Source organism: Bufo gargarizans, chromosome 6 (genome assembly GCF_014858855.1).
Source record: "Bufo gargarizans isolate SCDJY-AF-19 chromosome 6, ASM1485885v1, whole genome shotgun sequence".
NCBI classification, from domain to species: Eukaryota; Metazoa; Chordata; class Amphibia; order Anura; family Bufonidae; genus Bufo; species Bufo gargarizans.
The window spans coordinates 88363530-88435618 of record NC_058085.1 but is presented as its reverse complement, the minus strand read 5'-3'; the positions used below and the strand labels follow the sequence as shown (position 1 = coordinate 88435618).

At 44.2% G+C, this 72089-nt stretch overlaps 1 protein-coding gene across 1 annotated transcript; it reads right to left on the bottom strand.

Moving 5' to 3' along the window:
* Positions 1–20829: 20829 nt before the first annotated feature.
* Positions 20830–51813, bottom strand: TOP1 (DNA topoisomerase I). The gene is made up of 21 exons (XM_044296493.1): positions 51584–51813; positions 51201–51225; positions 40213–40300; positions 36542–36938; positions 36391–36443; positions 35809–35904; positions 35656–35728; positions 35480–35577; positions 35262–35377; positions 33412–33533; positions 33193–33315; positions 32688–32875; positions 30230–30374; positions 27546–27689; positions 27191–27376; positions 27010–27078; positions 26763–26877; positions 23748–23875; positions 23566–23660; positions 22853–23002; positions 20830–22291 (listed from the first exon to the last, which is right to left on the bottom strand). Exons 1-21 carry the CDS (start codon positions 51614–51616, stop codon positions 22189–22191), a joined length of 2547 nt encoding a protein of 848 aa, XP_044152428.1. The 5' UTR covers positions 51617–51813; the 3' UTR covers positions 20830–22188.
* Positions 51814–72089: the final 20276 nt, after the last annotated feature.

Sequence of the window (72089 nt, the reverse complement as noted above, 5' to 3'; positions counted from 1 at the left end):
AAATCAACTTCTGTCAGCTGCAGGGGTGGGAGGGAAGGTAACTTTCTCCCTGCAAGCTCACGTTCAGTGAGTGAGATTTTCAAAAGAACATCCCTGTGTCCATCCAGGCCCTGCACCGGACGGAGGACAGGGAATCTGAAAGCCGGACTGTCCAGCCTAAAACCGGACCTCTGGCCACCCTAGGGGCAGGCTTCTGTGAAGGTCACAGTTAAGGGGACAGTCCACTATGGAGGTCAGTGTTAAGGGTGTGGGCTGGGAGCTGTGGAGGTCTTTGTTAAGGGGACAGGGAACTGTGGAAGGGGACAGGGAACTGTGGAGGTCACAGTTAAGGGGGCTATGGAGGTCAGTGTTAAGGGGTGGGGTGCTGTAGAGGTCACTGTTAAGGGGGCGGAGTGTTATGGAGGTCACAGTTAAGGGGGCTATGGAGGTCAGTGTTAAAGGGCGGAGTGCTGTCGAGGTTACTGTTAAGGGGGCGGAGTGTTATGGAGGTCACATTTTAAGGGAACAGAGCTCTTAAGAGATCACTGTTCAGGGGGCAGGTTATTGTGGAAATCACTGTTAACGAGACAGGGTACTGTGGAGGTCACTAATAAAGGGGTGGCCACTGTGGAGGTCACTAATAAAGGGGTGGCCACTGTGGAGGTCACTGTTAAAGGGGAGGGCACTGTGGATGTCACTGTTAAGGAGGCGGGCCGCTGTGGAGGTCACTGTTAAAGGGGCGGGGTTCTGTAGATGTCACTGTTATAGTGGATACTGTCTATCTTTTAACGACACACACAAACATTAAATGAAACAGATGAAATATACCCGAGCGAAGCCGGGTCCTTCTGCTAGTAAATATATATATATATATAGATAGCAAAAAAATGAGGCAGCACTCCAACGTCAGGTGAAAACCGTGGATCCTTTATTCCCCTCTGCAACGTTTCAACCGCTCATTGCGGTCTTTATCAATGCTTGATAAAGACCGCAATGAGCGGTTGAAACGTTGCAGAGGGGAATAAAGGATCCACGGTTTTCACCTGACGTTGGAGGGCTGCCTCATTTTTTTGCTATCTATATCTACCTATCGCCGTCTGAGCCTGCGGCTTTGAGGATATTTTTGCACCCATTCTACTTTTTGTCTTGTGCTGCTGGTTTTCTCTTTTTTGTTATTTATATATATATATATATATATATATATATATATATATATTTATATATGTGTGAATGGGTTGTGTGCACATGTCCACCAAGATGTAACATGACATCTACAGTATATGCTAATATTGATGGGATAATGCATCAGAGGCAGATGGTATTCGATCCACCAAGATGTAGCAATGATAGGAACCTCAGTTTCCCATGAAAGTAGAGTGAGGGAAAACCTAATGACATAAGTGCCATTATCTAGGCATCACTCACTAGGGAGTAGGCATTAGCAACACGTACATGAAAATCTGTATAAAAAGGCACACCATACAACATTGAACGGAGCCTCTCCTAACTCTGGGTGCATAGGATATGTCCTTTCACAATCGTTTGAATCAGGAATAGCCATTGCTTTTCCTGGAAAAGCAAACTGAAGGATATGTGGACTGTAAGATCGCCTAAGCAACACATTATTGCTATTATTACCTAAGCTTTATTTAGCTAAATAACATCAGTCTGTTATTATTAGTAACTAATGTTTCACAGCCCTTATGGTACGTCATCTGTTACTGTATAGTTTGATGTGCATTAGTATGGTTATACTACATGATTGTTGTTTGGTGCTTCTTCGTTTCATTTTGTTATCATTTACTTGCCTATTTTATGTCAATTATTAAAGCGGTTATTGTTATTTCAAATGATCTGTTTGTGATTACTGAATTACACATCCAGAGGTATCCTGAGAGAACCGTCAGGGGGTAAAGCTTGAAAGGTTGCACTTCTTGATACAACAATTAATCTCCAAAACTTGGCAGTAAGAAATGGTGACCCCTCGACGTCTCCACATTGTCCTCAGAAATGAGGTGTTTGGCTGGTATGGGTGAAGATGCAGATAGATGATACAAAGTGCAGGAAGTTTCTTGCAGCTGTGACTTCCTCCGATGCCGGAGAACCTTTCAAGGTATTGGTTTGGTTTTCTTATGCTGTGGTTTTGACGACTGAGGAAAGCAGAGACTGGAAGTAGATGCTGTTTCATGTTACTGTACTGCGCCCTTGTCAGTTTTCAATGGAAAGGTCTGAAGTGAGAACTTAAAGAAAGACAGAGAATTTCTCACTGCGTTACACGGGAAGCCTCGGAGAAATAATATACGGTATATACAGCATGTCCTGTACATATAGATCAACAATGTATACCGCACTTCAAGTATAATATTCTCACTATACCATTTGTATGATTAAGGTCATGAATCACCCTTTGTGGTGACTCATATCTGCTGCCTTGTGACAGCTAAGGACAAATGAATTATATTATTCAAGACATTTTACAGTAAACAGCTTGAGTAAGCAGACAGATTTCCAAGTGCGTTCATGTCCAGAATGGGCCACCTTATAAAGATTGCCTACATGGGTGATTGGTATCCCAGGTTAACATCTGATATTATTGGGGATGGTGCAGGAGTTAATGGTTTAGGGTACAAAGATTCAAAATTATTTATAGGGGGTCGAGCTACCTTTTGACCTTGAGCCCGTTTCTCTTCCCACAGCCATAGTTACATGATGTCATTCCTTTTGCTTGATTGTAACGACGTTGGTTGTTCACAGGTATGTACTTCACCCATAGCAGTCGCCTATCCCAGGGACTAGCAGTGTCTCCTGGTACTGAGACAACAACAGGACTTACAGAAGGGTCAAACTGTATAACATCCAGATGGATGCAAGAATAATATCATGAAGCAAGCATTGACCTAGGCAAATCACAAATATACAGGCATAGAAAAACGGACCAACAGAAGCCAGGAACCGAATGAAGATGGTAAGTTACTGCAGTTAGACCTAGAGGCTCCGCTTTCTCTGCAACTGCCGCTCCCTTTGCACTTTGATTGACGGGGCAAGGCAGTGTAAATGTGATCACGTCTGCCTGGCCCTGTCAAGCAAAGGGCAAAGCCCCTAGGTGTAACAGCAACTCTCTCATTGCACCTAGAGGCTCATTTGCATATACTAAAACTTTATTTTTCTCTGCAATGCGGGCATGTATGAACATGGGACCAACACAGGTGCCTTCAGCGGCCAAGCGCACATGCAACAGGTCAGTCAGTTTCATAGGTAAAAATCTGATGACAGATGCCCTTCAAGGTCAAGGAAGACTACAAGAACCAAGCTGCACTAAGAAGACAATCTAGGCTAGGAAAAAGATACAAGGAATGGCTAGGATTCTGGATACCAATGTACAGCGTTCACGCTATACCCTGCACCTTCAATGCAGAATGCAGGAATATTTAAAGGAAGGCTAAGCAATCAGGGACTCCTTTCTATACTAACCAAGCTCAGAAAAGTGTTCAGTTAACCCACAGTAAGGAAGTAAGGAAATTGCATAGCAACCGCCCTAAACAATACTAGTAAGACAGGAGAAGATGAGACAACAGGAAAAGCCCTGCAGCTCGTAACACTGCTGCCATAAGAATGGGGGTTCACGTATATAGCTCCTATTGACTTTAATGGTAAATCAGTATGCAGTGAACTTTCTTTAGTGGCTGTAGAAATAATTTGAGAATTTAGCCTTCTCAAGAACCCCCTAGGTAACTTCACTTGAAAGAATAGACGTAAAGATGGGCATACATTGTGGTCGATCAGTTATCCGTGGGATCGTTTGCATGAATGATCCTACCAGCAGCATGCCAGACTGAATAAAAAATAAATAAATCCCTGGTATTTGAGCAAAATGACAAATACTTGTCTAATTCGGCTGAACATGCCCTAATATTCCTAATGTGGCAATTATGAATGGTCATTCACACTCATATTTGAAACAGTAGTCGTGGGAAAATCATCATTGATAGTTGAGCCGGTGCTGGGTAACAATCTGTGTGCTTATCAACATCAGTAGGGGTATCTGAAGTACCCCCAAATTTGAAAAAGTTTCTTTAAAGTACCCATGCACATTAGAAAATGGAAAATGGGAAAGCGCCCAACGCGTATCGCCGGAGCTTTCTCATTTTCCAGGTCCACTGCACCAGCTGCTCATGTAGGTTTGGCCCTTCTATTTTGACCCCATTTTGGTCTGTTTGTATTGCTAGTGGTCTTACCTTATGTAACATTTGCTGTATTCTCTATATCGGACATTTATACGCTGGTTTATAATTTATATGTCTATGGTTGGGCAATTCAGTGGACCTGTATGTGCTGGTTATATATTATTGCATACCGCACCTTGTTCTAATTGTATACAATTTTTTAATGTGTCTGTTGGTGTATCTAATAAACTTTATATATTTTTGATACTTATTGATTGTCGGATGTGCATTTATGGGGTGGTTCTGGTGACCCTCTCTTGGGTCAGGTGATTTTGTTATATGCTCTTTTCACCGCCCCTTGCACTCCGTTCATTATTTGGTGTGCCCCCTGACTCTGTTATCTCATGACACTTAGGTAGATGGCGTGCAGGGTAAACACTGAAGAGGACGCAGTGCACAGGTGCCATGGCCCCTTTAAACACCTGATTGATGGGGGTGCCAGGAGTTGGAACTCTCCCAATCTGATATTGATTGATGACTTAAACTGAGGATAGGTCATCTATATATCAGTAGCCTGGACAACCCTTTTAGGCTCCTCTGGGTAGCTGCTACTGAGCCTCCTTAAAAGAGTTGTCTCATCTGAGACATTGGTGGCATATTGCTGGGATATGCCACCAATGTCAGATAGGTGCAGGTCCCAGAGGTGGGGCTCTAAAAGAGAAGGAGAATGCAGTGCGCGGCGTACTGTCCATTAATTTGTTTTTGGGAGTTCGAAAAAAGTGAGCGCACTCAGCTATTTTCGGAAGTCCTATAAAAATGAATGGAGAGCGCAGCCACTGCTCCATTCTTTGGGACTACTGGAAATAGCCAAGACAGTGTAGTCCAATATAAATGAATGAAGGGTAGCGATACATGTGCAGCTGCTCTCCGCTCACTTCGGGGGTCCTATTCTGGAGATAGGTGTGGGACCCACACCTACCTGACTGGTGACATATCCTAGCGATATGCCACTAATGTGTCAGATGGATTGAGAGGTCGGAGTTGAGAGTCTGTCCCCCAACTCTGTTAAACAAGGCCCTTTTCCAGACTTTGTAATGAACCTTTACATAGCTTTGTTGCACTGCTCACCCTCTGGTTGCCTATACTCCACCTTGGTGGTCTAAATATGCCAGCCCAGCAGCTCTGCTGCCACCTGTCTTTCACTCTGGCAGCAAATTATAAATATATATATACATTTCCATATTACTCAGGATAAGTGCAAGATAAGCAATGCACAAGTAGCAATTTTTGATGTAGATCAATGCTTTGTATAAACTGTAAAATGGTGAATATTCACTAATGCTCACGGGAAATGCTGTCAGCTCTATATAGATAAAATTGACCCATCAGTAAATCACAGAAAGAAAAGCAGCATCCACAAGTCTGTGTCCTCAGGCTGAGCTCTACCTCATAAAACATGTCTTTCAGGCACTAGCATTGTACCGGATGTGCGCCAGAACTGTCAATTAATTGCTGAGCTATTACCACCCTCTAGTGGTTGTGTCTGCTTTTACTGCGCTCAGACATTTAATTACATAAAGTGCTGAAGAAATTATTAAAGCCTTGTCTGGTATTCATAGCCTCCTCCACCTTATAATATTAATGTGATGGACTAAATCGTCACTGGGGCTGCTGGAAAAGCCTGAGGGCCAGGCTTCTTCCTACGGACTATGGACCCAGAACTATGGAGACACCCTCAGACCTTTTGGGGTTACAAGGAACTATGAACCCTGATTTATGTGTGGAATTTATATGCCACATATTTCCTATTGCCCATTAAAGGTGCAGGGTGTGAATTCAGCAACACAAAAAGGGTTAACTCTGCACGGAGACCCCACGGATTGTGTTAGTGATGGGATTAAGATAGCTGATTCTAGGAGTAGCCGACTCCAGTGTAGACAAGTAAATCACCCTATGATACACTCAGGAGATAATCCTATTACATGTGTCTCCTCTCTCCCTATTAATTTATTATGGGGGGGGGGGGGGGGAGAGGTCTGTTTGTATGTTGTTCATGGTTGATTAATTTATGTTGTTAGACTTCTTGAACCGTATATATACTGAGTTGGTCTTCAATAAAGGGAGTTCCTGTTTTACCTTCAACATAGAGCCTCGTCTCATGTGTGGGGGGAACAGCTATATTTACTCTGGGGATTGCTATCGGTATTATACTCCCTTGGGATTACAACACGGTTCTACCCACTGGAAGCTGGATCCTGGTCTTGGGCCCAGGGTGAGTGGAAGACTGCGAGATCCCCCCAAGCTGTGTCAAGTGGAGTGCCTGGAGTCCTCGGGAAGCACTAGGAGCATCCATCAACGAAGGTACCCAGTCGGGGTGCCAGGAGATCCGTTACAATTAAAAATCATTATATAAATCTTCTTATCCTTATCGTCCTCGGCAGCACCCAGGGCTGATTTATTCTACCTCTCCATAAGGACAGAACATACACAAGCAGCATAGAAATAGTTAACAACAACAATTAACCACAGTATAAGACCCAGCCTCCGGAACTAAGCTCCAGCGAAAATGTATTCTGTCAAAGAAGTGACCCAGTTGGACAAGTGGGTTCTCCTGCCCTCACACGTGACACAATCACCTTGTGGCTCCAGGAGAAGAATCTGTCCAAGGAAAGTCATTTGCACAAGTGGTCCTGACTTTGGAGGCCTCAGCTTTCGGTTGGGGATGACCTAGAATCTGATAGCATGGAAGTTGAGATTAGCCAATCTTGGGTTGTCTTAAACAGTGGTGACTACTCTCCTCTCACAGACCATCTGCTAATAAGATATATGCTAGAGTTTGGAGAATGTTTGAGGACTAGTGCACATAGTGACATAGGACCTATGATATTTGCTGTAGCAGATAATCTACTTTTCCTTCAACTTGGATTTGAAAAAGATTTAAAAGCTTAATACACTCCGAGTCCATTTTACAGCAATCAATGCTTTTTTGGACTAGTTTTCTCGTTCTAAGTTGGTTAGAAAACATTTAAGACCTAATGTCCATCATCCTCAGCCAATATGGGATCTCTCACTAGTCCTGAAAAGGCTAACCCTTCCTCCCTTCAAACCCTTGGAACAAGTATATCTCAGATTTCTGTCTTGGAAAACAGTTGTTGTTTTTTGTTGCCGTTTCTTCCACAACAAGGCTTAGAGAATCACATTGTCAACGACAGCCGTACCTGAAGATATTACCAAATTGTCTAACCATGAGAACTACCTTTCTTACAAAGGTTCACTCTGATCATATCATAAATCAGGAAGTATTCCTGCCAGAATATTTTCCAAATCCTCAAAATGAAGAAGAGGAAAGATTACACTGCTTGGACGTGAAGAGAGCAGTGTGTATATATTTACAGAAGACCAAAAACTTCAGATCTGCAGATAATTTATTTGTGCAGTTTTTTGGAGCCTAGAAAGGCCAGGCGGCCAGTAAATCATCAATAGCCAGCTGGATCAAGAATGTTATTTCTGAATGTTACAAGTTGGAAAACTTACTTGTTCCAAAAGGTATACATGCACATACAACAAGATCTACAGCCACCTCATGGGCAGAACTGCCTCTTCAGTTTATCTGTCAAGCTGCTTCTTGGGCGTCTGCAAAAACCTTCATGAATCATTAAGGCTGGATGTCACAGAGGGGCGTTCGGCCTTCAGCATAGAGGTCTTCAAAAGAGCTATGTCTTCATCTGCCCTTCCTACTTATTTGGCTTCTTAAATCCTTAGTTGCTGCCGAGGATGATGAGGAAGAGTGAAATTTACTCAACTGAAATTTCCTTTTCCTCAAGTCCGAAGCAGCACCTGCTTCCCTCCCTAATAAATCTTTTTGGCAGCACATGTTGCTTCTTTCTTCACTGGAGCTTAGTGCTGGAGGCAGGGTCTTATACTGTGGTTGTTATTGTTAACTATTTCCATGCTGCTTGTGTTTGTTCTGTCCTTATGCAGAGGTAGAATAAACCAGCCCTGGGTGCTGCCGAGGACGATGAGGAAAAGGAAATTTCAGGTGAGTAAATTTCATTTTAAAAAAAGAAGAGGCCAGGGTGGCTTATCATATTTTTTTGTGAGATTGCCCCTGCAAAAAAGGTGGCTTGTGCAAATTTGCACCAACTTAACTGCACCCATTATTATCCTGACTACTCCTCCAATGCTAACCCTTGTTCTAATCTGAAAATCGTGTTGCAGTCCGCAATGCAGTGCTAGTGACACAAAAAACAGCAGATTGTCCCTACCACAGGGCTACACAGTAGTTAGTGCCATTGTTGTGGCCATTGAACAGTTACTGCTACAAAAGTGACCATACCAAAGTGCCTCAACTGCATGACACACTTCTCTCCTATATATAGCTTAGGTCAATATCTACCGAAGAGAAGAGGCAAGGCGCATGCTGCTCCCAAGTCACCCAGAGAGCTGTCCTATTGCAGAGATCAATGGCGGACAAACCAGTTAATGGAGAAACTGGTCTTTGATGCCCACACTGGTGTGTTTGATCAGTATTTTTCATACAGCTGAAACCAAGCCTATAAAACACAAAACATAATTATAATAACTATAAAAACATTTATACTTGACTCTGGATGATCCGTGTGCTTTCCGCATCCGTATGTCTGTTCTGCAAAAGACAGAACATGTCCTATTCTTGGCCACAAAATGCAGTCGATGGACCCATTGATGTCAATGGGTCCACATAAGAAACGGATGCAACACTGAAGTCACATGGATGTCATCTGTATTTTGCGGACCACAGAATACATATGGTACATGTGCATGAGACCTTAGATCTACTGCCCATGTGAAACTGACCGAACACCGCAGTCTGGGGGTGTAGAATAGCATGGCATGACTGATTCATATCTCCTTTTCCCCTTATCTGCTGCACTAATCCTGTATGGTCTGACATTTTAGTTGCTAGGAATAAATAGACAAGTATCTTATTCCACTTGTATAAGCATGCCGTGCCTATGTCGCCCATAGGCTTCTATGTAAAAACAAAAAGTAGACCACGTGGAATTTTTTTTAGTACTTTTTACTGGTTGCAACTGTATAAAATAGTCAAGTATACTATTCTGTACAGCAAAGAGAAAAAGCATTTCCTGGACGTCCTGCGGCAGCACACAATGGGTAACTCGATTCACCCCTATTCAAAGCAGAAGACATGTTTATCAGCACTATTAATTAAATATGCAAATAATCACTTTGGTGCCTATAAAGGATTGCACACAAGTCAAGACCATGTATTTTTTTCTTCTTCCCCTAAAGCAGTGACATGGATTTAGGTTGCCTGTATACTAGCGGTGTCACTAGTCCTTCATGGCAGGGCAAAACTTTATATAAAGCGTTCTTGTATACAAGAGGTGCTCTTGTCCCTCAGACAAAACTTGTCCTGATTGCATATGCCTGACACAAGCAGTGTGTTTGTTCCTCAGGTGAAACCTCTGGTCTCCTACCCTGCCTTCTGTGAGCTGGTGCTTCGGGTTCGGAGGTTTCAGTGGGTGATGAAGAGGTCTGCTAAGTTACTCTAGTGCACCTGCCTACTCTGTGTTCTGTGTAGTAGAGCAAGACCAGCCACTCTGACGCCTTGGCTCTCGCAAGATTACAGGCATAAATCTTTTAAAGGGGTTCTACAGTTATTTTAAACTGATGCTTAGCCTCGCCCAGTGATACTAGTCGTGACGTCACTGCCAGCGCCGCTGCCTTCTCAAACAGCTGATCGGCGGGGGTCCTGGGTGTCGGATCCCCGCCGATCAGATGCTGATGATCTATCCAGAGGATAGATCATCAGTTTAAAATAACTGTAGAACCCCTTTAAATTGCAGCGCGTGCTCAGTCAACGTCCGTCCGCTCTGCTGGGCAGCAGATTCCTCTAGTGCAAGAGGTATTGTTGCAGGGTGACATCTGGCTAACCCCATTTTAGGGGTTAGAAGGTTAATTTAACTAATTCTGTTTCTGTCTGCAGAATGAATTCCCATAAGAGGAAACGCAAGTCCAGACACAGAGTGTGTTCAACCTGCCAGCAGCCCCTACCTGATGATATTGAAGGGAGCATGTCTGAACCACCAACCAGCTAATATATCTTCAGCTTTTAAAACGCAGGCCTCTTCATTATGGACTGGTTCAAGTCTCAGATTACAGAGACATTGCAGAATCTGCTTCCAGTGCACGCAGCTAAGAAAGCTAAAAGAATGCACATAGAAACAACATCACAATTTGTACAGACTGCCTCTGATTCTGACAGCGCTGAGGAAGGTATATCTTCAGACGATTCATCTATAAGGGCCTTTGAGGATCTGTACCTGTTCCATAGTGCTAGAGTCTCCTCTCTCATGAAAGCGGTTAAACAGACTGGAATCGGAAAAGAACACAGAAAATAAATCTAAAAAGGAGCAACTCTTATTTCCCTGCAACTAAGGGCACATACTTCCCTTCTCATCCTGTGCTCAAAGAGTGCCTGGAGAGTGAGTGGCCAAAACCAGATAAAAGAGCGGTTTAAAGCTCAAGGTTTAAAGCAGTTTACAGGTTAGACCCAAAATAAATCTCCAGTTGGGAAGCACCACCTTAGGTAAATTTGCTCTCTGAAAGAGCTGTTGGAGGAGCTTCTCAGGATTCCGCTTTGTTTAAAGAGCCTTTAGACAGAAAGGCTGACTCCTTTTTAAAGAAAGATTATATTGCCTCATCTGTGCACATGGCCTTGTCCTCAGCTCCAGTAGCAAGAGCCCTAAGGATCTGGCTTAGTCAACTGACAAATGATCTACAAGAAGGAGTTCCTAGAGAAGACATTTTAGAGAATCTTCCTATCATGAAATCTGCAGCAGATTTTCTGTGCGATTCTCAAGTTGATGCGCTGAAGTTCTCCTCCAGATCTATAGTTCTGTCAACAGCAGCCAGAAGAGCGTTGTGGATCAAACAGTAATCCGGAGACGTACCATCGAAGTATCACTTCTGTGCTTTGCACTTCATGCCAGCTTCACTGTTTGGTAAACATACTGAAATTGTTCTCTAAATTGTTACTGGGAGCGCCCCTATTTAAATATCCACTACCCTACACAGGTTCTTAAGTATGTTGAAGAAGAAACCATAAGTGAAGGCAAGGGTATCTCATTTCCACAGCCTGAGAGACCAACAACTAAGCTTTTTCTTGGCCAAAACAAAAGATCTCCGAAGTTTAGAGGAAGATTTACTGGAAGGAACCAGTTCATACGGACACCAAGCTAGTCAGAAGTCCTCTGGTTTATGACGCCAGATCATCAATCCCTCCAGTTTGTGGCAGATTATCAGCATTTGCTGCTGGTTTGGTCTTCAACGTCATTAGACTCTTGGGTGTTCTCTATAATAAGGAGAGGTTATTCTTTGGAACTGACACAAGTACCCAAAGACCGTTTTTTTTGTCAGAGGAGGGAATCCAATTCTCCTGCAACTATTAGAAGAATTTATAGCCAAAAATGCCCTAGAACCCATTCCTCCTGCAGAAAAAGGAAGGGACGTCTACTTCATATTTTTGGAGTCCCGAAAACAGGAGGAAAATGGCGCTTAGTGATAAATCTTACTTATTTAAACAGATATTTAATCAAGAAAAAGTTCAGAATGGAGAAAAAGTTATAGCATTGGTGCAAGAAGGCGACTTTATGTCAACAATAGACTTGAGAGACACCTATCTCCATATACCAGTCCTTCCAGCCCACAGGAAGTTTCTAAGAATAGCAATACAGATGCCCTCTCTTGTTCTTCACCTTCAGTTTACGTGCCTTCCCTTTGGAATCTCAGTAGCCCCACTTGTGTTCATGAAGGTGATCATGGTTCTTACAGCGGCACTCAGATTAGAGGGGATATTCGTGGTCCCATACTTGGATGACTGGTTAGTCAAAGCCTCCTCAGAGCAACAATTGAAGCTTCACCTACAGGTGACTCTGAAGATGCTTGCCATGCACAGTTTTCTCTTCAACTTGGAGAAATCGAGTCTCAATCCATCCAATCATGTTCAGTTTCTGGGATTCATCATCCACACCAGACGAATGACGATCACTCTATCAGACGACAGAATTCTGAAGATTGCCCAAGCAGTCCACCATCTGATGAAGAACTCCCGGGTCTCCAGCAGGACAGCGATGAAGGTACTGGGGTCTCTAACCTCAGCGATAGACGGAGTTCCCCGGGCGACAGCTAATTTTCGTCATCTACAAACAAATATTTTGGACTTCTGGGACAGAAATCCTCTCTCATTAAACAGATTCCTCAGAATTTACCCATCCACAAAAATAGATTTAAAGTGGTGGCTGAATATTCCTCAGCTGAAAAAGGGGAGATTTCTGACAGCTCAATCAACAGTGGTTCTCACGTCGGATGCATCAAATTGGGGCTGGGGTGCCCATGTAGGAGGTGAATGGTCTCAAGGCGAGTGGTCCTGGGAAGAAAGAACTCTCTCCTCCAACATAAAAGAGTTCAAGGCCAACTCCAGTCTACCCTCCTTCAGAAAGATGTACTAGTTCAGTCGGACAACTTGTCAGCGGTATTTTACATCAACAAGCAGGGAGAGACGAGAAGTCCATCTCTGTCCAGAGAATGTTGCCAAATTTTTGTGAGGGCAAAAAACTATCTCCACAGACTAACAGCAAGAATATTGCAGCAGATTGGCTGAGCCGAAATGTAGTACATCCTGCCGAGTGGAGCCTCAGCAAGAAGATATTTTTTCAGATCACCCAGAGGATGGGAATTCCAGATATAGATGTTATGGCGACCAGGGAGAATGCCAAGAGGATCGACCCTGGGCTCTAGACAGTCTATCCATTTCATGGAAGAACATGCTTATATATGCTTTTGCCCCCGTTCCTTTTATCATAAGGACTTTGAAGATCATGGTCGAAGAGGCAGAAGAAATTGTGGTGATGCCGTTTTGGCCCAGGAGGACCTGGTTTCCGCTCGCGTTGTCGCTTTCGAGAGGCAGATATTGGAAACTTCCACTGTGCCAGGATCTTCTATCCCAAGCTTATCTGTACCATCCAGATTTGTCCAGACTCCATTTAACGGCTTGAAGAATGAGCAGACGGAACTCTCAAGCCAGGGCCTCTCCAATGCGGTCATAGATACAATCATGTCCTCCAGGAGACCATCTACAATGAAAACCTATTCAAGGGTTTGGAGAATTTATTTGAAGTGGTGTTCCAATCATAAGGCAGAACATGACACTCTGGCTGCGGTTCTTCAGTTTTTACAGGAAGGCTTTGACAGGGGTCTCAAATACAACACATTAAAGGTTCCCTTCTCAGCCATTAATGCTCACCTAAGTGGAAGAATGACCAAACAAAATGTGGTACATAGTTTTTTTAAAGCAATTAAGAACCTAAGACCAGTACTTCATCCTCCAATTCCCACATGGGACGTGGCAATCGTTCTTAAGCAACTTACCTTGCTACCCGTTGAACCTCTGGAAACGGCCTCTATAAAATATATATTCTTTAAAACTCTCTTTCTTGTTGCTATTACATCTGCGAAAAGAGTGGGAGAACTGCAAGCCTTATTCTCCAGAGAGCCTTATCTCAGAGATCTCTCTGACCGCCTAGTTCTTAGATTCCTCCCAGGTTTTCTACCTAAAGTTAATTCTGAAATTAATCTGAATCAAGAAATAGTTCTATCAGTATTAAGAGATAATCCTGAAGACTCTCAAGAACAGTCTCTACATTTGCTGGACGGAAGAAGAGCAGTCCTCTTTTTCATATTGAAGCATCACAAGAATTCAGAAGGGACGAAAATCTCTTCCTCCAGTTTGCAGGCCCGAATAAGGGTAAGAAGACCTCAAAAGCTTCACTGTCCAGGTGGATTAAAAATGTAATCTCAGACGCATATCAACTGGATGGTCGGGATGCTCCTTTTCCTCTAAAAGCACACTCTACGCGCCTCCACGTCAACCCCATGGGCAGAATTGGCACAAATTCCACTGGATCTAATTTGTAAAGCTGCCTCAGGATCCTCAGCTTCTATGTTTATAAAACACTACAGACTGAACGTCTCACCACTAGAGGGGTCAGCCTTTGGCAAGAGTGATCGAGGAAGCAGTTGGTGTTTAACCCTCCCTTGATTTTTTTTCTATTCCTACAGAACTCCTATTGTGTGCTGCCGTAGGACGTCTAGGAAGTAATAAAATTTACTCACCAAAATGTTCATTTCCTGGAGTCCGTAGGAAGCACAATTTACCTCCCTTCATAAATATGCAGATAATACATGGTCTTGTCTTGTGTGCAACCCTTTATAGGCACCAAAAGGGGATGGGCCAAAGTGATTGATGGCATATTTAATTAATATTGCTGATTAATAGGTCTTCTGCTTTGAGTAGGGGGGTCAATCGAGTTAACCCATTGTGTGCTGCCTACAGACTCCAGGAAATGAAATTTTGGCGAGTAAATTTTATTACATATCTGCACCTACCGACGCCAAAATTATACTTCTTTGACCTCCGTTGAGTGAATGGTGCCTATAGACCCATTTGACCAATAATGTCCGGTGTGGATCCTAACATGTCCAAATCATAATTCTATCTACATCTCTACTTACGTCCAAAACTAATGGAGAATTTACCATCCAGGTTTAAATTAATTTTAGATTTTAAAGGGTTTTTTCAGGAGTTTAATACTGATCGCCTGTGTTCAGGATAGGTCATCAATATAAGATCATGGGGATCTGACTCCCAGCACCCCCAATAATAAGCTGTTTGGCCTAGGAAGACGTCACTTCAATGTACTCACATTTATCGGTCACATTGCCTGTGTGCAGCTCAGTCCCATTTAATGCTAGAAGCATTAATTCTGCACTCTGTAAACAATGTGGGGTGCCTGTGAAGGACGTGCTGCAGTCCCAAAAAGATTAGAGAAATTCCTCTGTACCCCCAAAGATGTGATGTAGTTAAAGGTTTATTAAATGACCAGGCTCAGCTGAATGCATATAGGATCAAATGTCATAGGCCAATTTCCAAATAACAAAAATTTTGGTCACAGGGACCTGTATTAGTGTGAGCCCAGACACTTGAATGGTTATCAATATCAACTGCACAACCCCTTTACTAAAACTCTATGCTGCATTACATCCTTGGGAGTGCTGTGAAATTTCCTGAATCTATTCAAGTGAATGGATTCAAAAAGTCGTACGCCTACCAATCTGATTGACGACCTATCCTAAGGACACATCATCAATATTTTACTTCTGAAAAAGTGCTTTGTCATGCCCCCAGGAGTTACCTGTATATATACTGCATCTTGTATTCATATTGTTATGGCTCCATCTAGTGGCTGTTTCTGAAAACAGTTTCTAGCTAGCCAGCATTCAATTCTTTAGCGACATCTTCAAGTCAGCTCATAGCAGCCATCTTTTCCAAGATCAACTGAAGGACATGCATCATCTCTAATCATCCTCCACACCCAGACCTAATGTGGTATCTCTGGTATGTTTAGACTATAAGCATTACATTATTGTTTATTCATACACTGTACTGTAACCTGTATATCATACATGTTTGAATTTGTATAACTTTGTATGGTAATGTGTTATAGCCTATTACTACAATACTAGGCACATTTTCTTTCCGTTCCTCAGTTCCACCCTATCCTTGCAAAAAAAAAGTTGAAGTTAGACGTTACTCCTGAGTCAATAAGTGGCTATTTGGGAGTTTAGCTGACGTCATCTCATGCCCCTCTCATATAGGAGGAGGACAGAATCATATTATGTATCATGGCATCTTGGCGTCTGTTTTTCTCTCCCTCTAATACCATTAAAATGTAATTTTATTCTGCAGTTAATCATTGTTCAGCGGGACTACAATGTAGTCCATATAGCAAAAACATAATAGCCAAGTATATCCACAGTATATTCTGTGGGCTTACTAGGGAGTTAAAGGGGTTATCCCCCAATTAAAAAAAAAAAGTAACATCAGACATCACATGACAGTCTCTTTCTAACAAAACCAGCCCTGTACCTCACATTGATCCAGAGATCTCCCCATTCATTGCTCTGCTAGATTTCAAGATGCCAGCTCAGGGGTGTGTCCTTCCTGCCACATTTCTCTCCCTATCACAGCTCAGGGGTGTGTCCTTTCTGCCACTAGTTCTCTCCCTTCCCTATCACAGCTCAGGGGTGTGTCCTTTCTGCCACAGTTCTCTCCCTATAAAATAAAACCTTCAAAATGAAGATTCAGCTGGTGGCAGTTGAAGAACAGAACAGAGCATGTGTATCCACCTCAGCGATAGAGAAATTAGGAAAAGAACAAACAGCAGGTGGCGGTATACAGATACATTTCAGTGAATAACTTAGTGGCTATACTAAATTTATAATTACATGCATTTACAGAAGTATTCAGATCCAGGAACTGGTTTGAAAGGTATTTTAATATTTTCTTCATGGGACAACCCCTTTAGAGCTTAAAGTGTAATCTGTTTCAGTTTATTTTTAATACAGTGTAGGGACAGTGATTTTAAACATTTTTGTTTCTGTTCTAAAACACGGTGTAAAGTCTTCTTAGCAAAGGAGAATCTGTCTTCAGTTCTGCTGAGCTCTGAAGACACCTGTGTGTGACATACAGAGGCTTCCAGCCTGACTCTTGTGACTACCCCAGTCCCTATGTATATGTAATGTCCACACCCGTAAGTCTTTTATGCGGACCGCAAAAACGGATACAGTCGTGTGCAGGAGCCCTTATACTGAAGACAGGTTCTCCTTAGTTAGAGCTTTGGTAAGCAGTCTCTTTAAACTGAAATGTGACCTCTCCCCAGTTTCTCCCTTTGGGTAGGTAGTTGGTTTCCTGTTCTTCTATGATCCTCTGACATACTTTAGTTCCATCTTGTGGTCATTTTGCAGTATTGTATTTTTATTTGTTTTATGTCTACTTTTTTTATTTTCAGATATTTTCCCTGGCTTCAGCCCTTAGACTATGCAGTAGTCATCTCTTGACCTGTAGGGAATATAAAGTCACACTTCCAAATAGATACAATTACCTGTATTCCTGTGACTCCTGCTAGCCCACCAAATACTGGAGATTTAGTCACCTGGGTTAAGAACTTTGTACGCGCCTCTATAAAGATTAGAGTTTATCTCAGCACTACAAAAGTCTTAGCTACATCAATCCCACCTACATTGCTGTTTGCAGCCCACCCCTTCTGCTGCATATGGGCGCCGTGCGAAAGGAGTGCCTCTGCGCGAGATTTTGCACAGCCAGCCACTGACCTGCAAGATAGAAGGGGTGGGCTGTAACAGCGAGGTGGGCAGGATTCCCAGCATGACTTAGCTAAGGTGACTCCACCAGCACTGTGTTCACGATATAAAGGTACTTTTACAAAGTTGATTTCTAACATACCAAAAAAAAAAAAAAAACTTTTAGGCAATTCAAGAAAATTGGTTTCTCAACCTTGGAAACGTGACTACTGCGACAATACGAATAGCTAAATATGCCCATTCTGGTGACAGGTTCCCTTTAAGGTTAACTCCTCTGATGAAGAAGGAGACAGTCAGAAGTTGAACCTTTTTAACACCGATAAAATATCCAAGTTCATTCCGGCGATCCAGAGGACCAGGACACTACCCAGAAGGATGCTAACAAATCCATTTCTATGAGCACAAGGGCCTTTTAAGTGTATTCTAACCTCACAGCTATGATGTCATGGATATAGTACCTCAGATAAGGCTCCACTCATAAATAATTCACACTTAGGAAATGAATCTTGATTAACTTACATCCCCCAAGATAGATGTAGCTATTGCAAGGTCATCCAAAAGGACCATTGTATCATCCAAGGATGGTGCCATCCCAAAAAATCCTATGGATAGAAGTATCGAATGTGCCATCAGGTGGGGTTGCCAGCTAAACTCAGCATATAGCAGTTTTTATACCATATCTGCTCTTACTAAAAATTGTTTCAAGTATATCCAGGAGGACATCCTGGTGTCCGCTGCATATATAAACCTGAAATGCCATCTGGATCAAACAATGGCAGGCAGTGTCCTCAAAGAACAGCTTATGTAACCATGAATACAAACCAGAAAGGTTGTTTGGTCCAAAACCTAAAGATCTGATTGATGACCAGTCCTGTCAGATTAAAAAAAAGTTTCTTCCTTAGGACAACTATTCAGAACATTCCCGATCTTATTTGTTAACCTTAAAGTTACCCTCAGCCATGCAGGCTAGTAAAGAATCTTCCATTGTATAACTCCTTCAGAAAGAGCTTCCAGTAGACATACCTCCCCAAGCAAGAGGGCTCAGTGGGGAAGATTTATCATCTCCCTATGCTATTTTTATGGAGTAAAAAAAACAAAAACTAAAAAACACAAACCCCATGGAACTACCTCTGATTTTTTTGCCAGACAAGGTCTTGCTTAGATTTCTTCCCACAATCAAACCTAAAAAAAAAAAAAAAAAGTTCCTTCGTTCACTAACATTAACCAATAACTGAAACAGCTTCTCTCAGGCTATCCAACTCAAGCAGCATTCAGGAAGGATGAAAAATCTGATTTTTCTTTCCGGTCCCAACATGGGTCATAAGGCTTCCCAAAGGCCTCCATCGGTTGGTGGATCAAGAACTCAGTTCCTTCCATCTACTCAGAAGCTGGTCTACATCCTCCTTCCCTCCCCAAAAATGCACTGCACTTTTGTTGTCAAGCAGTCCCTGGTTTCAGACACCTAATACTTTCATTTCTTTTTTTTATTTATTAATAAAAATTAAAGGGGTTCTGCACTGTGTCGGACCACCGCCGATCAGAAGCTGATGATCTATCCAGGGGATAGATCATCAGTTTAAACAAAGTGCAGAACCCCTTTAACATTTAAAATTTAACAAATAAACCCCCAACAACATCTTGATTATGCCCTCCATCCTCCACATTCCCCACCATCATGTCTTTGTGATAAATACATGCTCCTTACCTAGAGCACTTTCAACAATAATGCACTGAACCTTGGTCATGTGGGTAAAAGTATATTGTGTCATCAGACGTGGCTTCCCCTTAAATAGTGGAGACATTCCCTAAATCCTGCAAGAGACCGCCAATCACAGATCAGCTACATACATCAGGCATTAGTACCTTTCTCACCAGTCCCAGACGGTATCTCTGGAGTTCCCTGGATGCCAGCCCTGGGGCGTCAATCTATGGAGTCCACAGTTTCTTAAATTTGGTCATAGCACCTCTCTTTTCACATTGAGTAGCCAGTTAATCTTGGCTATATATATTCGGTTCTACTAGGACTACACTCATGTAGCCAATGCTGGGCAATCAGCTTGTGAGCCATATATAACATTCTGGCCACCGCTACCTTTCTGGGTTCAGCGATTGTGTTTTGGGATATGTGGAGGATCTGCCAAACAAATGGGGGTCACATCCAATGTAACTTCGTATAGCGTTAATGAGATGCAGCACAGCGCGCCAAAAGCCCTCCTTTACCACAACATGTGTAACATACCCGCATCCACCTCCTAACTGAGGGGTTCTCTAAACCCGATGAATCAGGTATAATTGTGACAACCTATGGGCTTCACAGAGTTGTGGGGTCCTCTCCAATCTCCTGCCACTGTTTTTCCTCTAATGGCCCCACCTCTACTTTCCATTTTGAATACTTTCATTTCTCACTACAGTCGTTCCTATAGACCTCCCAAAGGAAGACTGATTCCACAAAAAAACAAAACCCAACCATCTTAAAAGGGTTCTCCAGGCTTTTAACCCTTTCAGGACCACCGCTGTACATGTACGGTTGAAGTCTGGTCTTTAAACATGGAGCCCACTCGTATGTGCAGTGGGCGCCATAGCAGCCGGGTTTCTGCCATTTTAAATAGGACATAAGGCTGACCGCACACATTTTCCCCTTTAGATGCAGTGATCAAATGTGACCACGGCATTTGAGCAGTCCGAAAGCTGAAGCTGCGCGCTTCTGCTCCAGTAACAGCATTCCACGGCTGAGATTGGGGAACCTGTTACATTGCTGAAATAGCAGCACATGCTCAGTGTTAGGGTCCATTCACACATCCGTATGTTTTGCAGACTGCACATGGCCTGCACTCTTAGAAAATGCCTTTTCTTGTCCGCAATAGGACTTGTTCTATTTTTTTGCGGAACGGAAGTGCGGATAGCTCATTCCAGCCCCATTGAAAATGAATGGGTTCGCACCTGTTAGGCAAAATTGCGGAATGGATGCGGACGTGTGACTGGACCCTTATCCTTCTATCCAGGAAACCCTAAGCTCCCACCTACATTTTCCATCTGGTATACGATTTGGTGGTCAACGAGGGAGAATGATCTTTATGTGAATTCTCCCAAAAGTTTTTTTTCCCCCTATAGTGTGGGTGGAAAAGATCCTGCATCATGGACTAAGATGGTTCATTCCACAATGGGAAAACGGAGGCCTGTAAGATGAATTGGCCCCAAGTTTTACTGTTAAGGTCAGGGGTGGGCAACCTCCAGCACTAGTGAAACTACAATTCCCAGCATGCCACATTGATTTCTATGGGAGCTCTGAGAACAGCTGAATAAGTGTGCATGATGGGAGTGGTAGTTTCACAACAGCTGGAGTGCCAGAGGTTGCCCACCACTGGTTTAGTCATTTTAGTATAGTAACCACCTCTTCGATTTACTGGTTCGCCCATGTGAAACCCCCATGCAAAGCAGGTTACAAAAATGAAGACACTCAGGCCAATGCAAGTTGTAGGGTTTTATTTTAAATAACCTACACTCAAGTTAATGGCAATTCATGATAAAAATAGAAGATAGGAGGGGAAATGTCCAAAAAGAAAAGACTCTTCTGAACACTTGCTTTTATATTAAAAAAAATAAAAAGCGTTCTAGGCAAAACAAAATATAAAAGTCACAGAAATTTGTTTACAGGGCATTTTTCAAGCAATCTGCCAAAAACTCACCAATCTTTTGCAACTGCTGTTACAAACATGAAGTCCATAGTGTAATCGCATTCAAGTAATTTCTTTTAAAAAACACAATTCTTTTCAGGCAACCGATGATCTTAAATATGATCTCAAGCCTTGCCGTTAACACCTTGATCAGGCTCCTGAATGACATTCATAGAGGTAAAACACAAAACACCCCATAGAACAAACAGGGACTGCCACTTAACTGCGGCCCGGCTGTTCAGTCAATTTTAATTTATCAAGTTGGTCTTCATTGCACTTCTAGAAAGTTACTCTTCACATCAAATAATCTCTGGTAAAATCTGCTGAAATGAATAGAATTCAAATGTCCCTACAAATTGTACAACAGTTAATTTTTTTTCTGATAGGATAAAAAGGATTAAATACTTGAAATAATGGTACAATAGATAAGACTGGGCAAAGAAAAAAATTCACATTTGTAAAAAAATAAAAATAAAAAATTCAGGAAATTTCCCCCTTTCGAAAATCTGACGAAAGAATCACATTTGATGCAAGTCTCCAAACCAAGCACGTGGATTGGCTTGAATATAGTTTCACGTTTACTGGGAAATAACAGGAGTCACAACTGACCCCCTCAGCTGCCAGATAATAGGCCCCTCTCTTCAGTGTAACCGGGGTAAGGGGATATGTTCAGATGAAAGGGAAGGGTACGTTTATATTTTCTATTAAAATAGAAGTTATTGAAAAAAAAAAAATCTTAACTGTAAAAACACACAGGATATTTTCTTAATTCTATAATACAGACTTTTTTGAAAAGCGGATTTTTTTATGCCTGGTGAAAACCTCCCAACTTAAAAACACATAAAAACGTCATCACGATTTGAGATATCCCATTTTGTACATATGTATATACTCCTTGTCCATGGGACAATACTGAAGGCAGCATGGGGACATTATCCAATGTTTGTCGTGCAGGTTTTAGCCTTTGTGGGGGTTTTTTTCCCATGTCTTTTTTTCCCCTTAATCTGCTGCATATCCCCTTCCCGTCTTAAAATAAAAGTTGATAAAAGGTAAGGCGCACAGCTCTCTAGAAAATCCCTTTCCGAGGTGACGTCCAGGCTTAAAATAATAATTAAAAACAAATAATTAAAACAAATTGTCTTTCGCACTCATTAAAATTCATAGTCATCTTCTGCCATGTCGATAGCCCATGCAAACTTCTCTCTCTGAGTCTTGTTGTAGATTTTTTCAATAGGAATACCAAACTTCTTACACCTGTCAGGGATTCCAGAAATAAAGGGTTATGACAAACGCACACTCTGCAGTATCTATGATAAGCATTTAATGACATCACCACAGTGCCCAATCCTAGGCAGGTACAATCTCCTCTATGACGGGGGCCATTAGAGTCCCTCAACGACACTGCAGTCTGCAGAGCCAACAGGAGAAGCTCTGACCCACCGAAATGTTACTTTTTATGTAGCAGACATAGAAGTTAAAAAAAAATTAAATAAAAAGTTACTCACCGCTCTTTATCTTCAGGCTTTGCCTCATGACTGCAGCAGAGAGGTGTCCATATAATGCATCTGACCACTGCAGCCCATCACTGTCTTCAGTGGTCTAGTGGCATTTACCACTGAGGCCAGTGTTTGGCTGCAGTGGTCATATGAAGTATACAGACATGTCATTGCTGCAGCAGCAAAAAACAAAACAAAAGAAACACATGCCATCATGGCTGCGGCGGAGAGAATGCTGGAATGGCAAGAATAACTTATTTACCTTGCACAACCCCTGTACATTACAGGTCACACTTAGAAGTTTTGGCAGCATTCTTACCAGGCTACAGAGATTCTTGGGTCCAAGTAATTGAGTTTGGAGGTTCCCAGGGCAATTTGTTTGTTCTCTTCTCTGTCTGTTGCTTGAACCTCCAACTTCATCAGCTGCTCCTCTATCCGTTGCACTGCTTTCTTTTTGCTTTCCACAAGCCTGCACAGATGAAATGTTAAAATCATAAACCCAAACTATAAATAATTCTGTATTACACTCAAACAACTTTGAAACCAGATTAATTGTACTAGACTTTATTAGAGCAAAAAATTGTGGATAGTATCTGGTACTTTTTGGAGGAGGTTCCAAGAAGACACCATAAAGAGCATGTGAAAATCCTGACAACTATCATTCCGCTACCACGACCAGATACGTTGAAGGGGTACCATATCAACTGTGAAAAAAAACAAAGGGCCCGATTTATTTTTTGCAGCCGATTCTGCTTGAAGTAAATGAATGGAAACATTCACGCAGAGGCTGAATGCCAATCCTGATCAAGTCCAACTAAGACCAGGAGCAGGGATCAGAGCTCTGTTTAGTGATAAGCCCTGCACCAGACTTTAGCCTTTGGATGTGGATAGGAATATTTCATTAACCAACAGCAAAGATCTCGGACATGATCAGGAATTGAATATTAAACACATTGGAACGTTAAACTGTTAAGTTTTACTGGCCATCAAACGGAAAACAAAATAACCCCCAAAAAAAAAAAGAAAACACACTTTTTGGTCCTCTCATCACGCTTGACTTTGGCATCCGCTTTGGCGCTCTTAAGTTCGCGGCGTGCATCTGCCAGTTGATCTTTTTTGGCATCAATCTGAAAGCAAATAAAAATATTTGACAAGTGTAAATGAGTACGGCCTCAAATGTAATTTTAGCAAAACAATAACTACTTGTCTCATACCTTGGTCTGCAAATTCATCATTGACTTTTCAAAAGTCTTTGGAGGAGCACGCTGATGGTTACACAAAATGGCCACAGCTCTGTTTGCACGATTGTAAGACAATATTTTGGCAGGAACATTATCATCGGCTGCAAAAAACAAAACAAAAAAATAAATAAAAAAATAAAAAACACAGGAAAGGTTTACAGAAGGCCACAGTAATATTTGCAAGAACGAAAAGTGTTAAAGGATGTGGACACCTTCAGGGCATTTTTTTGTTGCATTTTACTCATTTTGGGCTACAAGTAATTTTTTCAATTGGTCTCGCGTAAAAATATGTTCAGCCATTTCTGAGATACAAGGGTTAAAAATCAGTGTTGCAAGCTATCAGTCTGTTTTCTTTCAATCCAGTCATCTGACTGCTCATGTGCAGCTCTTCTCTTCTGACCTCAAACACTCATAGCTCAGTTCTTATCAAACTAATAAGAATATAGCTTAAGTAGGTGTTTGAGGTCAGATAAGAGCTAGACATGAGCAGTCAGGATTCAAAGAAAACAGACTTTTAAACTCTTGGCTTAACATTTTTAATACAAACCAACTGAAAAAAATTATTTCTAGCCCAAATGAGTAAAAAGCAATCCTAATAAAAAGTCCCCAAAGGTCTACATAGGTTTATGACACAAAGGACTTAGAGGCCAAGGCTAAGAGATACCCATTCATTGATTAATCGTACATGCAACACCCATGTCCAGGTGTCGTAGCTCAATTCCAATCAGGGCACAGACTGGCCACCTTGACAAATGAAATCCCGCGCCAGCCTAGTCAAAAACTCAGGTAGAAAGATTTGGGTGTAGACAGTTTCTGCACATTTAGCCAGCTACCATAATTCAATGGGCAGGATGTAAGGATGACAGGTTACCTAGTATACGGTACCAAGCTTCAACAAATAGATGAAGCAACTCTGTGTGTAATCACTAGGTTAACTCTATCTTGTAGATGTCAACGTGCAAGTATAAACTAAATTCCCTAGAAATAGTTTTTATAATACACTTTAACAGGGTCTCCTGCACAGATGTGCTATGCAAAGCTCCTGCCTCTGCCAGCTCCGTTCAGCTGAAGCCCGTCATGGCACATCATTACAGGGTCTCCTGCACCAATGTGCCATGCCAGGCTTCAGCTATGCAGAGCGGGCACAGGCAGGAGTAGAGATTTATGCTCCTGCCAGTACAGTACTCACTGACCCCTATGCCTTCAGTACTTTGGAGGCTGTACACCACAAACATGACAGCAATGTGCAAGTGTCAAAATCTCATCCACTATGCTGCTACTTTAGGGCCTCATGCACACGACCGTTCTGTTCCGCATCAGAGCCGCATTTTTTTCGGCTTGGGTGCGGACCCATTCACTTCAATGGGGTCGCAAAAGATGTGGACAGCACTCCGTGTGCTATCTGCATCCATTGCTCCGTTCCGTGGCCCCGAAAAAAATAATAATTATAACATGTCCTATTCTTATCCATTTTGCGGACAATAGGCATTTCTACATTGGGCAGCCAGTTCTGTTCCGCAAATTGCGGAAGGCACATGGGCGGCTTCCGTGTTTTGTGGATCTGCAATTTGCAGACCACAAAAAAACTGAACGGTCGTGTGCATAAGGCCTAATACTGAGTGTGCCACGTGTGAACATACCCGTACTCTACCATTTTATGCAAAGCTCTTTACTTCTAACTAAGTTTATTTTCAAATGTTATTTCAGGTTGAAATATATAATAAAGTACATACAGTATGATGTGATAAGTACCGTATTTTTAGCTTTATAAGACACTTTTCCCCCCAAAAGTGGTGGTGGGGGGGAAAGTGGCCGTGCGTCTTATACTGCTCTATTCGCTTTATAACATGTCCAGCACATCGCAGGCCGTGCTGCATAGGCATAGCAGCCTGCGATGCACGAGTGACATGTAAACAGGGGCACTATCAGGGTAGTAGTGGGGCCCGAAGCAGTCACTGAACTTCATTAAGCCGGGCCCCGGTCAGAGCAGCCATCACATATAAAGTGTATGCAGAAGCCCTAGCAGTGCTGCTTTGCTAAACTAGCTGTAATCGCTTCTCTGCAGTACTCGCTATGCTCGCAGCGGGCAGCCCGCATCACTTACTCAGTCCTGCTCTGGCCCCGTCTGTCATTAATGGGCTGGAGTGTGACTGAGTGACGTGACGTGGGCTGCGAGCATAGTGAGTACTTCAGAGAAGCGATTACAGCTAGTTTAGCAAAGCAGCACTGCTAGGGCTTCTGCATACACTTTATATGTGATGGCTAGGCTGCTATAACTGGGGCCCAATGTAATGGGGTCAGATCCCCCTATAACAGTGTGCCATTTACAGACCTCTTAGTTCAAAACCCACCAAAAGCACACCATTTGGTTCAAAATATTTTATTTTCTTAATTTCCTCCACAAAAACCTAGGTGCATCTTATAAAGCGAAAAATACGGTAGTACTTTACATCAGTTCTTTTAGTATCATGTCCTCAGTAAAAGTCCCAAACTATACAATCAGTATAGTGTATTGGAGCTGCTGCGTCAACCTTCAACATCAGTCGGCTTTTTCCATATAAGTGGAAGAGGGGGAAGGAAAAGGGATTGGATATGGGAGATTTTGTAGCACAGCGCGATTCAGAAACCATAACTTTATACCCCACAAACCGCAGGGTGGGTAGAACGTAACATCAGCCCAACACGTTCACCTCTTCTCCACAGTCAGTGGATTCAAAACCCCATGCTTGCACGCGAGGAACCCCCCTCCCCCTCCTCCGAGCCCTCAAGTAGATTCATATCCCTGAAATTGGCAGATCGTTTAATAAGATACATGTCTGATACCAGGGAGTTGAAAATATTCCTGAATGCATCTTCTAACCTGGAGGGGCAATATATCCATGAAGCTTTCCCAGCATCCAAAAAACTGCTTCACATGGTTCTGAACAGTTTAGTGAAATCATTTGGCAAACTTCATCCCGACCCAGAAGCTGAATACTGCCCACTTACAGTTGGTGAGTTCATTCAGCTGCTGCTGCAGGGTGATGGAGGCGTTGTATGTTCTGAACACTTTGGCTGTTAATCCATCCATGAGGTCCTGGAGATGCTTATTTAAAATAGTAGTCTGATAGAGGAGGGAAAAAAGAGTTTTTTTTTTATCTTGAAGGAGCAAATAGGGTCAACACCTTCAAATAAAAAGCATCAGCACTATTAGAATAAATGAAGGGAAAATAGATTAAAACCCCATGACACTTACATTGAGTCTGTCGAACAAGTCATCTTCTGGTTGCTTGTTTTCCATGAAAAGCTGCAGGTTCTTAAAGACCTGATGCAGAATAGACATACAAGAAACATGAACCAAGAGGCAGCATAAGGTTGTCCTGTGTGTCCAGAGATGTCACACTGTGAAAGAAAAGACGCTGTAAACTAGTACGTACCCTCTTTTCCACAGGCACCTTGTTGTAGTAACGGATGGAATCTTTACCGGGGAAATCAAACTCCACCACGAACTCCTGTCCGTCCATTTCCGGGTAAAGTTTTATGTGCTCTACTCTCAGAGAGCAGCAGCCTACAGTGTCCGCTGTTTCCCCTTCTTCCTTTTCATTACCAGCTCTCAAAGCCAGCTACAAATACAAAGAGTTAATACATCAAGCAAGCTTTAACAAAATAAAAATAAAAAAAAGATTGATAAGATCTCAGCTCAAAAGATTCAGTGGAATGAAGGGTTCCTTCTTCAGCCACTCGAGGTGGGATGCCTGTGTTGCCATAATAGGATTGTATCGCTGCTCTCACCTTATCTATAAAGTACAGTGCAACCGATCTCTGCCTGGCCTTCATCTCCTTGGATTTCCAGTCTTCCCGGTAGGTGTTACGAATCTTGTCAACGCACTTCTTAAGCCTGCGGGCAGTCTCATATTTCTGCCAATCTTTCTCTCCCTGGTAAAACACAAACACACTGGTTAGGAAATGAGACACGGGGAGGACATTTTGCCTAAAACAAGGAGTAATCACCGACGATGGAGGGTGGAGGGTAATTCTTCAGAATTAGAAAAAAAAATATAAAAAAAACACAACACAGCAGAAATTAGCAGGCATAGCCTGTGGGCAGATGTCCCATTGGAGTGCAGCTTCATTGAAGTAAATGGGTCTGAGCTGAAATACCACAAACAACCCGTCTACAGGTGTGGCACTGTTACTAAAAGAAAGCAGCCATGTTTTCTAATCTTGGACAAACTAAATTCACATGCTTATGTATAAACAGACGGACAAAAAAAACAAAAACGTAAAAGTGCACCTTCAGTTATAAACAAGTTTTCACAAAATGTTACATAGTACAAGTGAATATAAGAAACTTTGTAATATATCTCATTAAAGAGGACCTTTCACTAGAATAAAAAGACTAAACTAACTATACAGACATGGGGAGCGGCGCCCAGGGATCTCCCTGCACTTATTATCATCCCTGGGCACCGCTCCGTTCTCCCGGTATCTTCATATGTTAGGCTCCACCTAGTGGAACCTGCCGGCGTCTCATTCTCCCATGCTGTAGCGCTGGCCAATCGCAGCACTCAGCTCATAGCCCGAGAGGCTTTTTTTTCCTCTCAGGCTATGAGCCGAGCGCTGTGATTGGCCAGCGCTACAGCATGGGAGAATGAGACGCCGGCAGGTTCCACTGGGTGGAGCCTAACATATGAAGATACCGGAGGCTGTACCGGGAGAACAGAGCGGCGCCCAGGTATAACAGTAAGTGCAGGGAGATTCCTTGGACGCCGCCTCTCCATGTCTGTATAGTTAGTTTAGTCTTTTAATTCTAGTGAAAGGTCCTCTTTAAAGTATTAGGCCCCTTTCGCACAAGCGAGTATTCCGCGCGGGTGCAATGTGTGATGCCACCGAAGCCGCATCCATTCAGTTCAATGGGTCTGTGTACATGAGCGTTAGTTTTCACGCATCAGGCCTGCGTTGCGTGAAAATTGCAGCATGTTCTATATTATGCGTTTATCACGCAATGCTGGCCCCACAGAAGTGAATGGCGCTGGGTGAAAATCACGGATGATTGCTAAGAGATATGTTTGTATACCCTATTTTTTTTCCACGCGCATGCAAAACGCATTAAATCTTATTGCATCCGTGCGATAAAAAACTGAACGGGATCGTATACTAAACTGAGTGAACATGCTTGCGAAATCGCACATTTTTTTTCATTGAACGCATCCGCAACCCATCCGGACCTAATCCTCTCACGCTCGTCTGCAAGGGGCCTTATGCTTCCTTATGGCCTTTTCAGATTAATTGTACACGGAGGATATTAACAGTGACTGATGGCATTCTCTGTGTAAGGCCTCATGCACATAGCCATTCTTGCAGGTCCGCAATATACAGGCACCAATCACTTGAACAGGTCCACAATTTGGAAGGTGCGGAACAGAAGCACTACGGTGTGCCTCCGTGGGTTCTCTGTCCATGCCTCCACACAGCAAAAAAGTAGGGCATGCACTACTTTTTTGCGGTGCGGACTGAGAGATGTCGATGGTGAACTTTACTCAAGTGAATGGGTCTGCAACGCAGGCTATGGTGCCTAAACGTCTACACTTTGCAATATTACCACTCCTAGCTGATGGTGGAATATCTAGGAGGGAAGACATTTCATGAACCAACTGCCTGAACCCTTGCTCTGTTAGGACTCATGCACACGACCGTTTTGGTCCGCATCAGAGCCGCAGTTTTTGCGGCTTTGATGCAGACCCATTCACTTCAATGGAGCTGCAGAAGATGCAGACAGCACTCTGTGTGCTGTCCGCATCCATGGCTCCATTCCGCAAAAATAAATAAATACAACCTGTCCTATTCTTGTCTGTTTTGCGGACAAGAATAGGCAGTTATATCAATGGCTGCCAGTGTCGTTCCGCAAATTGCGGAACACACACGGACACCTTCCGTGTTTTGCGGATCCGCAAAACACACAACGGTCATGTGCATGATGCCTTAATCTGAGCAGTGGCGTAGGCAGAAATAGTCAAGGTCAGGTTGACTGTTTGGCTGACTTCTGTGGGAGATATGTCAGTTCCGTAGCCCCCGCAAAAAATATATAATAGACGTCCTATTCTTGTCTGATTTAGGCATTGTTACAATGGATCTGCAAAAAAATAAATAAAACAAATAGCATCCGGATGTCATTTTGCGTACCGCAAAACACATACGGTCGTGTGAATGTAGCCTTAGGCTGCAGTTTAGTGAGCCTTTTAGAACATGCCATTCTTGTTTGCAAAGAGACTGCACGGCTAGGAGCTGGATTCCATACACTTGTGCCAATGGGGTTGAAGGAAATGCCTAAATTCAGTGATTCAGACATGTAATACTTTTGTCCATATAATGTAACAGAAATTAGCAAGGGTTACATTCATATAGCCACATAATACCCCCATATTCTATACGGAAGACACTTCTATAAAAAATAAATAAAAACACTACAACTTTACCTTAATGCGGGAACTGGGGTTCAGCATTATATATTTAATGGATCCCTGAATGTTTTCTGTCCAGGACACTAACCAGGTGACCTTGTTGTCATATCGAACCTCTTTCCACTTGTGGCCAGAAGGGGGAGAAGGGATTTTGGAATCTCTAAATAAGAAGATGCAAGAAATTTGAGACTAACACCAATCTATTAAAACCTCTCCAAGAGCAAGTCACGGCACATCGCACCTCAACCCAACTTTTAGACTATACACCAAGAAAGCTCCTGGCATGACCCCCCCAACTTTACAGAATAGTGCAGACAGTTCTCTATATTAACATGCCACCACTAAAAGAAAAAACTAAAACTGCAGTGTATACATATAAAAACATTTTCCCCCCTCTTACAATGGACTATGGGCAATGCAGGCCACTGTACACCTATACAGTGGCATACAATGCACCTTTCGGCCAGAGTTACAGTGGATATAAAGAGTCTACACACCCCTGTTAAAGTGTCAGGTTTCTGTGCTGTAAACAAATGGGACAAAGAAACCATTTCATTACTTTTTTTTACCTTTAATGAGACCTATAAACTGTACAACTCAATTGAAAAACAAACTGAAATCTTTTAGGTGGAGGGAAGAAAAACTAAAAAAATAATGTGGTTGCATAAGTGTGCACACCCTCTTATAACTGGGGATGTAGCTGTGTTCAGAATTAACAATCACATTCACAATCATGTTAAATAGGAGTCGGCACACACCTGCCATCATTTAAAGTGCCTCTGATTAACCCCAAATAAAGTTCAGCTGCTCTAGTTGGTCTTTCCTGAAATGTTCTTAGTCGCATCCCACAGCAAAAGCCGTGGTCCACAGAGAGCTTCCAAAGCATCAGAGGGATCTCATTGTTAAAAGGTATCAGTCAGGAGAAGGGTACAAAAGAATTTCCAAGGCATTAGATATACCATGTAATACAGTCAAGACAGTCATCATCAAGTGGAGAAAATATGGCACAACAGTGACATTACCAAGAACTGGACGTCCCTCCAAAATTGATGAAAAGACGAGAAGAAAACTGGTCTGGGAGGCTACCAAGAGGCCTACAGCAACATTAAAGGAGCTGCAGGAATATCTGGCAAGTACTGGCTGTGTGGTACATGTGACAACAATCTCCCGTATTCTTCATATGTCTGGGCTATGGGGTAGAGTGGCAAGACAAAAGCCTTTTCTTACGAAGAAAAACCTCCAAGCCAGGCTACATTTTGCAAAAACGCATCTGAAGTCTCCCAAAAGCATGTGGGAAAAGGTGTTATGGTCTGATGAAGCCAAGGTTGAACTTTTTGGCCAAAATGCCAAAAGATATGTTTGGCCCAAAAACAACACTGCACATCACCAGAAGAACACCATACCCACAGTGAAGCATGGTGGTGGCAGCATCATGCCAAGGGGCTGTTTTTCTTCAGCTGGAACTGGGGCCTTAGTTAAGCTAGAGGAAATTATGAACAGTTCCAAATACCAGTCAATACTGGCACCTTCAGGCTTCTGCTAGAAAGCTGAACATGAAGAGGAACTTCATCTTTCAGCATGTCAACGACCCAAAGCATTCATCCAAATCAACAAAGGGCTTCACCAGAAGAAGATTAAAGTTTTGGAATGGCCCAGCCAGAGCCCAGACCTGAATCAGATTGAAAATCTGTGGGGTGATCTGAAGAGGGCTGTGCCCAGGAGATGCCCTCGCAATCTGACAGATTTGGAGTGTTTTTGCAAAGAAGAATGGGCAAATCTTGCCAAGTCAAAATGTGCCATGCTGTGAGACTCATACCCAAAAAGACTGCTGTAATAAAATCAAAAGGTGCTTCAACAAAGTATTAGTTTAAGGGTGTGCACACTTATGCAACCATATTTTAGTTTTTTTTTCTTCCCTTTTCTTCTTCCCATTTCAGTCTGTTTTTCAATTGAGTGGTACAGTTTATAGGTCACATTAATGGTGGAAAAAGTTCTGAAATGATTTATCTTTGGCTCATTTTTTTACATCACAGAAACCTGACATTTTAACAGGGGTGTGTAGACTTTTTATATCCACTGTATGCGTCGAGAAGCCTTCTCAACTGATACCGCCAAAGAAACTCAGATGCACTGAACCTCAATGTTCTGGAAACCTTTTCCACTGTGCTTCATCAATCAGAAAGGAATTCGTTCAGAAAACAGTAGCAAGACAAGCTGATCATCAGTGGGAGCCCCACACATTACACTTGTCTAACCCTTAGAGTCCATTCACACAACCATGTCCATTTTGTGGACCTCAAACTGTGCACCTGCAAAACACAGACACCAGCCTTGGGCACCTTGCATTGCAGTTTGTGGCAGAATAGGACAGGTCCCATCTTTGGCGGCACAGACACAGAGACCACTCTACACAAACTGGTGTTCCCCAGCACTGTGCACCAGTCGACATGCTCCCTCACTCTCCACTACGTACTTGCTGCAGTTAATGATGATGTTCTCGGGCATGATTCTCCGCTTTAGCTTGCCCATTTTTGGATGGTTTCCTCTTCCTCTAAACAAGCCAGGAGGTTCTATTCTGAAGTTTGCAATCCTTTCTTTATGTTTGTCCATGACACAAAAACCGTATTCTGCAACCAATCGCTCGTTCTCCTCTTTGATTTTCTGCAAGACGAAAAAGGGGAAGAAAAGTGCACAGTCCATAAGGACAATGGAGAGGAGGAAAAAAAAAAAAAAAAACTGCCTCCATAGCATCACGGGTGATGCTACGGAGGCTCAGGGACCAGGAGCAGCACAGAGAGAGAGGAGCCGGGTAAGTATATTCAGTGTGAGGGGCCCATTTTTATAGTATTGGATAACCCCTTTAAGGTGCAAAATTTTTCCCTGTGTGGATATTTGAAAAGCTGGCGCATTTCCTACACGCAGAGGAGGGGAGGTGAACCCTGAAGGAGCGAGAGCACTTTGAAACCGTGTCAAATTACCTGTTTCTCCTCCTTGGTCATTTGTTTCCTGGCCTCAGACTGAGCTTTGAAGTACAGGCTCATCTCATTAAAGTCACACTTGTTTAGGTTGGTTATGAGATTTCGTTCATCAGAAGTCATTTCCTAAAAAAAAAAAATGTGGTTTTGTTAAAACTCTAGCCAGAACGGATTAACGAGAAACAAAAAAATAAAAAAAAAATAATGCAATTATTAAAATACCTTCTTCCAGTCTTTAAAGAAGTTTTTCCTGAAGATGTCCTTGGTAGTGTACTCATGATCCAACATTTTTGCAAAGAAAGTGGCTACCTCTTCGGCTTTGGGACTGAGCTTCACGGTTTTACCTGTGGTCAATAATAATAATAAAAAAAAAAAAATTCTTAATTTTTATTAAAAAAACCAAAGGAAAATAAACATTCAAGGCTGTAAGGGGGACAAAACTTAAAGTAGCATGACATATAAACAGAATTTTCACCTTTGAATTCCATTTCACTTTTTGTTTAGATAGAGGACGTATCCTCAGATCAGGTCATCGGTAGCAGAATGGGCGTCTAAAACCTTCATCTACCAGCTGTTTACGGCAGACTCCAGTGGAGGAAGAAGTTGGAAGCAGAAAGCCATGTCCTCCGAGTAGTGGCCGTGCTGGGGTACTGCGGCTGAGTGAAGACTAGCAATAGACACTAGGCGTTCTTTTTCCCTTTACATCATCTTCAAGTTGCCTCCTGACTGTCCACTGTCATATTAGCCTAAGGCCACTTTCAGACTAGCGAGTGTCACGCTCTGGACTCGCAGCGCAGCACCCATCCTGAACTTCCAGCACTGCCGGGGTCACACAGCATTATATTGTTTTATGATCCTATGTAACCCTTAAAGTTCTGGAATGTATTAGATAACACAGACCTAATGCAGTCAGTGTTATCCAATACATTCCGAAATTGTAAGCATCATAAATCAATATAATGCTATGTGACCCCAGCAGTGCAGGAAGTTCAGAACGGGTGCTCTAGTTGACACTCTGCGAGTCAGGAGCGTGACACTCGTCTGAAAGCGGCCAAATGGGCTGAGCTTGCAGTACAATTCTGGCCACTACACAGTGTACATAGGTATGCAAGTTTCAATGCGCCACGACACCCATCAGCTGACAGGGGTCCCCAGAAGTGGGAACCGAACCCGACACTGATGGCATATACTAACAATATGCTATTAATGTCTTAGATGGGAATACCCATTTAAAGGAAAATTAAATAGACATGGTGTGAAGAGGACTGCATGAAAGTTCAAAACATCACTGCAGAAGCCAGGGACTGGCTGCAGCAGTTATGCGATTGGACGCCACATATACTCACCTTTGGTCTGGTGGGGACCAAAGCCACAGTGCTGGAAATTTCACGATTTTGCAACCCTCTGATTAATTTTACTTTTTAGTTGGACAATCCCTTTAAAACCAATCATGATGCATTTTTATAGAAAAAGGACATTCCTAGATCAATATATCCTTTATACCCTTGAAGGGGTTGTCTCACTTCAGCAAATGGCATTATGTAGAGAAAGCCAATACAAGCCACTTACTAATGTATTGGGATTATCCATATTGCTTCCTTTCCTTGGTAGATTCATTTTTCCATCATATTATACACTGCTAGTTTCCATGGTTACGACCACCTTGCAATAAGTGGTGTGTCTGTCTATCTATGTGAGCTCCCACGGTCCCGGCCACCAGTGAGGCCGGCACATTTTCCTATAGTGTGCAAGCATGGCCACCACTGAAGGATTGCAGGGGGGTTGTAACCATGGAAACGAACAGTATAATATGATGGAAATATGAATGCAGCCAGCAAAGGAGGCAATATGGACAGTCACAATACATTAGCAAGTTCTGTGTAGTAACTTTCTCTACATGATAAATGCCACTCGCTGAAGTGACAACTCCTTTTACAGACATCAGCAAAATAGTGAAGTTGGAGGATCAATGAGACGAAGAGGTTTCCCAAAACCCCTGCACAAAGCACTAAAATGAGCAATGCAAATACAGAAGGCATATAAAGCCCCGTTCATCAGAGAACAATCATTACCATCATAATAAAATTTCACATTTTCTGGGAGAGGCTCATAGGGCGGTGCAAATACAGGGCCTTTGTGTTCCAGGAATTTCCATTTGACACCATCAGTATGACGCTCTTCTTCCCACCTGTGAGAAATAAATCAGCTGATGAGCAGAGCACATGAAGTGCCAGCAAGGAATATCAGACCAGCTGACATAGAACATGCAGAAATCAGGTCCCACGCTTACCATTTCCATTTTTCCTCTTCTTCCTTCTTCACTTTTTTCTTTTTGACTTCTCCCTCTTGGCCTTTGTCTTTGCCCTTTGTCTTCTTAATTTTGACATCCTAGAAGTGCCATATAAGAGCATTAAGTCAAAGTCCATCCTTAAAAATACTTATCAAAAAGATATCCAGGTCATTTACCTGCTCCTCCTGTTTTCGTTTTTTGGCTTTTTTAACATCTTCTGTTTTGATTTTTTTGGGCTTGTAGTCAGAGCTGCAAAGAGAGACGAGTGGTTTAGAGAATGGCAGTGTGCGTATACCTACACGACAGTGCTCCCCCTTCTCCCCACATACTCTTCGTCATCCCTGGATCTCTTCAGTGCCTTGTTCTGATCCTTAGGAGACAGAGTGTAGCCGTCATCTTCTGGCTCATTCTTAATATGGGGAGGACTGGGAAAGAAAGCAGGTTACAGTAAGGTAAAGCATGGTGGTAAAATTACTCTCCTAAAACACACAAGAGACATCTCTTCAGCTTTATGATATCTCTCTCTATATTATCTATCTATATAGATATCAAAAATATAAACGCCACAATTTCGGTTTTGCTCCCATTTTGCATGAGCTGAACCATTTTCTACATACACAAAAAAACTCATTACTGTCAAATATTGTTCACAAGTCTGTCTAAATCTGTTAGTGAGCACTTCTCCTTTGCCGAGATTATCCATCCCACCTCACAGGTGTGGCATATCAAGGTGCTGATTAGACAGCATGAATACTGCACATGTGTGCCTTAGACTGCCCACAATAAAAGACCACTCTGAAATGTGCAGTTTTGTGGAGCGGGGACCCTTTGTGACGAGTATAGATGTTTCAACTTAGCACATTTAGAGGCTTTGAGGAACTTTTTGAAATAATTTGACTTTAAAAGCATACCTGGAGAAGCCATTTTCTTTTTTTACTTTGACACCATCACTGGAAGATTTTAGCTGCAAGACAAAATAGACGTTTTAACCTAAAACCCATCAGAGGGGAGATCTCATGGTCAACAATTACCAATAGTCTAAACATTAGTCATCTAACACACCTTTTCCTCCTTTCTCTTCTCTTTATCCCGATGTTTCTCTTTATGTTTTTCTCCATCTCTGCGCTTCTCCCCGTCCTTCTCGCGATGTTTCTCACCATGTTTCTCTCCATCCTTCTCTCGATGTTTTTCACCGTCCTTCTCTCGATGTTTTTCTCCATCCTTGTCGCGATGTTTCTCCCCATCTTTTTCTCTATGTTTTTCCCCGTCTTTCTCGCGATGTTTTTCTCCATCCTTGTCGCGATGTTTCTCCCCATCTTTTTCTCTATGCTTTTCCCCATCTTTCTCGCGATGCTTCTCTCCATCTTTCTCGCGATGCTTTTCACCGTCCTTCTCTCTGTGTTTCTCCCCATCTTTGTGTTTGTCCTTGTGTTTCTTTTCAGAGGGATCTTTGTGTAAGCTGAGGGCAAAAGACTTATATAAACTACTAGCTGAAGGACCCGTTGAGATAAACACTATCCACTATAACAGTGACATCTACAGCCACACACCCCTTAACACTGACCCCCCCCCCCCCCCAGTGCACCATCCATTAAAATTGGACCTCAACAGCAGCTTGCCCCCTTAACTTTGACCTTTACAGCAACCTTCCCCTTTAACAGTTTCACAGCACACCACCCCCTTGACCGTGACCTCCACAGGGGACCGCTCCCTTAACAGTGGCATTTACAGCAATCTGCCCCTTAACACCGACCTCCATAGCGGACCATCCCCCTAGCTGACCTCCGCAGCAGCCTGCCCCATGGGTGGCCAAAGGTCCAGTTTTAGGCCGCACAGTCTGGCTTTCAGACTCCCGCAGGGCCTGGATGGACACAAGGATGTTCTTTTCAACTGCTCATCTTCAGACAGCAGCACTGTGCCCCCTGGTATTTTCTCCGCTCAGTATACAAATACTGAGCATCGGAGCATTGGGGAGGAGACGTAGTCTCTGTGGGAGTCTCCTTCTCTGTGGGAAAAAAACCTCACTGGCTGTGACGCTCTGCGATTGGACAAGCGCTACAGCCAGGGAGAAGGAGACGCCCACAGAGAGACTGCGTCTCCTCCCCATCGCTCCGATACTCATATGCATACTGAGCTGAGAAAATACCAGGAAGCACAGCGCAGTGTAGGAGCGCTATTTTGACAAAACAGGCAGGATGGCAGCATCAGCTGGGGGTACCCCGCAAGTACAGGTACTTATCTCAAATAAAATCCAGTGAAAGGTCCTCTAACTTCATTTTCTTTCAAACCATGTCTGCTGAGGAGTGGGAGGGGGCATGGCCTAACTGGATAGGGTGAGCGTCCTTTTGAAAAGCTCACCCTAAAGCAGTGGTGGCGAACCTATGGCACGGGTGCCAGAGGTGGCACTCAGAGCCCTCTCTGTGGGCACCCGCACTCTGAAAAAAAGTCCATGGTGTACCAACACTCCTTAGCCTTTTCCTGCCATTCACCAGCACAGAGCGTACTATAAAGGGCACAGTCAGCACATTGAATGTAGGCGGCTATAAAACCTAAATGATAGAGTACATGGAAGATATACTATATTGGACTGTAGTATTCAGGATAAATTGCCGTGTTGGCTAGGTTGCAGTTTGGGCACTCGATCTGTAAAAGGCTCACCATCACTAAGCCTCATGCACACGTCCTGGATTCCTGCTGAGAGCAGGAGCGCACGGAGTCATTGGTTGCTATGATGCCGTGCACTTCGTGACGCCGCTGATTTACAGTAATACACTCGAATAGCTCATACGAGTGTATTACTGTAAATCAGCGGCGTCACGAAGTGCACGGCATCATATCAACCAATGAAGCCGTGCGTTCCTGCTCTCAGCAGGAATCCAGGCCGGTATCTCACGATCCTTGTTCCACGGACGTATTGCATGAGGCTTAAGACAGCAGCACTGTACTGTCCGAGTGTGAGCTGCAGGGAGAAAAAGTCACCCTCCCTCCCACCCCTGCAGCTGACAGAAGATGATTTTTACCTTTATTTTTTCAATCCCTGTCGGCTGAGTGGGTGGGGCCTAACCGGATCAGGGGCATGGCTTAGCAGGACCTGTGGGCGGGGTTTTAAGTTGGTCTTTTGAGGGTGGGCACATTGTGGCAGGGGCATGTCTGGTCTCCTTTCTGCAAGAGTGACACCCCTCTGGGCACCTTAGTGGCTCATTTGCATACCAAATGAACAGGATTTTCATAGAAAAAAATAAAATAAATCTATTGCTGGAACAAAGGCACATCTTGAAATAAGGTACAAAGTGCTATTCGGCCATGTCTTTACTGCAATAGCGATTATCCTGGTGACACATTTCTTTTAAAGCTCCTCTACAGCAGTGAAGAAAATCAGTATGAAAACCTGGAGTAAAACTGTATGTGGAGGCCAACAGGCTGCGAGCTTCTATTGGCTAATAAGGGTCATATGACCAAGCTTAATGGCACGTCCTAGAGAGCTGAGACCCGGTATAAAACCTTCCTGGACACCTGATGTACCTGTGTGCCAAATTTCGTGATTGTAAATGAGACGGTGCGGATTCCTTTAACGGACATACATACACACAAACTCACACATTCAGCTTTATACATTAGACGGGCAGATACTTTATTATGTACAGAAATAACACTGGATTAAGTACACATAGCAGAAATTAAAGGGGGTTGTCTGTTGACATGTTTTGGGGCCAAACTGCAGAAGGGCTGTTAAAATGGTTTAAAAAAATAAAATTAAACTAAATAAATAAATTTAGCCCCCACTAATTAACTGCCTCAGTCCTCTGGCAATGTTTTGGCTGCAGAGATGACATGCCTGTATACTGCTGTAGTCAATCTCCATCGCTCAGTGGTGTACAGCACGAGACCGCCAAGTCTAGCGTTTACCGCACATGACCGCTGCAGCCATACAGCAGGTCACCACTGTAGCCAAAACATTGCTTCCATGGTGCAGCCCGCAGAAGAGACGAGTGGTGGTACTGGACTGGGAATTCAATCTTCTTATTTTAACAGCCCCCCTGAAGTTGGCACCCACCCTCCCCACATTTTTAACTCTAAAAACACCTTCTTTACTCTCCCTCCAGTTACCACATTTTAACCCCTTTAGGACCACCAATACACCTTTACAGCAGTCACTAAGGGGCTTAGGGGTAGAGCGCCAGCTTTTTACAACGCTTACTCTAGCATAAATGCGGCACAAGTTCCTTGTACCAACTGTAGCAGATGCTCGACTAAGAGCCAAGCTCCTGCTCCCATAGCAGGGGATTATTGGGGAGAGATTCTGCACCCATCTCGAATGTCCTCCACTTTACAGAATAGAATGAAGGTTTAAACTCAAAACCCAAGCATGACTGTATAAGATAGCGCTGAGGCCGTGCCCTTTATCTTGACATGATGCAAACAATAGGTTGTGTCTGAATTGTAGAGATACTTTTGAGGGCAATATTTTACACCGATAAAATAAAAGTTAGGTTTTAGTATTTAGGAGAAATGTATTCTGCAGGAAAGTTTGGGTGGAGCGAAGAAGCATCAGACACTACACTTCTCATACTTGACAAGCCTATAGGGAGCTGCAAAGACTTCTCTAGGTTGTCGTCAAGTTCTTGGCATGATAACCAGGCTGAAGAAGGCTCATCGTGATAAAACAGTGGCAGATAAGTAGAAAGTGGCAAAAGACGCTCAGCGCTGACGTCCTGTCGAAGTTGTCCACTAACCTGTTGTTGTGCTTGGACTTCTCACGATCTTTGTCCTTCTTGTGTTCTTTGTGACGGTGCTCCTTGTCTTTCTTACGTTTATGAGAATCTGGAAGAAAAGAGGAAGTTCTACAACTCTAAGATGTCCTTATGGGTCCACTATACTGCCGTGACATTATGGGGTCAAAGCAGCTTAGGCATGCAACCCAAGACTAGATTTTTACATAGATATCCCTGTGATCCAAGAATGAAGAAATAGCTGCCGTGTGTGAATGGTCACGGAACAGAAGTGTAGAAGCAGACAGCACAAAGAGTGCTGCCCGCATCTTGTGGCCCCACTGAAGTAAATGGGTAGGTCATCAGCATCTAATTGCTGGGGGTAAGGCTACTTTCACACTGGCGTTTCACACGAACCGTTTGTAATATCTAACATTGCCAAGACGGATCCGTCTTGAACACCATTGAAAGTTAATGGAGGACGGATCAGTTTTCTATTATGCCAGTGAAAACGGATCCGTCCCTATTGACTTACATTGTGTGCCAGGACGGATCAGTTTGGTTCAGTTTCATTAGACGGACACCAAAACGCTGCAAGCAGCGTTTTGGTGTCTGCCTCCAAAGCGGAATGGCATTCTGAGCGGATCCTTATCGGTCCAGAATGTATTAGGGCTAAACGGATCCATTTTGGACCGCTTGCAAGAGCCCTGAACAGATCTCACAAACGGAAACCAAAACGCCAGTGTGAAAGTAGCCTTAGACACGCAGGTCCCTGTCCATCAGCTGTTTGAGAAGGCCCAGCCCTCATGGGAGCGCAGCAGCAGTCTTCTCGTTGCCTTCTCTATGGACTTAACGACCATCGGTCATGTGGCCTTGGCGCAGCTTGGCCCCATCAGTTACATATAGCTGGATAACCACTTTAAGCATTTTAGATGACAGCAGAACAAAAGGTGCAGAAATACCATCTATAAAAAAAATAAAAAATATTTATGTTACTGGATCCATCCATAGTATAAAAAAGGTAGCCATATGTATTAGGGCTCTTTCACACCTGCGTTCTTTTCTTTCGGCATAGAGTTCCGTCGTCGGGGCTCTATGCCGGAAGAATCCTGATCAGTTTTATCCTAATGCATTCTGAATGGAGAGAAATCCGTTCAGGATGCATCAGGATGTCTTCAGTTCCGGACGGGAACGTTTTTTTGGCCGGAGAAAATACCGCAGCATGCTGAGCTTTTTGCTCCGGCCAAAAATCCTGAAGACTTGCTGCAAGGCCGAATCCGGAATTAATGCCCATTGAAAGGCATTGATCCGGATCCGGCCTTAAGCTAAACGTTGTTTTGGCGCATTGCCGGATCCGACATTTAGCTTTTTCTGAATGGTTACCATGGCTGCCAGGACACTAAAGTCCTGGCAGCCATGGTAAAGTGTAGTGGGGAGCAGTATACTTACCATCTGTGCGGCTCCCGCGGCGCTCCAGAGTGATGTGGATGATGTGATCGCATGGCAGGTCATCCATGCACATGGGGCTATCTGACATCATTCTGGAGCGCCCCGGGAGCCGCACGGACAGTACGTATACAGCTCACCACTACTACTATGGCAACCAGGACTTTAATAGCGTCCTGGCTGCCATAGTAACACTGATCCGTCTTCAAATGCTTTCAGTTCACTTGCGTTTTTCCGGATACGCCGTATATTTCCGGCAAATGGAGTACACGACGAATCCGGACAACGCAAGTGTGAAAGAGCCCTTACTTTCCAAGTTGTACTGCAGTGTTTTGGTGTCCGTCTCCAGAGTGGAATGGAGACGGAACGTTTGATAAAAAACTGAAGGTATACAAACAACATCTCTTAGGAAGCATCCGTGAAAAACGCATCTTGCGGATGGGATTTACACACAGCTCCATTCACTTCTATGGGAACAGCATGGAGTGTTAAAAAAACAACAACAAAAAAAACTGAATATAGAGCATGCAGCGATTGTTTAACGCAACACACAAGTGATGCGTGAAAACCAACGAACATGTACACAACCCCATTGAAATGAATGGGTCCGGATTCCATGCGGGTGAAACGCGTTTGCATCACTCATTGCACCCACACGGAAAACTTGCTCGTGTGAAAGGGGCCTAACACTTCTGAGATGACTGCAGGCAACTTCCTCCTCTGTTCTTCCAGGGACAGGTGAAACCACAGGAGAGGTGAGGACTGATCAGCCATCACCACTACACCACCCTGCTCATCACCCTTTTTTAATAGAACCTAAAATATTTGATTTACACTTCAAAACTTCTGCTGTGGGAACGAGCGCCTGAAATTTACTAGTATTCTGCATGGTAAAATAATAAATTAAAATAATAATCAAGCCCCTTTCCCGGCTTCCCAGTACATTGTATGGAATATTAAACGGTGCCATCAGAAAATACAACTTGTCCTGCAACTAAGCCCCATGTGACTAGACTACATGAACGGGGGGGAACTTACGACACTCCAGCTGTTATAAAACTACAACTCCCAGTATGCATACTTGCTCTGCTCTTCTAAAGAACTCTCATACAAGTGAATGGGACATGCTGGGAACTGTAGCTGGAGTGAAGGTTGCTGATCCCTGTTTTAGAGGGCTTCTGTACCACACAAAATAAGCTGTGAAGAATACGAACACATACATGTAAAGTAGACAGAACCCGTCCTTTCACCATGACCAGCTGTACAGTCACTATGTCCGCAGAGAATACTAGTTTACATAGCTGTGTCGCATAAGAGGCGGCCAACCAAAAACCCTTCTGGGCAACTATTTCTACAGTCCTAATAGTGACTGTGCTCAGTATTTCCACTGGTTTAGCGGTCCATGGATGTTTCTACACCAAATGGCAAAGTTTTGGTTCAAGAAACTAATAAAAGAGGCAAGAGAACGCACTTTATGGTTGAGACACTGGAAATATCGGACCAGATTCCACAATCCATAAAGTAATAACAGGAATGGATGGACTACAGTACCCAGAAGGATCATATTTAGCATTATTCGACTGAGGGGAGATCTAATCTATCCCCAGGACTGTGACGAGGGGACATCCTCTGCATCTGGAGAGAAGGTTTGTACACAAACATAGAAGAGGATTCTTTACGGTAAGAGCAGTGAGACTATGGAACTCTCTGCCTGAGGAGGTGGTGATTGTGAGTACAATAAAGGAATTCAAGAGGGGACTGGACGTATTTCTGGAGTGTAATATTACAGGCTATAGCTACTAGAGAGGGGTCGTTGATCCAGGGAGTTATTCTGATTGGAGTCGGGAGGGAATGTTCCTTCCTGAAGAAAATCCCTTTTACTTCATAAGTTTATTTATTTTTTCCCTTCCTCTGGATCTACACTGCAGGACAACAGGCTGAACTGGATGGACGCATGTCATCTTCAGCCTTACAAACTATCAATTACAGTACTAACACCGCCTGCCTGATATTGTGTAGGTCTCCTCAGTGCTGACAAGGCATGGACCCCACAAGACCTCTGAAGGAGTCATGTGGCACAGCTGTACGCATCAGCTTCTGAAGTCCTGTAAATTAACAGGTGGGACTGCCATGGATCAGAGGCCAAGCCAACACCTCAAATACTTCATGGTCCTCAAAACATTCCTGAACAATTTTTTGCAGTGCGGCAGAAGCATTATCCGGCTGAATGTGGCCCCTGCCACTAGGGAGTACCGCTGAGGGGTGTGCTTGGAACAATGTTTAGCTTGGTAGTACGGCAGTCACATCCACATGAAGACCAGCAGAACATTGCCCAGAGCCTCTCCTTGCTTATCCTGGTGTCATCTCTTCCCCAAGTCACATGCACACACCTGGCCACCCCTTTACATTGCTGCAGGGTCCAGCTGATGCACATGTACCCAGCGTAAGCGCCTTTAGCAGTGGTCAGCATGGGCGCTGACCGCTGTGTGGCTATGTAGTCTCTTGTGCAGCAATTTGTGCCTCAATAGCTCATCTCATGGCTGCAACAGAGTGGACCAGTGACAATGGAAAAGTTGTGTTTTGAAATATATGTCAATTAGCATCCTTCCACTATTATATCCCAATGCAATCTGAATGACTTTTTTTTTATATGTGCAACTATTAGAGGGACCAGGGACACAATAACCTAACAAAGCCATCTTTCTAAACCAGGATGAGGCACACAACTTTGCATGGGTACTGAGGCAGGTGTCCACACTGCAATTGGTGTGTGCGCTAGGAAAGCTTCAGACACAAAAGCCAAATGTATCTGACTTGGGAGTTTTAACTGCACAGAAAGATGCTGCTGACTGATATTTCATATACAGCGGGGCTACTGCAAAAAAAAAAAAAAAAAAAAAAAAACACAACACACATACGCCTTGTGGTGTACCCTTTTCAAATTTTTGCCAATGGGCAACATACTCCAATCTGCAGGAACATTAAAACCTGACAGGTAAAGTGAACATCATTAACGTGCAACATACGCACTTGTCAAAAAGGTAGGATACATTAGGCAAGTGAACAGTTCTTGATGTTGGAGGAAATATGGACACGTGTAAGGAGTGTAGAAGACTGGGTCAGAGCATATCTAATGGCAGGTCTTGTGGTTAGTTCCTACCCAAGCAGTCTGAGGAAAGAACATATGGCAGGGTCACAGGTGCCCAAAACTCGCTGACACATGGAGTGAAGGCTAGCCCGTCTACTTTGATCCTACATAAGAAGCTACTGTAGTATAAAATGCTGATAAATTTCCTTTAGAACACATAGGACATTATCCGTAGTTGGTCAATGTTCCCATCTACCACTGAAGGTGCCTACAATGGGCATCAGAACCGGACCATGCAGCAATGGCTTAACGTGGCCTGGTCTGATGAGACATCTTTTACATCAAGTGGCTGGCCCCGTGAGTGCATGTTGCTTACAGAGAGAGATGGGACCAGAAAAGTCAGTGGAGACAGCGAGATACTCTGGGCAACGTTCTGTTGGGAAAACTCAGGTTTCCGGAATTCATATGGAATTGAGACGTACCACCTACCTAAAATATTATACAGACCAAGTAAACCCCTTCAAAGCAACAGAACTCCCTAAAGGCAGAGGCCTCTTTCAGCTCTGGCCATGCTCCATTGCTCACGAATGGTCTGAGGAACATGACATTCAAAGTGTTGACCTTGCCTCCAAGTATGAACCATGGCTTCACAATTTGTAGGAGAAAGGATGTGATGGTAACTTGAAGCTAAATACCAGAGAACACCTTCAGAGGTCTCGAGGAGTTCATGGCTCGATAGGTCAGAGCTGTTTTGGTATAGTCCTCTCGTCCCACCAGATTAGGAAAGTGCTTTTAACAGCCTGGCTGATCGTGTAGGTCATTGTATGACTACACAGTGGGATGTGACAGGACAGCTAATACACAAATTAAATTACTCTACATTAACAAGTGAACAGATACAGTAGCACCTTGCATGAATATGAACATTCACATTAGGTAACTAAAAGGTAGGGCTCGTCTATTGGTAAACCACGTGCAGAGCAATTCACGAATATTTTCATTATAGGTTAGGCATGCTCAACCTGCAGGCCGTCCAGCTGTTGTAAAACTAAAACTCCCACAATGCCCCGCTGTAGGCTGTTCGGGCATGCTGGAAGTTGTAGTTTTGCAACAGATGGAGGGCAGCAGGATGAGCATGCCTGTTATAGGTGAATTAAATGCCATGTGCCACCACCAGATGCAGGTTGCTATATGACAGCACTGTGCGATGTGATAAGTTGTAACTGGTGGCATGTGGTCTGGCGATGGTCCTGTAGGTACCAGTGGCTATCGGATCTTAGACTCTCTTTACCTCCATACACCTCCCTGATATAAGTAACTATTTTTAGGGAACGTTCACACGCAGGAGATTTGTTGCCGAAATTTCTGCGACTTTCATTCGTCTGGATAGGGCTTGCTGAAGACCACGAACACGCTGCAGGTACCACCCTAGTCTGGTGTATGGAACAGGTTTTCAGCATGTGAATCTACCCTTATGAGTTATTCACATAGCATATTATTGGTGAGATGAACACATTATTTTACAGAACGCCTCACATGTTAAAAAGACAGGTCTTACCCGATAAGACAACAGGTTACAATTTAAGAACCCTTAGGCCTCGTTCACATTTCCGTTTCACTGACATGTGTTGTCCGCATTTGAAATTCCATCCTAACCATGAAGTACTGCAGAAACATGATCACCTCAGAAGGTAGCATAGTCCTGCTGTGTTAAAGATTGCTTCCCTACTGCAGATATACAGCGACTATGCCAAGGAACAGACAGAACGGGCAAAAATGGGATTAAGAAAAAAGGAAGCGTTTAATGCAGAAATTTAGCACACATGGGGAAGACCTCATGCCACATTCATGTACATGGTTAAGACCAAAACTGGCACCATGAGGATTACATATGGCACACCAGTTTTGGAGTCACATTCTGATGACAGGATGTCTCACTGTAGTCCATAGATCAGCTCAGACGTTGAGTCCACTGACTACATAAGGCGATCCATTCCCTTTATATTATTTTAGGGGACTGCCATTTATTCTTTCTCGTAGGTTCAGACCAAACCTATTGATGTTCATAGCAGATGTAAAGTTTTCCTGTGTCCCTGATAACTACTGTTAGGCCACGTTCACATCTGCACTACAGGCAAGGTCAGGAGGCTCTTTGCAGATTCTGCCGCTTTTGACATGAAGAATAACGTTGCTTGCAGTGGTATTTCTTCTGTTGAAGCAACTGAAGTAGTGGCAGGATCTGAAGATGCTACACACCAATAAGGCTCATCAGACTCCATCAATGTCCATTGTGTGATGGATCCAGCACTGTGTGGAGTTTCCATTTATGGTGGAAATTATCATAACTGATGCAAACTGAGCAGAAGTCTCACCTTACTATAACTGCAGAACTACCAGACCCCGAAGCAAAAGTTCTGTAGATACCTCTAGTGCTGCTCTACCAGCCTCCGAGCACAGAACAAGAAAGAATGTTACGGGTAAATAGATAGGTTGCACTCTGTTCACTGTCTGCTGTGGTCTCATGTATAGATGGGTGCAGGGAGAAGAAACAGCAGTACAGCAGCTGAGTGAAGCAGAATATAGTCTTAGACAGTTGTTCCAGAGCATCAGGCAAGTTACTTTATTCCAACATTTTAAACATGATTGCACACAACCTAAGAACAGCTTGCACGTTTCAAGCCTATAGATGGTTTTTACTCATAAGCTTAGAACATACATGCTAAGGAAATTTAAAGGGGTTGTCAGGGTTCAGAGTTTCCCTGAATTTCAACCAGGCAGCCCCCCAACTTGAGCATCGGAGCAGTTCAGTGATGTCACCGGCACTGATGGGCAGGCTTTATCACTGCCCTAGCTGCCTCCGCCTGGCAGCTCGAAGGAGAGCCCAGTACAGTCACCGGAACGCCACAAAATGCCTTTGACCTGCGCGATTCAGCGCAGGGCAAAGGAGAGCATCGGAGCATGAACTGCTCCGATGCTCTTGTCAGGGGGGTTGCCTGGGTGAAATTCTGGGTATGTCCAGGTTCTATCTCTGAACCCAGACAACCCCTTTAAAAAGGTAAAGTGCTCTCCCACCATTAGGTCAGAAGGGTTAGGCTACATAGGTCATAACTTATTTGAGAGTGTCTACTCAAATCATGAAGTATAAGACCCTGGACTATAAAGGACTAAGGTACATAAACACTGGTACACATATAGTGACAATCATGTTATATTACAAAACTGATAAGAAACAACCCTAATAAGAAGCCCATGAGGTCACTTCTCATGCTCAGACCATACGGTGCCCAAACAGCACACCTTAAGAGGTGTATTCTCTTCTTGGCCTTTCATGTTGAAATGGACATAACCACGATAAGTGTCGGCAAGGTTATGAAAACGGCCGAGCAGCTGGCGCTTACTATAGTTATTCCCAACTGAAAGGCCAAAATGGGATTATCCCTTTAAGGGAATTCATACTCCCCTAGGGGATTTTCCTTAAAATGTCTTCATGCTTATATGAGTGGTTCTCTTGGGTTGTGCAGACTCATGTTTAACCTTTTTTGGAATACAGTAACCAGTTAACTCACCTCCCATGCTGGAGCAGCAGTCCAAGTTTTGTCTATAACCTGCCTCAAAAAAGCTAGGTGCCTGTAAAGCGTCTAATTCTTGTATGGTGCCATCATTTGGGTCAGATAGGTTTGCAGAGTAGTTGAGCAGCTGAAATCAGTTGGTCCTCCTTACTGTATGTGACAGGTCTTGTTGTTGCTTGGTGTCCCGGGGAACCCCTGATGAAGACTCAAGGAAGCATGGCTGGGAAACACTGACTTACGTGGACTAGTATCAAAGCAGCTGTCCGGGTTGTACAAGTCCATAAGCCATGTCTTTCAGTAAGTGATGACTACACACAGGGCCGTCATACATGACAGATACCCCATTATATCAAAGAGCTGACACTCAGGAACTTCTGTGAACACGTGTTGGAGGCCTGAATTTATACTGTCTCTTGAGGTGGTAACGAGGACCATATGCTTCTCTGCCCGAACCATCTCCTACCAGTGATGTGACATGGGCCTATAATGAACTACTCATCCAACATTGACAAAGTAACGTGTACTAGAGGCCCGAAACATAAATGGCCCCAAACTGGAATGATAAGGACCTAATGGTCTCTAATAGGCTGCTCCAAGTGAAGGCATATGGGTGCATATTCTTAGCACCCATGATTTAGTAGGGCAAAGTAGATAACAGTTCTTAGGCTTCATTCACATCTGCGTTGGAGGCTCTCATAGGAGCTTCTGTCGCAGATTCTCAAAAATTTCAATTACCATGATGGACACACACCAGATCCCATTAACAGTTAACAGGGTCCATTGGGCACCACCAGTGTTGGTCACGTGAGGAATCATTCTTTGGTTTTCTATGATGGACAGAAGAATCAAGTGCTCAATGCAGATGTGAACAAAGCCTCAGACTGGATGCAAAGATGACTGTAAGCAGAAATATGTTCAGCTTCAGGCAATGTCTCCTCGACGAGACTCCACAAAACAGTGGCTGCCACGACTATTTACTGAAGCCATCCCCCCCCTCAAAAAAGTGACTAATCCAGTAACAATGGGGAGGAATTGTCTAATGAGGTACAGAGGAACGGTGTTTGATAGAAAGTAGTCTCCTCACATTTTAGACAAACCCATGCCACCATCAGAGCTCATCCCTGTACCCAAACTGGATTCCTTTCTACAGCCAGTCTAAAACACCCAGGGGGACATTTATAAAAGTTGGTATACCCATTTTTCTGGCGTTAAAAATGCCACAAACGCTGGCGCATGCGACTTTGTGCAAAGTTTTATGACCAACTGCACCACCCAAAAGTGGGCTGTGATTAAGGCCCCATACACAACTATGCATTTAGCGGATCCGGCCGAGGGCATGCTGCCATTTTGTTTTTAAACTCTTTTAGAAATGTTCTATCCTGGTCTGGAAAATGTTCAAGAATAGTTATATTTTTTGCGGAACGAACATACGGATGCGAACGATACACAACGTGCCGTCTGGATCTTTTCCAGTCCCACTGAAATGAAAGGGCTCGCAAATCAGCAAAAATGTGGACCAATAACATGGTCCTAAGGCCAAGTTTGCAGATTATATCATTTATTGTCTTGTGACAGTCACAAAAGTCGCTGAAGTGTCAACGCCACCACACGAGGCAAGACCCAGGGAGGAGTTAACACTTTCACCTCGCACCAAATTCATTACTGTGTGCCATGTTATAAACTGACCCAAACCCCCCCCCCTCCTTTAGAAGATACGTCACAGACCTAACAATTATATATTATCGTAATCCAGGACTTGCTGGACTAGTAGGAAATCGCGAGACAGTCCCGGACTGTAGACCCCCACGTACTGCAGTAATTCATGGAAGGAGAGCTCTGTATACAAAGTGTGTGCAGTGGCACAGAAGGCCGGCACGTCCTGCGGGGAGCGTCCACCTCAGCGAGGGTCTACGTCTAGTCCCAGACTGGTGATGTGTAGGTTAATACTGCCATACTGTCCTCCATATTACACCTGGGGTGACGCCTGCGCTTATCACCGTGCGTACACACAGCAACGTATAATTAGTAAAAACGCCGGCGAGTCATTGTCACGTGCAGCTTGTCTCATCTACAAACTAGTCTCCATTTTCTCTGACTGAATTATAGTAATAAAAAAGAAAAAAAAATAATAATATTAAAGTGACTAAACTATCCGTTCTCGGAAGAGCTGGGTGACAACCAACAGAGCGGCCATTACAGCGGCGTCTCCTCAGAGACTCCACCACCTTTCAGGAGTTTGAAAAAGCTGCAATGGCCACTCAGGTGATAAGATATTAAAGCCTTGACACAAGGGCTTGTATTTACAGGCGTGAGGAGATGATGGGGCTTGTAGTTGCACAGCAGCTGGAGAGAGACACACAGGTATGATCCCTCTCCATAAAGACAAGGAATGAGAGGAATCCTATGATAAAGGCCGGGGATGGCAGTGCTGTATGCCGTGGAGATGTACAGGCTGGGCCGTGTCTCCTGTCAGCAGCCATGTCAGCCCCGCAGCCCAGGCCCGAGCCTCCCTCACACACAGGCAGAGAAAAAGAAAATGGCGCAGAGACTAAGTCCCCACCGACTGATTGCTGACTTTCACACGGGGAAAACACCGGGAAAACGAGGCCTGTCGCGGCTGGGGAGGCGGGAAACGGGGAGCTCGGGTCGGTGTGAAGCAGAATACTGGTGTTTAATGGCGGCTGGGGGGCCGGATGGGCGAGATGTGAGGGGCTGGAGGTGAACAAAGGAGCCGGTGAGCGAGGAGACGGGACTTAGTCTCTGGACGCCATGTCTGCCCTTTCTAGAGGAGGAAGGAGAGTGACGAGGAGGGGGAAGGGAGAGAGCACAAGGGGGGAAAGCAGGGGCCCGCACCCCCCAGGACACCCCACATTACCACCCGCCATGACAGGGGAGCCCCATTTACTCACCGTTCGCCTGAAAATTCGCGTCAATCTACGGAAATAAAAAGGGAGAACAAGAAGAAAAATCAGGGGGTGAGCATGGAAAAGGGGGTATGACATGACATAGGGGGTCACAGGGACCCCAGATCTGCCCCTCCAGGGGGCGCTACTGAAGTGGGGGGCTTACTGTCACTCCTGCCCCCAAACCAGACAAGACTATGAGAAACTTCAGAGCCCTAGTGAGGTTATGGGGGGATCCTGGGAGATGGAGGACCCCCCTAAATACAGCAGCCAGGGAGTTACATTGTAAGGACAAGTCATGGGGTCTGTGAAGTGCACAGGGCTGTGGGGCACCCATCTGCGGTCTGCCATGTGGTTGGGGCACTGCCATAGGGAGGGGGGGCACTTACCTGTGAGTCGTTCTGACTGTTGTCCCCACTCATGGTCACGGAGTACAGGAGGGGGCAGTGAATGAATGGGGGGTGCTGCCGGTGGGAGCAGGGCTCTAGTGCCGGGCGAGGCGCTCTCAGAGAGGGCTGCTGAGCGGTGGATTGTGGGGAGAAGGAGCCGGGCACAGCCTGGAGAAGCCAAAGCTAAATGAGAGTGTGCACAGCCGCTCGGCGGATTGTGTAACAAACTAAGTCCCGATTTGACCCTACTGCGCAGGCGCACGGAATTTAAAAGGACGAGGAGGAGTGCGGCGCGCAGGCCACGCCTCTTCCACGCTGTGGACGCCTCACTCCCGGCTGATGTCACCGGGGTTACTGTAGTGACCGCGTCCTCCGGCCCTCGGGGGCCACTCGGTCCGCTCTGATCAGGTGGACTTTGCTCTATGAGGGAGGATGTTAACAGAGAATAGCCAAACCTTCTTTGATTAGGGGAGTGACCCCTCTATGTGCATGCTCTGATGACGGGCTGGTGGGCTACCCTAAAAATAATAATAATAATACCCCTGCCAGTAACCGAAACAATGCATATACACAATCAGGGGCATGCACAGTTTCTTAGGCCTCGTCCACATTTCCGTTTTTCACTGACGTGTTCCGTGTTCGCATATTCCACGCACTGCACACGTACCCATTGATGTTCACACATCAGTATTTTATGTCAGTAAAAAAAAATCACGGAAGACATGCACTACTTTTATCCGTGATGCTGGACCAAGCACGCCCATTGAACTCCACGGTATCCGTGGTGCGTCCGTTTTTCACTGAAGACTGATAGGAGATTCTTTGGAAGTTAATTTTCCAGCTGAGCAACTTCCATGAATTACGGATGACACACGGATGGTAAAAGTGGACCAACCACAGGATCCTTCACGGACATCTTCATGTGGACGAGGCCTTAGGGCTGTTTCAATGCATCAGAGGACCCCCGACATTGCTGATTCTGATGTCTTCACAGTCAGTTGAACGGAACATGTCAAGATCTTCGTGCCGACCGAGCCGATCCCGGCTGTACAGGTCCTTCTAAAAAAATTAGCATATTGTGATAAAGTTCATTATTTCCTGTAATGTACTGATAAACATTAGACTTTTATATATTTTAGATTCATTACACACCAACTGAAGTAGTTCAAGCCTTTTATTGTTTTAATATTGATGATTTTGGCATACAGCTCATGAAAACCCAAATTTCCTATCTCAAAAAATTAGCATATTTCATCCGACCAATAAAAGAAAAGTGTTTTTAATACAAAAAAAGTCAACCTTCAAATAATTATGTTCAGTTATGCACTCAATACTTGGTCGGGAATCCTTTTGCAGAAATGACTGCTTCAATGCGGCGTGGCATGGAGGCAATCAGCCTGTGGCACTGCTGAGGTGTTATGGAGGCCCAGGATGCTTCGATAGCGGCCTTAAGCTCATCCAGAGTGTTGGGTCTTGCGTCTCTCAACTTTCTCTTCCCAATATCCCACAGATTCTCTATGGGGTTCAGGTCAGGAGAGTTGGCAGGCCAATTGAGCCCAGTAATACCATGGTCAGTAAACCATTTACCAGTGGTTTTGGCACTGTGAGCAGGTGCCAGGTCGTGCTGAAAAATGAAATCTTCATCTCCATAAAGCTTTTCAGCAGATGGAAGCATGAAGTGCTCCAAAATCTCCTGATAGCTAGCTGCATTGACCCTGCACTTGATAAAACACAGTGGACCAACACCAGCAGCTGACATGGCACCCCAGACCATCACTGACTGTGGGTACTTGACACTGGACTTCAGGCATTTTGGCATTTCCCTCTCCCCAGTCTTCCTCCAGACTCTGGCACCTTGATTTCCGAATGACATGCAACAGTCCAGTGCTGCGTCTCTGTAGCCCAGGTCAGGCGCTTCTGCCGCTGTTTCTGGTTCAAAAGTGGCTTGACCTGGGGAATGCGGCACCTGTAGCCCATTTCCTGCACACGCCTGTACACGGTGGCTCTGGATGTTTCTACTCCAGACTCAGTCCACTGCTTCCGGAATCGGTCCTTCTCCACAATCTTCCTCAGGGTCCGGTCACCTCTTCTCGTTGTGCAGCGGTTTCTGCCACACTTTTTCCTTCCCACAGACTTCCCACTGAGGTGCCTTGATACAGCACTCTGGGAACAGCCTATTCGTTCAGAAATTTCTTTCTGTGTCTTACCCTCTTGCTTGAGGGGGTCAATGATGGCCTTCTGGACAGCAGTCAGGTCGGCAGTCTTACCCATGATTGCGGTTTTGAGTAATGAACCAGGCTGGGAGTTTTTAAAAGCCTCAGGAATCTTTTGCAGGTGTTTAGAGTTAATTAGTTGATTCAGATGATTAGGTTAATAGCTCGTTTAGAGAACCTTTTCATGATATGGTAATTTTTTTAGATAGGAAATTTGGGGTTTTCATGAGCTGTATGCCAAAATCATCAATATTAAAACAATAAAAGGCTTGAACTACTTCAGTTGTGTGTAATGAATCTAAAATATATGAAAGTCTAATGTTTATCAGTACATTACAGAAAATAAGGAACTTTATCACAATATGCTAATTTTTTTAGAAGGACCTGTATATAAGACCCCCTGCACACAGCTGTACCTTTGTTCCGCATCTGATCTGCATTTTTTTGTGGATCGGAATCATTTGTTTCAATGGGGCCGCAAACAATGAGGACTGCACGCCGTCTGCTTTCTGCTTCCACATGTCCATTCCACAGGCCCACAAAAAAAGATAGAACGTGTGAGGGTATTTTCACACTAGCGTTTTTTTCCGGCGCTGAGTTCCGTCACAGGGGCTCTATACTGGAAAAGAACCGATCGGGCATATCCCCATGCATTCTGAATGGAGAGCAATCCGTTCAGGTTGCATCAGGACGTCTTCAGTTCAGTCTTTTTGACTGATGAGGACGGAGATAAAACCGCAGCATGCTACGGTTTTATCTCCTGCCGGAAACAAACACTTGCCTGAATGCTGAATCTGGCATTTTTCCCCATATGAATGTATTAGTGCCAAATTGCCACATTGACAGACCACATTGCGCAGACCTTTAAAATTAATACCAGGTCCATTTTGCCTGATGACACCGGAAAAACGGATCCGGTATTGCAATGCATTTTTCTGACTGATCAGGCATTTTTCAGACTGATCAGGATCCTGATCAGTCTTAGGCCCCATGCACACAGCCGTGTTTCACCGTGTTTCACTTTGATCATACTAGTGTATTACTGTATTGCGGCGGCAGCCGGGAGCGCACTGCGTCATAGCAACCAATGACGCCGTGCGCTCCTGCTCTCAGGAGGGGTCCAGGCCGCGGTTCCACGGCCCGCACACGGCCGTGTGCATGGGGCCTTAGGGCTCTTTCACACCTGCGTTCTTTTCTTCCGGCATAGAGTTCCGTCGTCGGGGCTCTATGCCGGAAGAATCCTGATCAGTTTTATCCTAATGCATTCTGAATGGAGTGAAATCCGTTCAGGATGCATCAGGATGTCTTCAGTTCAGGACCGGAAAGTTTTTTGGCCGGAGAAAATACCGCAGCATGCTGCGCTTTTTTGCTCCGGCCAAAAATCCTGAAGACTTGCCGCAAGGCCGGATCCGGAATTAATGCCCATTGAAAGGCATGATCCCGATCCGGCCTTAAGCTAAACGTCGTTTCGGCGCATTGCCGGATGCGACGTGTAGCTTTTTCTCAATGGTTACCATGGCTGCTGGGACGCTAAAGTCCTGGCAGCCATGGTAAAGTGTAGCGGGGAGCGGCGGAGCAGTATACTTACTGTCCGTGCGGCTCCCGGGGCGCTTCAGAGTGACGTCAGGGCGCCCAAAGCGCATGGATCACGTGATCTCATGGCACGTCATCCATGCGCATGGGGCGCTCTGACGTCATTCTGGAGCGCCCCGGGAGCCGCGCGGACTGTAAGTATACCGCTCCCCCGCTCCCCACTACTACTATGGCAACCAGGACTTTAATAGCGTCCTGGCTGCCATAGTAACACTGAACGCATTTTGAAGACGGATAGGTCTTCAAATGCTTTCAGTTCACTCGCGTTTTTCCGGATCCGCCGTGTAATTCCGGCAAGTGGAGTACACAACAGATCCGGACAACGCAAGTGTGAAAGAGGCCTTACAAATGCCTGATCAGTAAAAAAAAATAACATGCCTTTGGATACAGTTTGTCTTATTAGGCAGGCAGCTCAGGCAACGGAACTACCTGCCGGAATCAAACAACGCAAGTGTGAAAGTACCCTTAATGCGGTTCATCTGAAATACCAAGCACAGTGCCGTATAGCGAGTGCCCAGGAGTTCTGGTGAGCGCCCCAGCTTCCCGAAACAGCAGGAGTTCCAGGACTCGGACTGATCTGATATTGATGACCTAACCCTTTTAAGTTATGCACATAGAGGGGTCACTCCCCTGATACAAAATCAGCCAATTCAGCATCTCCACATGTATGACAGCCATTCCATTCCAGTGGTGAATTCCATCACAGGCCCACCTCATTCTACGTATTCAGGTGCTTATATTAGATGATTACCTAAACCGAACTGAGCAAGACTATAAAACTCACCCTGTGGTCATCACTATTCTCTTGTTCTAAAATCAGTGCTAGTAATACCTGAAAAGTAAGTGTAATCCAAATATAACTACAAACCATGTGAAAAGAGTTGAAAAGAAAACTTCTGAATGAGGAGAAGAAGGGTTCAATTCCAGCTGTGCTAGCAGAGGGATACCATAAGGGTCAGGTTGTCTCCATAAAATTTCAAAGACAGCGGTTTATAAGAACAAGGTAAAGCAACAAACATTGGGGGCAACAAAGCTACAGAATGGCAGAGGGCAGAAATGACTCTCTTCTGTCCGTGATGACCGTCTTCTCATTCGAATCTCACTTAACAGACATCCACTGACCTACAAAAAGAATGGCAAGTGGGAGCTGGGGTGAAATGCACGGTGAGGACAGTTTAAAATAGGCTTTCATAGGCAGGGCTGAGGCAATGAGCCAACCGTATAGAACTGGAGTAAGGTCTTCTTCTTCTCTTATGATTCCAGTTTTTAGCTTTTCCCAATGGATGTGTATTGGTTAGAAGGAAACCTGGAGAGGCCTACAAGCCAAAGTGTCTTGCACCCACTGAAACATTTGGTGCAGGATCGATGATGATAGAGGGGTGTTAGAGCAAGGCTGGAATCAGGCAGATTTGTCTTTGTGAAGTGCAGTGGTCCCTCAAAATACAATGGCCTCAGGATACAATATTTTCAACATACAGTGGTCTTTCCTGGGCCATCGAAAGTTGAGAATAGACTGAACATAGATAACCTTAGATTCAGAGCTAACCAATCCGACCAATCAAGATGACTATTTTTTGGTAAAACATCTGCATTGGTTGTCTCTTTACAGTACAGTGTAGGTACTATGTGTTATGTACTGCCCTTCTTTACCAGGATGAGCTACTCCTATTTATTTTGTTTTTTGGTATGCTGTGTGCTATATAAGTGTAACGGGATGCCGAAGGCGCACTCGGTCTCCCATCAGCCGCAGACCTGCTGCTTAGCTTCGGGAGCGAGGATCTGTGTTTTGGGCGGCTTTGCTAGCTGGGAGGCTCCCTGCTCCTAGGTCTGCCTTGAGCGCCGAGCTGATCACTTGGTGCTCGACTTGTCTGTCTGTCTGGCCACGTCACATGACCCTCACTCCCCACTATAAATACAGGCGGCCTGCTGGCTACAGGTTGCCTGTGATTTTCGTCCTTTAGGCTGTGTACTTTATCGTTCTTTAGCTACCTCTGGAATTGAACCTCGATCCGCCTCTTGACACCTCTTCTGCCTGCTCCTTGTACCTTGACGCTACCTCTGGGATTTTGATCTCGGCTTGTTTACGGATTTTACTTTGCCTCTTCCCTTGTTCTGACGTGACCTCCTGGACTGACCTCGGCTAGTTGACCCGCCTTGCCTTCTGTTTTTGTTCTACCTCTTGTCCACTTATTTTAACTTCTCAGTGGCTGTCCTCTTCCCTGCTGTCTCTTTCTCTCTGCTTGCACTTAGTAGGTTAGGGACTGTCTCCCAGTTGTGCTTCGTCACCTAGGGCGGGTGGTGCAAGTAGGCAGGGACAGGGGACCGGGTGGCAGCTGAGGGGGTGCACCTCCGCTCTATCTTGATTCCCGTGACTCTACCCGTGACATTAAGACCCTGAAGAAGCTTCTGTCCTGCTAATAGAAAGTGATTTGCAGCTTTCTCTTATTTTGGGATTAATTTTGGGACTTTGGAACCAATTACTAGTTTTTTATAGAGTTATAGCCTCAAGTTACAATGGTTTTAACATACAATCATCATCCTGGAACCAATTAATATTGTGACTTGAGGGACAAGATATCCTGGAAGAAAACTTGCTTCCTTCTGCTCTGACAATGTTCCCCAACTCTGATGAATATTTTTTTCAGAATGCCCCATGTCACACAGCCAGGTCAATCAACGTGTTGATGAAGGACCCCCAGATCAAGACCATGTTATGGCCAGCCCAATCTCCAGACTTGAACACCTGTGAAAAGCTCTGGAATGTGGTCAAGAGGAAGATGGATGGTCATAAGCCATCAAACAAAGCAGAGCTGCTTGAATTTCTGCACCTGGAGTGGCATAAAGTTATCCAACAGAAATGTGAAAGACTGGTGGAAAGCATCTCAACGTATGAAAGCTGTGATTAACCCCTTCCCGTACATCATGGCAGCAGGTGCGTCCCCACATTTTGAAGTACTATTACGTCATGGTGATTGGGCGGGCACCGGAGTGGTGCGTGCCCGATCACTGCAGGGGCCCGGTAGTCCCTGATAGCCGGGCCCCTGCTATATCTGCTGGCATCGCTGTACAAGCCGATGCCGGCGTATAAACCCCTTCTATGCCGTGATCAGCGCTGACCGCAGCATAGAAGGGATTTTCTGCAGGTGAGGGAGCCCATCGGGTCCCCGCGTTGCTGTGGCGGGGACCTGATGGGTCAGAAGGCAGCCCGAAGCCATGCAGAGGCTGCCCAATGCCTTGCACGGCATCGAGACCTGCCTTCTACGAGTGCCCAAGAGATTCAGCTTCAGGCCCGGTCTCCTAGGCAACCTGTTAGTGTATTACTTAGTGTCATACACTAACCCTGGGTTCACACCTAAGCGTTCCTCAAACGCGCGTTTTACGCGCGTTTTTGTCGCGCGTTTTTATGCGCGTTTTTTGTAATAGTAAACGCGCGTTTGACGCGCGTTTGTGTCATTGACTGCAGTGTCCTATGGCCACAAACGCGCGTCAAAACGCCCCAAAGAAGCTCAAGTACTTGTTTGTACGCGCTGTAAAACGCCCAGGTGTGAACCCTTCCCATAGGGAAGCATTGGTTTTCATGTCTTAAGCGTTTTACAGCGCGTTTGAACGCGCTGTAAAACGCTCAGGTGTGAACCCAGGGTAACAGGCAATGCATTACAATACAGATATATTGTAATGCGTTGCAGAGGGGATCAGACCCCCAAAAGTAAAGTCCCAGAGTGGGACAGAAACAAAGTTGAAAAGAAAAAAAGTTTTAAGTTAAAAATAAAAATAAAAATGCCCCTTTCCCCCAATTTTATATTCAAAAATAGAAAAAAAGAAAACACACATATTAGGTATCGCCGCGTCCGTAACGACCGGCTCTATAAATATATCACATGATAAACACCGTCCAATTTTTTTAATAAAACCTGTTTAAAAAAAATGCCATTTATGTCACCTTACATCACAAAAAGTGCAACACCAAGCGATCAAAAAGGCGTATGCCCCCCAAAATGATACCAATCAAACAATCACCTCACCCCGCAAAAAAAAGCTCCTACATAAGACAATAGCCCAAAAAAGAAAAAAAATACATAGCTCTCAGAACATGGAGACACTAAAACGTCTTTTTTTTGTTTCAAAAATGCTATTATTGTGTTAAATTGAAATAAATAAATAAATATACATATTAGGTATCGCCACGTCCGTAACAACCAGCTCTATAAAAATATCACATGACTTAACCCCTCAGGTGAACACAGTAAAAAAAGTTAAATAAAAAAAGTGTCAAAAAAAGCCATTTTTTGTCACCTTACATCACAAAAATTGCAACACCAAGCGATCAAAAAGGATTATGCCCCCCAAAATAGTACCAATCAAACCATAACCTCATCCCACAAAAAATTAGACCCTACCTAAGACAATCGCTCAAAAAAAACTATGACTCTCAGACAATGGAGACACTAAAATATATTTTTTTTCCTTCAAAAATGATATTATTCTGTTAAAGTGAAATAAAAAAAAAAGTAGATATGTTAGATATCACCGTGTCCGTAACAACCTGCTCTATAAAAATATCACATAACCTAACTCTTCAGGTGAACACTGTAAAAAAATACAAATAAAAACAGTGCCAAAAAAGCAATTTTTTTTGTCACCTAACATAATTTAAAGTGCAACATCAAGTGATCAAAAAGCCTATTCTCCCCAAAATAGAACCAATCAAACCGTCATCTCATCCCGCAAAAAATAAGCCCCTACCTAAGACAATCGGTCAAAAAAAAAAGCTATTGCTCTCAGACTATGGAGACACTAAAACATCATTTTATTGTGTAAAACTTAAATAAATAAGAAAAAGGAATACATATTAGGTATTGCCACGTCCGTAACGACCTGCTCTATAAAAATATCACATGACCTAACCCCTCAGGTGAACGCTGTAAAATAGCTGTAAAAATAAATAAATAAAAACTGTGCCAAAATGTAAAATTTTTTTGGTCACCTTGCCTCATAAAGTGTAATAATGAATGATCAAAAAATCATATGTACCCAAAAATGGTACCAATGAAAACGTCAACTCTTCCTGCAAAAAATGAGCCCCTGCACAAGACGATTGGCAGAAAAATAAAAAAAATATGGTGTTCAGAAAATGGAGACACAAAAACATAATTTTTTCAAAAATGCTTTATTATGAAAAACTGAAACAAAGAAAGTAGACATATTTGATATCACCACGTCCGTAACAACCTGCTCTATAAAAATAGCGCATTATCTAACCTTTCAGATGAACATTGTGAAAAATAAAAACAGTGCCAAAGCAGCCATTTTTTTGTTACCTTAGCTCACAAAAAACTTAATATAGGGCAATTAAAAATCATATGTACCCCAAAATAGTACCAATAAAACTGGCACCTAGTTTCCAAAATGGGGTCACTTTTGGGATTTTCTACTCTAGAGGTGCATCAGTGGGCTTCAAATGGGACATCTAATGGGTGTCTAAAAACCAGTCCAGCAAAATCTGCCTTCCAAAAACCATATGGCATTCCTTTTCTTCTGCGCCCTGCCGTGCGCCCTGCCGTGCGCCCTTACATCAGTTTACGACCACATGTGGGGTGTTTCTGTAAAGCTCAGAATCAGGGTAATAAATGTTGACTTTTGTGTGGCTGTTAACACTCAATGTATTAAAGAACAAAATGGATTAAAATGGAAAATCTGGCAAAAAAGTGAAATTTAGAAATTTCATCTCCATTTTCCTTTAATTCTTGTGGAACACCTAAAGGTTTAACAAAGTTTGTAAAATCTATTTTGAGTAACTTGAGGGGTGAAGTTTCTACAATGGAGGGTTTCTATTATGTAAGCCCCACAAAGTGACTTCAGACCTGAACTGGTGGGTTTTGGAAATGTTCTTAAACATTTTAAGAATTACTTCTAAAATTCTAAGTCTTTTTAACTTCCCCAAAAAATAAAATGACATTTCCAAAATGATGCAAACATAAAGTAGACATACAGTCATGTGAAAAAAATAGGACACCCTTTGAAAGCATGTGGTTTTTTGTAACATTTTTAATAAAAGGTTATTTCATCTCCGTTTCAACAATACAGAGAGATTAAAGTAATCCGACTAAACAAAGAAAACTGAAGAAAAGTCTTTTCAAGATCTTCTGTAAATGTCATTCTACAAAAATGCCTATTCTAACTGAGGAAAAAGATAGGACACCCTTGCCCCTAATAGCGAGTGTTACCTCCTTTGGCTGAAATAACTGCAGTGAGACGGTTCTTGTAGCCATCTACCAGTCTTCGACATCGGTCTGAGGAAATTTTACCCCACTCCTCAATGCAGAACTTTTTCAGCTGTGAGATGTTTGAGGGGTTTCTTGCACGTACAGCCCTTTTCAAGTCACCCCACAGCATCTCAATGGGATTCAAATCTGGACTTTGACTTGGCCATTCCAGGACTCTCCATTTCTTCTTTTTCAGCCAATCTTTGGTTGATTTACTAGTATGTTTTGGGTCATTGTCATGTTGCATGGTCCAGTTCCGCTTCAGCTTTAATTTTCTAACTGATGGTCTCACATGTTCTTCAAGCACCTTCTGATACACAGTAGAATTCATCGTGGATTCTATGATGGTGAGCTGACCAGGTCCTGCTGCAGCAAAGCAGCCCCAAACCATGACACTTCCACCTCCATGCTTCACAGTTGGTATGAGGTTCTTTTCTTGGAATGCTGTGTTTGGTTTACGCCAAACATGTCCTCTGCTGTTGTGTCCAAATAATTCAATTTTGGACTCATCTGTCCAAAGAACATTATTCCAGAAGTCCTGGTCTTTGTCAACTTTATCTCTGGCAAATGTCAGTCTGGCCTCGATGTTTCTCTTGGAAAGCAAAGGTTTCCTCCTTGCACACCTCCCATGCAAGTTAAACTTGTACAGTCTCTTTCTGATTGTAGAGGCATGTACTTCTACATCAACAGTAGCCAGAGCCTGCTGTAGTTCTCGAGATGACACTTTAGGGTTTTTGGAGACCTCTTTTAGCATCTTGCGGTCTGCTCTTGGGGTGAACTTGCTGGGGCGACCAGTCCTGAGCATGTTGGCAGTTGTTTTGAAAGCCCTCCACTTGTAGACTATCTTCCGGACAGTGGAATGGCTGATTTCAAAATCTTTTGAGATCTTTTTAAATCCCTTCCCAGACTCATAGGCTGCTACAATCTTTTTTCTGAAGTCCTCTGACAGCTCTTTTGCTCTCACCATGGTGCTCACTCTCACTTCAACAGTCAGGAGCACACCAAACTAAATGTCTGAGGTTTAAATAGGGCAAGCCTCATTCAACATGCAGAGTAACGATCTACTAATTATGTGCACCTGGTGTGATATACCTGTGTGAGATCTGAGCCAATTTAAGAGGGAATACATGTGAGGGTGTCCTATCTTTTTCCTCAGTTAGAATAGGCATTTTTGTAGAATGACATTTACAGAAGATCTTGAAAAGACTTTTCTTCAGTTTTCTTTGTTTAGTTGGATTACTTTAATCTCTCTGTATTGTTGAAACGGAGATGAAATAACCTTTTATTAAAAATGTTACAAAAAACCACATGCTTTCAAAGGGTGTCCTAATTTTTTCACATGACTGTATGGGGGAATGGTAGGTAATACATATTTTATGAGGTATCACTTTCTGTTTTAAAAGCATAGAAATAGAAATTTAGAAAATTGCGAATTGTTCAAAATATTGGGTTAATTTGGGATTTTTTCATAAATAAAGGTGAAATATATTGACTCAAATTCATGAAGTACAATGTGTCACAAGAAAACTGTCTCAGAAAGGCTTGGATAAGTAAAAGCGTTCTAAAGTTATTACCACATAAAGTGACGAATGTCAGATTTGCAAAAAATGGCCTGGGCAGGAATCTGAAAACTGGCCCGGGGTAGAAGGGGTCAAAAATCAGTTATTCCACCAAATATTGATTTCTGGACTCCACCTCCTCCTTTACGCTTGTCTTCAGGTGTAGATGCTAGGAAATCAGAGCAGAAGTCCGCACAGGATTTTTAAAGATCTCAAAATGTTGTCTTATGACTATTTACGGCAAAAACTGACGTAAAAATGTTCATCAATGACATTGTTTTCCTGAGATAATCAGAGTCAGCAGTGTCTGCTTAGACGCTTATCTACCCTCTTCTGAAGTGCACTTTTTTGCCGAGTCAGACTTGCACAATTACCGTATATCATAGCTGTTGGCTGATTTTCCTTCAGCTGATAGCTAGTGCCGGGTTTATGGCTCCTGTTGCATGTAGAAATTATTCAAAGCAGGAAGCTGTAAGAAAGCTGAACTCCTGGCAATTTGGCGGAAGTCATTAAAGGCTACAGATTGTTTTATATAGACTACCATGAACAGAGTTCTGTAGTTGAATGTCCTGGTCTAAACGCAGCCATAGGGAATTAATTTAAAGAGGACCCGTCCCCTCTCCTGACATGTCTGTTTTAGGAACTCCTTGCATTCCCCATGTAATACTAATTCTGGAGCATCTATTCTAATGACTCTATATTGCGCCATTCCTTTATTATTCCTGCTAGATCTTTATGAATAAAACAGACAGAGAGGAGAGAGGCACTCTTTAAATTTCTTTTGACCCTTTGCATTCTTTCTAAGGGCTAATGCACATGGCTGTTGCCCGCCCGTGGCCGTATTGCGGCCTGCAAATAGCGGGTCCGCAATACATGGGCATCGGCCGTGTGCACCCCGCATCACGGATGCAGACCCATTCACTTGAATGGGTCTGCAATCCGGGAGATGAGGTGTGGAACGGAGGAACGGATCGGAAGCCCACGGAGGCACTACAGAGTGCTTCCGTGGATTTTTCTGTCCATGCCTCCGCTCTGCAAAAAAGTAGTGCATGCCAAAATAAAACCGCAAACACCCTCCCAAACGCCAGAAAAAAACTACACTGCTGTATCACCTTCATCGTAACCAGGCACAGCTCTGTACACTTTGTAGTTAGGAGTTGTAGTTAGGAGTTGTACAGACTCTCAACAATCTGATATTGATGGCCTAATGTCAGGGCTGGTGCAAGGATTTTTGCCACCCTAGGCGAAAGCAAATTTTGCCGCCCCCTTGACCCCGCCCCTTGACTCCGCCCAGTCAGACCCCCACACTGCCCTCCATTATGTATTTGCCCCCCAGTGCCCCCACTAAGTAATACTGCCCCCACAGTGCACAATGCCCATTATGTAATTTGCCCCCACTAAGTAATACTGCCCCCACAGTGCACAATGCCCATTATGTAATTTACCCCCCAGTGCCCACACTTAGTAATACTGCCCCCACAGTGCACAATGCCCATTATGTAATTTTCCCCCCAGTGCCTACACTAAGTAATACTGCCCCCACAGTGCACAATGCCCATTATGTAATTTGAAATTGCCGCCAAACAACCCCCCGTACGTACTTGTGTCGCTCGCTGACGCTGATGATCCTGTAGTGATATTTCCCTACCCCGTAATATTTCAATACCCTGAGTCGTCACATCACTTCCTGTTGTCCCCCGGATATGACGTTGGATAAGATACGATCATGAGTATCGGCACGAGACCCGTGACCTCCGGTCTCGCGTGATTTTGCGCCGAAGTGACTGAAAAAAAAACTCATGCCCGCGCAGGCGCACATCCCAGGACATCCTTGATCCGGCCGGCAAGTACAGGAGGAGTCAAGAAGCCGCAGATGAATGATGTCAGATTTGGATCACAAGTAGGGGGCGTGGCGCGGGCGGTGGCTAGTCGGGAATCAGAGGAAGATGTTACTTAGATGGATCACAAGTAGGGGGCGTGGTGGCGGCTAGTCGGGATTCGGACTCCAGAGCGCCGGCGCCCCCAGGCAGAGTGCGCTCTACGCGGTGGCCTACTCTGCTTATGGGTAGCGCCGGCCCTGCCTAATGTATAGGTCCAGAACGTTCTGGAAAACCCCTTAACCCCTTCCCGACTGCCCAACGTAAATATATGTTGGGGATCAGGTTTTGAACAGCAGACACCTGGGGCTAATGAAGGTGATCGACGATAACGTTGATTGCACACATTACATTTAACCCCTCTGATGCTATGGTCAAATGTGACCACGGCATCTAGGAGCTTAAAAACTGGGAGCATGCGCTCTCAGCTGTGCAACGGCTCTCCCTAGCGAGGATTGGGGGAGCCAGATGATGTGTGCAGCAGCCTCAATACTCCTGAATGATCCGAGGCTGCCGCAGATAGGTTCCCATAGGAGCATAGTGAAATTCTCATAGACTCCAACGCTAATGCATGAGAAGATTCCTTATTCAAGAAGATTCCTTATTAAAAAGTGTAAAAGAATAAATAAAAAAATATAATTTTATATATATGTATATATATATAACAATTAACTCGTAAACACTCCAAAATGGTATCAATAAAAACTACTGATCATCCTACAAAAATTAGCCCTCACACAGCTCCGTAGAAATAAAAGTAAAAAAGTTATGGGGATCTTAATATGGCAATAAAAAGAAAACATTTTATTTGAGTATTAAAACACAAGAAAAAATCTGCAAACGGATGGCCACAAAATTACAGTATGTACTAATAATTGGGAGAGACTTCCCTGGTTTCCCGGGACTATGGCTGGATATGAAAGTTACCGATACCCGTGAGACAGATGTAACTCTAGCAGAGCGGCCCGGGAGACCAGAACACTGGGAACCTGAGTCCGAAGGGCCAGCGGTAGGGGTGACAACCCTGCTAAGTATGATAGTGGGAGACATGGAGGACCTCAATGTCTCCGGAGATAATTTTGGTACTGCATAACACTGGGACCCAACCCTATCCCGGGCCTGGGAAAATGCATTAATAATAGATGGGGAACTACAACAACCGGGGGCAGAGTCGGTGTTTTCCCGTTTTGTGGTTTATCAAGATATGTTCTATTGGGTAAACCAGCTGCGAGGTAAATCAATTGAACAGTTGGTGGTGCCCCAGGCTTATCACAAACTCGTGTTAGAGCCCACCAGCATGTTCTCGGGGGTCATCTGGGAATGCAGAAAACCCAGGACCGGATACTACAACGGTTTTACTGGCCCGGTGTGTTCAGAGAGGTAGAAGAATATTGTAAGTCTTGCCCAACCTGCCAGATAAAGAGCCCCCAGCCACATTTCTGTAGTCCCCTGGTACCACTCCCGATTATCGAGGTCCCGTTCGAGCGAATCGCTATGGATCTTATAGGCCCGGTACCGAAGTCCGCTAGAGGGCACCAACACATCTTGGTTGTCCTTGACTAAGCCACTCGGTACGCGGAGGCAGTGCCACTGCGTCATACATCAGCCAAACTCATAGCTAAGGAGTTCATGGAGATGTTTTCTCGAGTGGGTCTGCTTAAGGAGGTTCTGACTGACCAAGGGACCCCGTTTATGTCAAAGGTCATGAGGAAACTCTGTAAGTTGCTCCACATAAAACGGATACGAACGTCTGTGTATCATCCGCAAACGGATGGCCTGGAAGAGAGATTTAATCAAACATTAAAAAATATGTTAAAAAGAGTGGTGTCTAAGGATGGGAGGGACTGGGACCTTCTTCTGCCCTATCTCATGTTCGCAGTGCGAGAGGTGCCCCAGGCCTCTACTGGGTTCTCGCCCTTCAAACTGTTATACGGCAGACACCCTCTCGGTCTGTTGGACATGGCCAAAGAGGTGTGGGAACAACAACCCACACCGCACAAAAGTGTGGTTGAGTACGTTACCCAGATGCAAGGACGGATAGAAACAGTTTTACCTCTGGTTAGGGAGCATATGGAGGCAGCGTAACGAGCCCAGAGTAGGGTATATAATCGGCAGATGAAGGTCCGGAACTTTTACCCGGGTGATCGGGTGTTGGTTCTGGTACCAACTTTAGACAGTAAGTTCCTAGCTAGTTGGCAGGGGCCCTACGAGGTGCTTGAAAACATTGAAGAGGTAGATTACAAGGTATGCCAGCCAGGGAGGCGAAAGCCGGAGCAGGTGTACCATATGAATCTGCTCAAACCATGGAAAGATAAGAAAACCTGTACTGAAGACAGCCCGCGACAAGGGTTCCTAGGGGAAGCAGTTTTGGCCCCTCTGTTTGAAGCTAGGGAAGCGGCTGCTACAATGAAAATTGCTGATAGCCTCTCCTCTAAACAGACTCAGGAAGCCAGGGAGTTCATTAATCGGAACACGGATGTGTTCTCGGACCTCCCTGGACACACTTCCATAATCCAGCATGAAATTATCACTGAGCCTCAGGCAAATGTCCGGTTAAAACCATACCGGGTACCCGAGACTCGACAACAAGCCATCGCAGAGCAGTGGCGTCTCTAGCTTTCAAATTTTGGGGGGGCACACTGGGGGCCAGGACAAAAGTAGGGGGGACAGCTATAACAACGATATATTTACACAAGTAAGCTCAGAAATGCTGCGATACTTTACCCAATACCTAAAACCGCAACAGGGAAGAAAAGTCCTGCTGTCTGTGGTTTAAAAAATAAATTTAAAAAATGATTCAGATTTCAACATGTCCTAGCTGCCTGTGGATGACACTTTTATAGGGAGGGGGATCTGTGGATGACACTTTTATAGGGAGGGGGATCTGTGGATGACACTGCTATGGGGGGGGGGGGGGTCTGTGAATGATACTGCATAGGTGAGGGGGGTATCTGTGGATGACACATACCGTATATAGAATCTTATGCTATATGTGTCATCCACAGATCCACCCCATGACAGTGTAATCCCCATTTCCCCCTCTATAACAGTGTCATCCACAGATACCCCCTCTCTATAACAGTGTCATCCACAGATCCCCCTCTCTATAACAGTGTTATCCACAGATCCCCCTCTCTATAACAGTGTCATCCACAGATCCCCCTCTCTATAACAGTGTCATCCACAGATCCCCCTCCCTATAACAGTGTCATCCACAGATCCCCCTCCCTATAACAGTGTCATCCACAGATCTCCCTCCCTGCCACTCACAGAAGTGTACATTTGACATTTCTAAACTGTAATCCATATCCTGCAGTAACTAACTTTAAATCCGGATTCAGCGGCCGCTCATCTCTACTAGTACCTTAACCTTACACCACTCGGCTAGCTTCGGTAACAGGGCCAGGCTACAGCCTACAGGCACTGCCTGTTAGTTGTTACTGAGCGAGTGCTGATTTCTGCAGGTCAGAGGATACGGATTACAGTTTAGAAGAAATGTACACTCCTGTGAGCGGTCCAGACCAGTGGCGGATCCAGAGCATGGTCTCGGGAGCGGCACTTCCAGATTATTTTCTGTCCGCCGCCACAGAACAAGGGTGCTTATAGAACAGACTACACAGTGTAGAGGTATACTGTATATTGTGTGCACAGTGTAGCGGTATACTGTACATTGTGTGGCACAGTGTAGCGTTATACTGTACATTGTGGGGCACAGCGTATGCTATATGTGTATAACAAACATATTTCACATGAAAACTTACTCGGACACCACTTCACCACATTGGCTGGGGGCTCGGCGGAGCTGATGTTGTGTTTCATCCTAATAAATAAAAATTCATAATAAGGATTTGGAGAAGGGGCAGAGGGATAGCAGAGCAGGGAGAGGCTGGTGCTGCTACTAGGGGGTCATACCATGGGGGAGTAATAAAGCCCCCCCAGTAGAAATAATTCTTCTTATAATGTGACAGTGCAAAAAATACCCCCTTGTAATGCCCCAAGTTGAGCTAATGTCCCCCATAATGTGCCAGTGTAAAATACCCCTATATAGTGCCCCCAGTAAATGCCCCCATAGTGCTCCTCTCCCCCCTTCCTCCTAGTGCCCCCTATAATGTACCAGTATAAAATGTCCCATATATAGTCCCCCAGTAGATGCCCTCAGTGTCCCCCATAATTTGCAAGTACAAAAATACCCCTTCTTAGTGCCCCACGTAGATTACTCCATAGTACTCCTCTCCCCCTTCCCCATAGTACCCACCATAATGTGTCCCAGTATAAAATGCTACTGTACAGAGCACCCCATATAAAATACCCCTTCTTTGTGGCCTCAGTAGATGCCCCTATAGTGCCCACCAATAACGTGCCAGTAACAAGAGCTCCCCATCACGTGCCAGTAACAAGAGCCCCCAATCACGTGCCAGTAACAAGAGCCCCCTATCACGTGCCAGTAACAAGAGCCCCCAATCACGTGCCAGTAACAAGAGCCCCCTATCACGTGCCAGTAACAAGAGCCCCCATCACGTGCCAGTAATAAGCCCCCCATCACGTGCCAGCAATAAGCCCCCCATCACGTGCCAGCAATAAGCCCCCCATCACGTGCCAGTAATAAGCCACCCCCCCAATGTGCCAATAAAAAGCCGCCCCCCCAATGTGCCAGTAATAAGCCGCCCCCCCCAATGTGCCAGTAATAAGCCCCCCATCACGTGCCAGTAATAAGCCCCCATCACGTGCCAGTAATAAGCCCCCATCACGTGCCAGTAATAAGCCCCCCATCACGTGCCAGTAATAAGCCCCCCAATGTTCCAGTAATAAGCTGCCCCCCCAATGTGCCAGTAATAAGCTGCCCCCCAATGTGCCAGTAATAAGCTGCCCCCCCCAATGTATAGTCCTGTATATTACACTGCACCCCATGTATAGTCCTGTATATTACACTGCACCCCATGTATAGTCCTGTATATTATACTGCCCCCATGTATAGTCCTGTATATTACACTGCACCCCATGTATAGTCTGCATATTATACTGCACCCCATGTATAGTCCTGTATATTATACTGCACCCCATGTATAGTCCTGTATATTACACTGCACCCCATGTATAGTCTGCATATTATACTGCACCCCATGTATAGTCCTGTATATTACACTGCACCCCATGTATAGTCCTGTATATTATACTGCCCCCCATGTATAGTCCTGTATATTACACTGCACCCCATGTATAGTCCTGTATATTACACTGCACCCCATGTATAGTCCTGTATATTACACTGCACCCCATGTATAGTCCTGTATATTACACTGCACCCCATGTATAGTCCTGTATATTATACTGCACCCCATGTATAGTCCTGTATATTACACTGCACCCCATGTATAGTCCTGTATATTACACTGCACCCCATGTATAGTCCTGTATATTACACTGTACCCCATGTATAGTCTGTATATTACACTGCACCCCATGTATAGTCCTGTATATTACACTGCACCCCATGTATAGTCCTGTATATTATACTGCACCCCATGTATAGTCCTGTATATTATACTGCCCCCCATGTATAGTCCTGTATATTACACTGCACCCCATGTATAGTCTGTATATTACACTGCACCCCATGTATAGTCCTGTATATTACACTGCACCCCATGTATAGTCTGTATATTACACTGCACCCCATGTATAGTCCTGTATATTACACTGCACCCCATGTATAGTCTGTATATTACACTGCACCCCATGTATAGTCCTGTATATTACACTGCACCCCATGTATAGTCTGTATATTATACTGCACCCCATGTATAGTCCTGTATATTATACTGCACCCCATGTATAGTCCTGTATATATGTATATATATAACAATTAACTCGTAAACACTCCAAAATGGTATCAATAAAAACTACTGATCATCCTACAAAAATTAGCCCTCACACAGCTCCGTAGAAATAAAAGTAAAAAAGTTATGGGGATCTTAACATGGCAATAAAAAGAAAACATTTTATTTGAGTATTAAAACACAAGAAAAAATCTGCAAACGGATGGCCACAAAATTACAGTATGTACTAATAATTGGGAGAGACTTCCCTGGTTTCCCGGGACTATGGCTGGATATGAAAGTTACCGATACCCGTGAGACAGATGTAACTCTAGCAGAGCGGCCCGGGAGACCAGAACACTGGGAACCTGAGTCCGAAGGGCCAGCGGTAGGGGTGACAACCCTGCTAAGTATGATAGTGGGAGACATGGAGGACCTCAATGTCTCCGGAGATAATTTTGGTAGTGCATAACACTGGGACCCAACCCTATCCCGGGCCTGGGAAAATGCATTAATAATAGATGGGGAACTACAACAACCGGGGGCAGAGTCGGTGTTTTCCCGTTTTGTGGTTTATCAAGATATGTTCTATTGGGTAAACCAGCTGCGAGGTGAATCAATTGAACAGTTGGTGGTGCCCCAGGCTTATCACAAACTCGTGTTAGAGCCCACCAGCATGTTCTCGGGGGTCATCTGGGAATGCAGAAAACCCAGGACCGGATACTACAACGGTTTTACTGGCCCGGTGTGTTCAGAGAGGTAGAAGAATATTGTAAGTCTGGCCCAACCTGCCAGATAAAGAGCCCCCAGCCACATTTCTGTAGTCCCCTGGTACCACTCCCGATTATCGAGGTCCCGTTCGAGCGAATCGCTATGGATCTTATAGGCCCGGTACCGAAGTCCGCTAGAGGGCACCAACACATCTTGGTTGTCCTTGACTAAGCCACTCGGTACGCGGAGGCAGTGCCACTGCGTCATACATCAGCCAAACTCATAGCTAAGGAGTTCATGGAGATGTTTTCTCGAGTGGGTCTGCTTAAGGAGGTTCTGACTGACCAAGGGACCCCGTTTATGTCAAAGGTCATGAGGAAACTCTGTAAGTTGCTCCACATAAAACGGCTACGAACGTCTGTGTATCATCCGCAAACGGATGGCCTGGAAGAGAGATTTAATCAAACATTAAAA

Excerpts from the sequence above, each read along its gene's own strand:
- TOP1 (XM_044296493.1), bottom strand. The coding sequence starts at position 51,616 with ATGAGTGGGGACAACAGTCAGAACGACTCACAG. Across the intron at positions 35,378-35,479 it reads GAAGAGGAAAAATGGAAATG|GTGGGAAGAAGAGCGTCATA; the intron begins GTAAGCGTGGGA and ends TATTTCTCACAG. Across the intron at positions 33,534-35,261 it reads TGTGAAATTTTATTATGATG|GTAAAACCGTGAAGCTCAGT; the intron begins GTAATGATTGTT and ends TATTGACCACAG.